The sequence below is a fragment of the Phocoena sinus genome, chromosome 18 (assembly GCF_008692025.1).
Source record: "Phocoena sinus isolate mPhoSin1 chromosome 18, mPhoSin1.pri, whole genome shotgun sequence".
In the NCBI taxonomy this organism is placed as follows: domain Eukaryota; kingdom Metazoa; phylum Chordata; class Mammalia; order Artiodactyla; family Phocoenidae; genus Phocoena; species Phocoena sinus.
The window spans coordinates 48516937-48589025 of NC_045780.1; positions in this window are offsets into that span (position 1 = coordinate 48516937).

Here is a 72089-nt window from a genome sequence, read left to right on the forward strand (position 1 = left end):
GCTCCGTGCCTCGAATGGTTTAAAGGAGAACAGTGCCAAAATAAAAATTTCCTTCAGGTCACCCATGCGCATTCGTTTCACGGACAAATAACCTCCAGGAAGAGGTCTGTTTGAGAAGTATGTTTTGTTTGTTTTAAGTGAAATCCTAGCGTTTTGTTTTTGCAGCCCCTGCGGAAGTACTGGAACCATCACAGGAGGTAAGGAAACAAATCCTGGGCTAGTGGACCTTCAGTGGCAGAGGCAAGATCTTCAGATTCAATACTAACGATTATCTTTTTACGAAGCACACCCCATTTGTATATATATATGTAGATAATAGAAAATAAGCAGTGAAGCAGATAGAGCATTTTACAGTGATGCAGTGAGAGAGGGAGATTATGGTATGGCGTTCACTTACAAACATAATGGTTAAGATACAGAGTGAAAAAGAAAAGTGCCGGCTAGTGAGTGTATCACCTTTCCTTCCCTCTTCCCCTCCAACTGTAAGTACAGCGTCTTGACAACACCGGGATGGGTGTGGATTCATTTGTTGTGAGTAGCAGAGACCGAACTCTGGCTACTTTAAACCAAAAAGATATTGATTGGAAGGCTACGAGGAAACTCACAGAATGAAAGAAAGGCTGAAGAAACTGACTCCCAGGGCCCATGCCATTCTGGGGGTCTCTGCAGTAGGAACCACATGGGGAGACTGAGTCGGTGCACTGCTGTGAGATTGCACACTCTCCAAGCTCCCCGCCACTGGTCTTCTCTCATCTCCTCATTCTGCTCAAGGGGCAGAGTTCCAGGAGAGAGTATCCCATTGGCTCACTGGTCTCATGCCACCCCTTGGCTTGGAGAAAGCAGAGTCCCCTTAATTTACATAAAGAGACAGGAGACAGTTTCCCGAAGGAGGTGGGGATGCTGCTTCTAAAAGAAGGAGAAATGGATGCTGTTTGCTCCCCTCTATCACCATGACCACTGCCCTGGGTCAGGGCCTCTGAATATCTCACCTGAGTTAATGGTCCCCCTCCTTTAGCTCATATTTTAAATCTCTTAATGGTTCCTCATCTGTTAGTGACAAGTCAGGGAACATTTGAAAATGCACAGAAGTGCGGTTGGTAATCATGCCAGGACAAGAGGCATACACTGGGACCATCGTTGGCAAACTGGGATGTATGGCCATCCTCATGTTATCACACACTTCTACTTTTCTGTGCTTGATGAAAAACTATTTTATTCTTTAACACTTAACAATTCAAGGAAAACTGAAAGCTCTTGGAGTATAGAAAAGGTGTCTTCTCCTTCGTGTACTCAGCATCTCATTTCATGCTTGGCACGTGGTAGGTGCCCCGTGGACCTTCACTGTGTAATTATAATTGAGCATGACTATTAAATTCTTTATCCTTCCTCCTCACATACGCTCCCACATTAAAATTTTCCATGTATTTAGGAAGTGCTCTAGCTACCATATTCACATGGGGAAGGTATAGCTAACTCCTTTTGTCCTTGCTTATCATCATTCTTTTCTTCTGACAGTGGCACCAATGTGCCTCCCTCTCCATTGTACAGATGGGTAAGGTAAAAAACTAAATAAGCCTGGACCATTTCTATTTATGGAAGATGCCATTACTTAATGAAAGAATGCTTTTAGGGTGAAATGGAAAGTAAGGTATTTTAAAAGATAGTTCTTAAAGTCAAATGGCACCTACTTTATTATATACGGTGGAGTACTATGGTAGTTTTAGTGGTTTTTCCCAACAAAACTTCCTTTCTGAGTTACGGGACTTCGGGAACTTACAAATCCTCTAGGCTGTCTTTCAGATAGATAAAACCTTCTGATTCCAGGAATGCTGGAATTGGACTGAAACCTTCTGATCTTATGAGCACAAAGAGATCTACCCTGGAGAGCCTTTTCCAAGGTCCACTCTGGCCTCAAAATGAATCACAAGGGCATGTTCTTGGTCCCTGTCTGTGCTCAGATCACATCCTAAAGTCTTCCCTGAAGCAATATCTTCCTTATGAGACAGAGTTTAAAAATTCTTGATTTTTTCTGCATGGTTACATCTCAGCGTGAGGATCAAAGAGTTTCCCTAGATCAAGCAGAACCCCAGGCAGATTCCTTCTGGGCCTCTCTGAAGGCCCACTTGACAACTAATGAGCCTGCATTACTCCAAATGGATGCACTTTCTGCTTCCAGCTGGGTGCTGGGAGACTTGGGAGCCCAAGTCAAATGAGCTAAGCCTGCCACACCAAAGCTCTGTGATAAAGGCCTGGGATTTCAGCGTAGACCAAGGCCCCCAAACCAAATAAATTCTGTATCAGAAGCCAGGTCATCTCCTGTTGTTCTCATTATTCTCCACCTTAGCCATTCTGTTTCTCTTTCTTGGAAATGTTTTCTCCTTCTATCAGTCCTTCTAAAGCACCTCTCATTCTCTCAATTCTAGAGCAGGACTCTGTACCCCTTCTTGTTGCCATATTGGCTCCCTGTTCGGAACGGGTCGTGCAGAAAACAAAGCATAAGATGCTACTGACGTATGGAATTTCATCTATTAAGTCCCACGTGTCAGTACCAAGCACTGTACCAGAGCAATAATACGGAAAATTATGGTTAAAAAAGGAAAATGAGTCATTTAACATTATGCTGATTAATACATTTTAAAATTTATATAAGGTTTACTTTATAATAACAAATATTTGGGATTTCAGTTATTAAGTTGAGAGAAAAATGAGTTAACCATGGAACAAAAGAGAAGAGGATAATTTAATGTAAGGGGTGAGTATCTCAACAATTTAGGAAGTATGGTAGAGAGATGACAAGTTCTTTAGAAGAAAAGTGAATGAAAATTCAGTGGAAAGTGATGTGTATTTGATAAACTCAGCTGAAAGTAGAGTAGCTTTCAGACTAGAAAGTTGAGAAGTTTTTAATAAAAGAAAACATGCAACAGTACCCATCAGACATCAGTTTCTACAAAACAAGAAAAAAATATTTTTCCTGTTAGAAATTCTACAACACTTAACATTTTCTGCCATTCCTCATGGCTGAGGATAATTCCTTTCCACACTTTTATTTTAGAGGCTCTTCTCAGAGTCTGTGTCTATATGATCAGCGTTAAGGTGAAAGATGGCTAATCATCTGGATAATTCAATCAGTGTCTCTCCTAACACACTGTTAAACTCCTACCCTCCCCGGGGCTTTCTCCCCTGACTCATTCTCTTTTTCCCCGGTAGCACTCTTGAATTTTTTTTTAAAATCTTGAATTATCTGGATAGTTGTTTTCTGTAATTCATGTTACTTGAACATACATAGCTTGACTGGTATCAGTAAGAGTTCTTACGTTTGCAGAGGGTATCATGGAAAGAAAATAAAGAACTACGTTTTCATTGGTTGTGCTGGTTACCCAGTTCAAATTTTTGAACTATTCCAAATTTTAAAATGGTACTTACATATAAAAGTATCTGCACAGTCAGGTATTGGAATTGGCTTATTTATTCAGAGTTAACTTTTCTCCATTTAACTTCATATAACTATTAGGCTATTACAGGTCACTAATCTTCAGCTTTTTTTTCTTTTTAAATTGTTTCAACTTAATTAAAAATTGAGAAAAAATAATGTGCTGCCCCTTTCTCTCTCTCTCTCTCTCTCTCTCTCTCTCTCTCTAGGGTTTAAACTTTGTGAGGGCAGAACCTATATATTCTCTACTTAGAATAAACACTGAAACTTTATTCTTTGCTTACAGTTCTATGGGGCTCACTTAATAATATAAGTCAAATTCAGTTTGGATCCTTAAAAAGAAATCTTTTCCATCTCCCTGAAAACATCTTTCTAGTAAAACATGTTTGTTAAGTGACTAGGATTCCCTTAACAAATAAAACACAACGCTGTCTGCTGCTCTTTCCCTCTGAGGTGATGATAAATTGCTGAGGAGTTAAAAGCCTTCATGCTAATAACAGAGGAAAATTGACTCAAAGATCCCATCATTTTGTTTACCAGCTGTCTTTACAATCCTATAATCACCCTAGCCCACATTAAAAAAATTGTTCAGAGATAGCAAAATAGAAGAGAAACAACTGATCTCTGCTGAAATTAGTTTAAGCAGGGGAACAGGCTGGAAAGAAAGATTTGATCCAGAAACTTACCTATATCTCAGGCATGGTATCCGGTGACCACACACTCGGTGCTGAAACACAACTCAGGAGCATTACATCATCATGACAAACTTTCATTGGCTGCAGAAACCCCAAGGATAAGACAGGCTTTTAAGGTGCTGAGTGAAAACCCCTGTTGGTTCTTTCTCAGGCTTTTGCCAAAATATTGACAGACAGACTTTTCCTAGTTAATGCTATCATGACTGAACTTACAAAACATTATTAACCATTTCTTAGGCTTGTTTGGTTCCACTTTAGTCACTAGTTTTATATTTAACTCTAACCTGTTGGGAGATGTTTTTCTTTTAAAAATTAAAAAAAATTTTTTTTTGTTTTTCTTTAGCTTATTTTTATTGAAGGTGCTCTTGTTTCCCCTGTTAACTCTTTGAACTATCTTTCTTATTTTTAAACTATGTTTGACTCAGTAAATCCATTTTTTTCTCTATTACTTCTGTTCTTATTCTCTCTGGGCAAAAAGGGCCAGCACCCACAGATTCAAGAAAGCACAAGTGCTTTATTTATTCTGAGCAGTGTAGTTGGAACTAGTGCACAAAGCCCTTACTTCATCATTCATTTTCATCATTAGTGTTTTTCTGATTGAACTCTATGAGTTATTTGTGTCGTGCTCATTACCATGGTGATTTATAAACCAAAATCATGTGCGTAATTTGAGGATGTGAGGAGATTTCGGTGACTGAGAAAAAGTAACAGGGCGATGTTTAGAGTTCCTGCAACCCCTCTGCATCCATTTCTACTGCCTGAGGCAGAAACTTTTGATGTAGGGGAAGGTGATGTTTTTGTAAAAAGAGGAACGTTTTCACGATTAGATTTGTCATTCAGGAAATGACAATAATATCACATTACTAACGAGTGTCAACCTCTCTGTCTGTCTGCCTTTCTTTGTCTGTCAGTTTGTCTGTCTGTGTCTCTCTATCTCCTTCTCTTAAATTTAGGACTACAAACAAAGACCAGGATGATGACAAGTGTGACTGTCTTTTTAAGAATCTCATGTCAGCTCTCCGTACAACTTGACTCTCTTGTCTCTTAAAGACAAGCAAATCCACACACAAAAAAAATACCCGATAAATTCCCATAGGGAGGAACTGGGAAATCCATGTCTAGTGCAAAGCCTGCTCAGCTGGGATTGCCCTCCTAGTCCTTCCAGATCCCATTCTTAGCCATGTTCCTTGGAATGAGGCTAATCGATCCATTGCAAGAGAAGGAGTGGCTGCTGAGAATATGATCTCCAGAGAGATTCCTCTATTATTATTTCTCAGACTCTGGTCTGGGAAGAATAACTAGTGATCATTTTCCCATTATGTAGAGTAATACTGAGGATTCAAGGCCCTAGATTAGAGTTTTGAGAGATTTAGGAGCATTTTTAACAGTGATCAGAAAGGAGAGAGAGAGAAAGGAGAGAGAACACTTTCTTATTTTGTCTCTGCTAAGGGGAGGGACATACCATTCAAGGGTTTCAACACCGAGTGTGTGATCACTGGGCACATGCCTGAGTTATAGGTCAGCTTCTGGATCAAATCTTTCTAGGATCTACAAGGTAAAAGAAGTCACGTACCCTCCCCTCAAGATGTTTCATATGCAGGAGGGGGAGACAACATTAATCCATAATTACTACTGAAGTCAGATAAAAATATACACACACACACACACACACACACACACACACACATTGGTGGGCATCTCAATGAGACTGGAAGATCCCAGGGGGCATTTGAACTGAATTTTTACAGAATAGAATTTAGCTAGCTGAAGAGAGAGAAAGAATTCTATTAAAAGAAAACAGAAAGGAAAGAAAAGGAGGAATGACTAGCATGGTTTGTTTGAGGGAAAGCATATAGTTTTCCATCATGGAAGGAAAGAGCAGTGTGGAAGATAAGGCTCGATCATAGATATGATCAAATCATGGAGGGCTTTGTGGGCTAAGCCAAGGGATATGGACTTTAACTTGAGCACCACTATAGGTCACTGAGGAACTATCATCAGGTTTGTGACTAAGCTCTATTAGTCTACTGGTAGCATAGGATGGGTGGGAATGGACCGGAACCGGGGATATGAGTTAGCCCGAGTTTCAGTTAGAATCTTGGCAGGAAAGAGATGGCACTTTCAAAGACCTTAACTGTAGAGAGATTACTGAGGGACTGTTTACAAGGGTGTGAGCAGGGTTAAGGGAATTAACAAAGGATGGTGAAGCACCCGGGGAACCACAATGGTAGGAAGCTGTTCCTGACTTATTCCTATTACCAGAAGCTGAACCCAATGGGAAGCCACAGAGGAGGAAGCCTGGGAGTTGCAGTAAGTAGAGGTTAGCCTCTTGGGGCATAGAGGAGGGTAGAGAAATGGAGAGAAAGTATCTTGAGGTGGGAAGATCATGGGGAAAAAAAGTACCCAGCATGGCTGGCTAGCATAATAGTCCAGGACAGAAACAACCGAGACCTGAACTCAGGTAGTGGGGCTGGGGAAAAGTAAATAGATATGAGAAATTTTAAGGAGATAGACTCAACAGTACTGGCAAGTGGTAAGTGTGTGTGTGTGTGTGTGTGTGTGTGAGAGAGAGAGAGAGAGACTGAGAGTGTGAGCAAAGGGAAAATGGAAACCTCTAGGTAGGGCAATTTCTGGATTGCTTTCTGGTCCCGATAAATGGATGAATTGTTGTTTGTTGATTGATGAAAAAGATTTCATGGATATATGCTAGGTTTAGTCTAGCAAAAGTTACATTTGAATGCTCCTGGAATATCTAGACAGAAAAGACAATTATACCTCCATCTAAAGGTCAGAAGAGAAATCAAGGATAAAAGATGGGGCTGCACACTGGAAGATGTGGGTATCTGCATTGTTGTTGAGGCCATGAACGTGGATGAGATCATCCAATGAAAGACTGAATATAATAACGTAAAGAGAAGGGAGCTGACTGTGAGCCTGGGGAACACTGACATTTAAGGGGCAGCTGGAGTGGAGGGGTCCAGAAAGGAAAAGAGAGAAAAAAAATGTTCAGACAGAAGAAAAATAAAACGTAGAGAAGAGTAGTGTTACAAAATATGGGGAAGAGAAGAGCTTCCAGAAGAAGGAGTGATCTACAGGATAATTCTGGAGAGATGTCAAGTGAAGTAAGGCGCATACAAATACCCATTAGTTTGAATGTAATATGGAGATCATTAGTAATGCTGGAAAGAACAAGTTTAGTACAGGGGTTCACATACTAACGTGTTGTGAACTGTCACCTGATGGATGCACATGCTTCCTACTGACTGGAGCTATCTTATGAACAGCTCTAGAGAGATTAACATGAGATGAAAATCAGTGTTTGGGGACTGGAGTTCTCACTGAGCTTAGAGAGAAGAGTATTGGGGTTGTAAAGTGGTAAGGTGGAAGGATGGGTAGTTGTGGTAAAAGAACAGTTTGAACTTTATGGTTTTAAAGGTCACGCCAAGTGTACCAACCACGTGGCTTAAACAACAGAAATTTATTTCTCACAGTTATGGAGGCTAGAAGTCCAAGATCAAGGTGCTGTCTAAGATTCATGCAGGGTTGGTTTCTCCTGAGACCTGTCTCCTTGGCTTACAGATGCCACCTTCCCTCTATGTCCTCCCATGGCCTTTCCTTTGTAGGCTGGCATTTTTGGTGTCTCTTCCTTTTCTTATAAAGACACCAGTTCTACTGGATTAGGATCCACCCTTCTGACCTCATTTAAACTTAATTACCTCCTTAAGCCCTATCCCCAAATATAGTCACATTGGGGGTTAAAGCTTCAGCATACAAATTTTGGAGGGACACAATTCAGTCCATAATTTCTAGGCAGAGTGTGGGTTAGGGGAGTGAGCTGCTGAAATGGAGGGCGAGTGAATATCACCAGAATGGAGGTAACCCAACAACTCTTACCCTCACAATAATGCAACCCTACATTTTGTGAATGAACTTTTTGAATCATGTTCCAGTGGAAGTTTTACTGAATTTGAAAAACGAGGCTAGGAGAAAAAGCATAAGGACTGGTAGTAGTATAATTATATTTATCTATAAAACATGCAGGATACTTGTCTACAAATCTTGGAGATCAGCTAAACGTTTCACAATTTTTTTGTAGGACAGTTTGTGTAGGTCAAGTTGAAGAGTCTCCCTTTCTGTATATGTATGTGTGCGTATCTATCTATGATCTATCTATCTATCTCTCACATACATATATATTTTTGCCTCTGGAGAAGTGTGTTTGAAGGTGAATATAGTTGATATGGAAATTCATGTGGAATAGTCTAGAATGAAAATTCCACAGAAATTCACATAGGATAGTCTATTTTTTCATATGGAATTATGAAATATGGAAGTTTTATATGTAATAATTTAATTCTGTATATGGTTGGTATCACATGTTTAGCTTGTGCTTTTATGTATTTGCAGTGCACTTATTTTCATAGCTGGTAAATGCCAGAAAAAACCAAATCAGGTATGACTTGTTAGTCTCATTTCTCTAAAGAGGAAACAGAGGCTCCAAAACCATACAATTAGCAAAAGATTAGCAAAACATTGGCAAGAAAGAATTAGCTGCCATTTTTCCTACCCTTTACATTAGCACATATTCAGTTATTTCTTTCTCTAAGCGAATGAAGTTGTTCTAAAGTTTCCTCATGAGACACATGTTCCCTAAGAGGCACGAACCAGTCATTTTAAAGTAAAGAGGCTATGGTACAAGTTAACTAACTTGTTAGTCTTCAACTCAGAAACAGGGCAAGGAACACTACCCAAATCTCTGGCTCCTGATCCTATGAACGGGAACCTGGACCTTGGACGTGTCCCTTTACTGCCTAGGGCTCAGTTTGCTCCTCTGAAAGATGAGGGGTTTGGTACAATCTCTTCTTAATCTAAACTCCTATGTGCCCATAACCTTTGTTTTCCAAGAATTCTAGGGATGCACAGGGAGTCAACTCTGATCCATATATAATTTTTGAATCTGGAAGATATTACCCAGGCTACAGCATGGCGAGCACTGGAAACAGTAAATTCTGAAGACTGCTTTTGCATACAAGGGTGTCTGTGTATGTCAAAATGTATTGTGGAAAGTCTCAAAACAAGATTAATTGTATTTGACTTAATTCAAACACATATAGGTGAGAAAGCAATGGAATGTATTGATTAATCAAATATAATCATTGTCAAAACTCAAATGTGATTAGAAACCATTGGAATAAGTTATTACACATAGATCAAAATAATCTATTTTTTTAAAGTGAGGAAAAATCGAGGTTACAGAAGCATTGATTGTGTAAATATGGAAGGAATAAATTTAGTTATACAAAATAAAAAGAGGTTTGAAATTTAATAAATGCCAAAGGATCTTTGAAAAAGTAAATAAAAACTGAAGATCACATCACTAGATTATATCTCAAAGGTAGGGTAATGTCATGTAAAATAAGTTTCTCTAAAAATTCTTCCATTAGATTCTAGGTAACCTAACATAGTTAGGAAAATCCGAAAACACTCACAAGACATTAGTAACCAGTGTTTCTTGGCTCCAACTGTAATGGATATTGAGCAGTTCAAAGATAAGTTCTGAGGCGTAACATTTATGGCAATTTCTAAGTACAAACCTTCTTATTAGGCCAAGAATGTACATGCTTTAAAAGTCCCAAAAGAAAGAGGTTGGGGAAAAGAAGAAAAGAGAAAGGGCAATTATCAACCCAAGGAGATGTCTGGATTACCAAGGTTCTATTTAATGGAAAAACAAAACAAGGTAGATTTTTAAATTGATGAAAGAGAATTAAGAGCTCTATGCAATTTCATTTAAAATTCTGAAACTGGAACAAAAGTAAAGAAACAACCTTAGGACTGAAAAGTTTAGTTTATTAAAAATCCAACTTAAATATTTTTTCCCATTGCTGCAAAACATCTTTCTGATTGAAAAGGAAAATGATTTTTCTAAATATCATGAATTTAATTTTTTTCTGAATATTGCGTGTGCCAACCTTACTTTCCATTCTGTTTTCTGAATGAAAGTTCCAGGCTAGTAAAGAACAGTGATACCAATCATCCAGCTACCTCCATTGCTTTCCATACACAAGTATGAATGTGGGAGTGCTTTCCTGTCTTTTTCACTGCTCTATCACTTCTGTCCTATGGCAAACATGGTTTTTGAAAGTTAAAAAAACGTAATCTTAGAAGGCTCCAGGTGCTTTGGAATGTACCGAAAAAGAACTTGGGGAAAAAAGGAGGTCCCTTTTTGAATTCAAGGAAGGCTGGATCTTGAGACCCTTCGCAGTTAATTCCCAAATAGCATCTTCTGCAATTTCTCCTCTCACCTTGGAATCAGATGAATGATCGTTTATTCTTTCTAGGATCATGTAATTCATAAAGTTATACATATGCCACACTAGGTATTATTCAAAATTACTCAAGATGTTTTAGACACTCAACCATCGCAATTTAAATTTTCTCTGTGAGTCTGACTTGGCATTCATGCTCTGTAGAGGAAGTCTTATGATCCTTAATTTTAGGATGAATATTTCAAAGCAGGCATTATTTACGGACTAAGTCCACAGGTTTCCCAGAAAGGTTTGCCTGCTTCCCTAACCGTGCCACAAAATGTACAGTTGTACCTTTCAGATATGGTTAACTACACATGTATTTTATTTTCAGCTGTAGGTCCAACATGCATGAGAGAAGAAAGCATCCTCTGAGCTTTGAGTTTCAGTAGCAGCAGGGATGCGCGTAAAATTGAGATTTGTTCTTACCTCGGGATTATCTCTCACTGGTAACTAACGGACACTTTTGGTCATAGAGAAATCAAGGCATTACTTATATGGTGTGGTCTGTTTATCTACTGCAGATACATTCAGAGAGTTCATTTCTAATGTTCACTTCTTTTGTCAGGAAGGAATTTCTGTCATTTAGTTGAGAATGCAGTACTTTCCTTGCCCACTACACATCAACCAAACGCCACATCCTCCCTCACACAGCATCCATCAAACAACAGTCATCAAGGGAAGAAAGAGAGGAGGGGGAATAAAAGAAACCTCCCACATAACTGACAGTCTGCTCAGACAAAGCTCATGCAGCATTCGACAGTCATATTAGAAGGCATTAATATAAACACAGGCAGGAAGGGTAGTGCTAACACTCCTTTTCCCTACTAATAACTAGAAATAATCTGTAATTTAAAGCTATATATTAATAGACTATGGCCTATTTGTTTAGTGAACATAATAAATGCAGCACTTGCTATACATATTATAAATAAATACATCAAAGAAATGCTTGACCTGGAAGAAAACACGGCATATACATGATCTCAGAGTTTACCAGGAGGTATGTTAGCTTACTGTCCTATTAACTCGTTTGTTTGTCTGTTTATTTATTCAGTTATACCAAAACACTAATGAGCAAAGTAGTTTAACAGGATGGCTAATTAGATGAGGTACAGATTAGACTTATGACATTTAGAAGTCCATGCAATTATGACTTTATAGTTACTGACTATAGGAAATACACTGAGCCCCACTGGAGCCAAAGCAATAACCTAGAAAGAGTTTGTTTTCTGCTAGAACTATATCCTGTGATTCCCTTTTTGGTAACTGCAGTTAGACACTGGCTGCAATAGACAACTGGTCATACTCAACTTTATTATACTAAAACAAAGTTTATATTTGATTCAGTATTCTATCTACATGGTAATGCAGATACTAGAGTTGCATCAGATTCCTATTATATCTGGTATAGCTCTAAACCATGGTGCAAAGCTATATGGTTTCTCCTTGCTAATTTAGTTCTATAAGACTGACTAGGGTTCTGTAGTAGTTGCTTTGATGTTGGTAATGGAGGATGATGCATTTGACTGCCTAAAAAGAGTACATCTATTTGGAATGTATTTAATATGAGATTCCAAGAAGTTAAAGATGATAAAGATGAGAAGGACTGGATGTCAAGTTATGAAAGATAATTCAATTGTCATAATAAGTTAACTGAATTATTATTTAATTTCATTAACAAATATAATTTAATTATTATAAAAATTTAATGACGTACACAATAATATTTGCTTAGTAGGGTCAGAGTTATTTGAAAGCAAAATATCTGCATGGAAAAAATCTTTACCTGATCCATAGTGTATTAACTTGTGTGTTACCTGGTTTAGCATAATTGAAGGAAAATGAACATTTATTGAATACCTACTATGATCTAGCTGTATACTGGGTGCCGTGCTTTAGTGCACTTAATGCTCTTTTCGACACTGATAAGTAAAAAGGAAATGCAAGTTGATCATCATCGAGGAGACAGGTTTACTCAGGTCTGTTTTGCTAAATCTACACAGTAACACTTCTCCATTTGAATACACCAAAAGCCACTTTAAAAATCATTAAGTTGGCTAAAAGCTATAACAGAAATGAATGCTTCTCTTTTTATTGCCTATTTTTGAATATTTTCAGCAGTAATGATTAGAAGCTGAAAACAGCTAAATGGTTGAACGTATATAATTTGCTTCTTCTTACAGAGCATGTTTCATCTCATGACTTCCCAAACTAATTACGATACTAGATTTATCTATTAATTTCCAAAAGAAAGTAAATACAGTCACGGTGAGAGTACATAAATACCAACCTACTTGGTCCTAAAGGAGCTAGTGCCCAACATACAAAGCATTTCATACTCACTACCAATTCAGGAGCCAGGAAGTCTTCAAGCAGTGACTCTCTTGACAGCTTCTAAGCTCTCTAGCAGATTCCTCCCAGACAACTCAGAGTCTTCTTTTCTCCTAGGTTCACTAGGAACCTATTTTGCTTCTTAAAAATTTTTCCAATCACCTCTTTTCATTTTTATAACCTCACAATTAACTCATTAAAGCCACTACTCTAGATTTATTATTTGTTTGTTGATGGGTATCTTTATTTTACCTGTATTATTGACTGATTTGTTGGCTGATTAACTTACTCAACACACAACTATAGAGTGCTAACCATGTGTAAGGCTCTAACCTGGATGTTCTAGGAAAAAGAGAGATGACTATTAATTGATGCTTGACTTCGAGAGGGTTAGTTACTATCTAATGAGCAAGGTAAGCATAGGAAGAATAAACTATAATTCATATCAGAATTAGATTAAGATACATGTTATGGGAGGAGTGAGTGATTAACTTCTTCCTGAGGGAGCAAATCATATCATTTCTTGGCTCAAAGCCTTCAGTGGTTCCCTACTCTCCTTAGGCTTACACAATCTATATCCAACATTCATTTATTCAATGATGACTTAATTTTAAGTCTTCCAACCTTATCTAATCATTAGTCTTCAGTGCTCAATGCACCCTTAATATATTCATCATAATCTTGCTAAAACTACCTCCTCCAGAGAGTGTTCCTTGACCAGACCCATCTACAAGGCTTTCTTTCTCTTGGCAACTTGTACAATTTAGTATAATCGTTTAATGCATTGGATTAATAAATGCTTTCTTTCAAGTACTTAAGCGCGATTTGTTCCCCATCACATTTCAAACCTCCCAGGAAGAGATCAAGTCCAAGTTTCTTTGAGTTCTTTATAGTATCTCATGTTATATATGATAAAGAGCCAATAAATATTTGTGGACTGATCTATCTCAGAGATCAGAGAGCATGTTTGGTTCACTGTTTTTACCTTTGCTCAGAGGTTCCCTGTAGAAGTAGTTCTTGAGGATGATTACATTGCTGAAGTTAAAATGCAGTAATATTATCCATTATAATGATTGGTATATGCATTTTTTTCTAATTTGGCTGTAGTATCTTTTTAAGATCAAATTTTCATCATTGAGATTATACTGTCATTGAAAATAAGAAATAAAATCCAATTTACCATCAACTTACCATAAAATACCTAACCAATATGTGAAAAGAACTTGGCCAGTTAAAAAAAAAAACTAAACAAAAAATATATTCAATGCAGTATAACATACACACTGCACATTGTGATAATTGCACAAATCACAAGACTATAGCTTGATGAATAACCACCACACAGATCAAGAAACAGCATAGTCCCAGTACTTCAAAAGTTCCCTCCTACTTCCCTCTATTGTCATGCAGTTTCCTCATTTGCATTCCCTCCAGCAGCATACAAAATTTCCAGTTCTTCCATATCTTCAGTACTGCTTAGTTTTGTTAAGCTTCTTAATTTTGGCTCTTTAAATTTGGTTTTGTTTGGATGTGTAGTGTTATCTCTTATTTTTCATTTCTTGGTGACTAATGAGATTAGCACGTTGCTCTATGTTTACTGGCCATTTGTATATCCTCCTTCATGAAGTGTCTTAGACTTTTGCTCATGGTTCTATTGAGGAGTTCTTTATATATTTGGCATACGTGTCACTCGTTTATAAGCGTTTCCGACACTATTTTCTCCCAATCTGTGGCTAACCTCTTAAAATTTCTTGAAGATTTCTTTTGATAAACAGAATTTCTTAGTTTCAATTTATGTTAATAAGTTTTTTAGTTCTGTTTAGGAAATCTTTGCCTATTGCAAAGTTTTGAAGACATTCTCTTGCATTAGTTTCTAGAAGCCTAATGGTTTCACCATTAACACTTAGATCAATAATCCATCTGGAATTGACTTTTGCATGGGGTCTTAGTTAGGAGTCAATGTTCAGTTGATTCCATATGATTACCCAGTTAACTCAGGATCATTTACTGAAAAGTCCATCCTTTCCCAGGATCATTGTTTTGCAGTACCATTTTTGTTATGTCAAGTGTCCTTATATGTCTGGGTTTGTTTCTGGATTTTCTCTTTTGTTCTATTTCTGAAATTTCTCTTCTGGACCTTCTCTATCCTTGCACTAATACTACACTGTCTTAATTAGCACAGCTTTATTATAAAACCTTTAAAATCCTCCACCATTTTTCTTAAGATTATCTCAGTTATTCTTGGTCATTTAGATGAAGCTTATACATTTCCATAAAATATAATCTGAGCGGGCTTCCCTGGTGGCGCAGTGGTTGAGAGTCCACCTGCCGATGCAGGGGACACGGGTTCATGCCCCGGTCCGGGAAGATCCCACGTGCCGCGGAGCGGCTGGGCCCATGAGCCATGGCCGCTGAGCCTGCGCGTCCGGAGCCTGTGCTCCGCAACAGGAGAGGCTGCAACAGTGAGAGGCCAGTGTACCGCAAAAACAAAAAATAAACAAACAAAAAAAACTATATATATATATATATATATATATATATATATATAAAATCTGAGGACTTTCTTTTTGGAGACGGGTTGAAATGATCAATTTGGAGAGGATTCAGTGTTCCAAATTGTGAAAAGTTATTTGGGTCTTGTTTAATTTCTCCTAAAAATGTTATGTAGTCTTTGTGTAGAGATTGTGCTAGTTTTAAAAATTACATTTATTATCACATTTTATGTGTCATGTTGCTATAGTAAATGTGATTTCTTAAATTGATTTTATACTTATTTGTTGCTGTTATAGAAATATAAAATTGCTTTGAAACATAATATTGGCCTTGTATCTAGTGACCTTGCTAAATGCAATTATTAATTCCAAGGGAATGCCAGTGGTTAGGAGGCAGGCCAATGAGGAAGGCAACATGAAACATGAAGGCGAAGACCAGAAGTAAGTACCAGGTCAGCCATCTCCGGAAGTCTCTTAAAAAAGAAAGGAGATTAGATGAGTTGGAACAAAGCCTTAACATAAACACAATTTGGGGTTGGATGAATTTCATTTCATAATAAAAACATGATTAATCTACTTGGGAAAGCTTGAAGTTGGAAAACTTACACAGAGCTGGAACTTGGAGATGTGCTTTCTTGGAAATTCGACAAAATAATGGCCAGGCAAAATATTTTATTCCAACTGTCTTGAATCACATCTGCATCTCATATGGTATAATCTTACCCTCTGTATTGGCCTATGTCTTTGACAACATGTGTACCTGTTAGTTTAGATTACAGTGACAGAATTAATAAAAGCCACCATTTATTCATGTTTTCTCTCTTGTCAGATACTTTGAGTGAATCATCATATACATTATATCCATTCCTTTAATAAGCTCAAAATCCTTCAGGATAGATGTGATGATTTTAAGCTTATAAACACAATGTATTTGTAGGAGCTCTTTAGTTCCAAGAAAGAGAAACCTTATTTGAAAATGTTTAAGCAAAAGCTTAATTTGTAGGGGGAAGTATGCCGGGTCATCTCAGAATAAACCAGCTGTGAGACTGCAGCTGAGCTTTGCAGACAGCTGGATAGAATTAGATCTCAAGGCCATCAGGATACTGTCTATCATTGCTGCTCTGCTTGTGGACTTTTAGTTTCTCTCTCTCTCTCTCTCTCTCCTGTTTATTACTGGTTTTCTCTACATGATAGGAAATATTATTGCTAATGGCTCCTGAGTTTTACATCTTTCAGCATAACTACTCTTCTCTTGGTCCCAACTCAAAAGAAAAATGCCCAGGAAGAGAGTCATTAGCTCAGCTTTGGCCAGGTACCCACAAGTGACATGTGGCAGGGTCATACAATATAATGTTGAACTATATGAAATTACCAGTATTTGCTTAAGAATGGCAATTTCATCATTCAATCTAATAATTATAGTTAATAGTAATAATAATGTAGTTGAGTGCCTACTATGTGCCAAGCATTGTTCTAAGCACTTTGCAGATATTTACTCATTTACATTTGCAACAACCTTAAAAGTTAGATGCTATAATCATCTTCATTTTATAGATGAGGAAACTAAAGCACAGGGAGTTTAACTAACTTGTCCATGATCACATAAGTGTAAATACCAGGATTTTGACCCAAGCATTCTGGTTCCAGAGTTTATTACATGACATGGTAGTAACTGAAAACATTATATAGAATTGGGGAAAGATATTACCTTGAGGTTGGAGGTCAGGGGTATATGTCATAGACTCAGTCCCACTGTTGTCTACTGCACCAATATCTTGACAAGGAAATGGAGGCCCAAAGAGGAGGGTAATGAAATCTTGTAAGACCACACTGCTAATAAATGGCAGGATTGACACTGGAACTCGAGTCTGTCTGGGACCATTACATGATGCTCCCTATTAAATCATTGGTTTTGGAGAAGAATGATAAACTTCATATTATACTACAATAAGTACACTATAAATCAGCTTCTTGTATGTAGAACATTCTTCTGGGTACTAATATGTAAGGAATTACAAGACCTAGTTTTCATTTTCTATTTGGGAGTAAAAATATATGCATTTTGAATGCATTCTTTATTAAGTTGAATGTGTCGTGTTAAGAGAAATGCATTGGATGTTACTTGTTAAGTAGGAATGCCACCTGTGTGTCTCCCTCAGAAATGATTATATGTGTGGGGGGTCTTTTTGCAGATTCCCCCTTCTCACTGCTGACATGAAAATGGGCTGTGAGATACTTTTGCATTGTTGAGAACTGATGAGGCCTTCTTAGATTAATCAGATTTGTATTTGCTGCTCTGAGTGTCCCTGTGGAACTGAGGGAGACCAGGGAAGCTGGACTTTCCCTGTGGATTCACTATTGTATCCTGAGCTAAGTAAAAGTGAAAGTCTTCTTTCGTATTTAAGTAAACAGAGGAAAAGTGGTTTGTGTGTAAAGTTGAATTGTGCAATATCAAAACAAAACCAGACCATAAAACAAGGCTGGCAACGTGTCTCTTACATACCCTACTCTCACCCATAACTTCTTATGTTGTAATTGCCTTATTAGATGAGATGACATTAATTATCTCTGTTCTTCTGCAGTTTTACTATGATGTATCTAAATATGGATATCTTTTCATTTATCCTGTAGGTGATTTCTTGGGATTCTTGGCTCTGTGAATTGATGTTTCTCCTTAGTTCTGGGAATTAAGTATATCTTTCAATAATGCCTTTATTTCATTCTCTCAGACCTATCCTTCTGCTCACTACATTGTCTATTTGTTTACTTTCTGAATAATTCTTTATTATCTATTTTTCAGTTCATGAATTCTCTCTTCAGCTATGTCTAACCTATGCAAAATCTCTCCATTCAGTTCTCAATTTCAGATTTTTGGGGCTGAAATTGGGGCCTGGTTTATCAGAGGTCCAGATTTGGGGCCCTAGGCTTTGACAGCTCCAATAGTCTGCAAAAGTGCAACTCTGTTTTGATGATCTTCCCCTCCCCCACCCTACCAAATTAACAAATAACCTTAGGTTAAAGAAACATTGAGTGCTTAGCTTATCTTTCTGTTTCTCAATTCTGTAGGTTTTGATCAGAAAATTCTTCACCATCTTGTTAGATTTTGTTGTTTTGGAGAAATTAAAAAATATTTTATCCAGAATTTTTAGTTTCCTCAATGAGAGACTATTATAATTACTGAGTTCTTCCCTACTGAAAATGGAAGTCTCAACATTTGTCTTTGGTTAGTTTAGTTTTTAGTTGAGTAATTTAATAAATTAATAAATAAATTAATAATATGGGTTGATGTTTAGAACCAAAGACGACAATATTCTGCTTTTTACTGTGGCCTCTGAAGGGCTCAGCAATACTGACTTGCTATGCCATTTTACTTCACAGAAAGTGCTGATTTTACTCTGTGAGTTGTTGCATTGTCAAGTGTGTACAGGTCCTTAGAGGTGGTTATGGACCTCCTTTCACATACACTGTGAGAATCGTGATTAGATGGGGCTACGCAGATATAGGCTTTATTTCAGTGAGCTTCCCTGGCCTCATGTCCAGAGGACTGTGGTGAAAGCTGATCTGGACATTAAAGATCAGTGTTTATTAGCTAGATAAGGGAATATTTATAAGGGTGTAGGAGTGCTATTTAACTTATCTGTTGAAGTAGTGGCTCTCTCTCTCAGCTGGTTTGTAATTGAACCTTTTATTCTAGGGAATTTGGGGGTCCTCAGTATAACCTTACCACTATAATTACATTTTCTTGCAACCAATTGTGTTAGAAGTAGATATTCTGCTATGAGCTGTTACTTTTTCTTTGAGTAACAATGGAAAACATATAAGTAGCAGTTAACTATGTGCCAGAATCTTTTCTAAAATCTTTACATTTATTAAATAGTTTTGTCTTCACAGGAACACATAAGGACATGAGGTATTGATAAAATTGTACCACCAGAGAGTAACAGAGAATAAGAGATCCCAGACAATCTTGGTCTAGAGTTCAAGCTCTATCTGTTCTATTATAATATCAAGAGTACAATAATAATAACAAGAAACACCATTCAGACACTTAGGAACACAATCTCATGCCTGGGAGAAAGGAAGATTATTCCTCTCTACTAGATCTCCAGTTTTAAAAGTGGAAGATAAAAATAAAGGAAAGAGAAACTTGAAAGAAAAATAAAGACACATGTCTTGGAAGTGAGTTGTCAGATAAGCAATGAGATGATTTTTCCACAGCATAAAGCAAGTGTCACAGCTGTGTTTTAAGTTGGTATTTTCACTAGAGTTTGGTCATATGTCTATACAAGAACAATGTCAAATAAAAGCTAGAGAATCACTCATTTTTACAAGGTGACTACTGTGTGTAAGCACTTCTGAGGGATCTATGATTTACACACTTTTCAATCACAGATAAATACAGAGCAGCTCTCAATGTAGCCAAGAACAGTCTCTTCATGTGGCTCCCTGCCAAAGCCAAAGCATGCTCAGCTTCCCTTCTCTGACTGCTGTCCACGTTGCTGCCCGCCCATAGAGAATATGAGGGTTTTGTGGCCTTTTGGGTCTCCTAGTGGAAAATTTCTACAAACGAAGCAGATAGAAAGTTCGCACAAAGCGGACGGATTTGCAAACGGACACCATTCCGTGCCAAAGGCCCTCAGATTATAAAAAGCAGCAGACCCCTATGGTGTGAACCTCCTTGCTTCATACCATAAACGGAAACTGTTTTTAAAACCTAAAGGGGTTGTGATGACTGAGTATCAATACTGTTTGTCTTTATCCTTGATGCAAAAGTGATAAAAGGAAATGATTTCAAACCAGCCAAGGAATGATTTAAAGAAACTCGATGCCGCATCAAAGGGCATCGCAAAACACGAACAGCATCATTTCATTGCTGAGAATGGAAAATCTATTGAAATTTTTGTAAGGATATGTGTGTGTCTCTGTGTGTGCATTCTTTGACATAATTAAGGATGAGTCCATGTATAACTTGCTGAAAGACAAAATTTTTCTCTTATTCAGTGTGAAGGATTATGGCTGTGTCTGTGTGTTTAAAAGATGATCTAAAATGTTCAATATTTTCTTTTTATAAGCTGGGTTCAGGGAAGTTTTATATTGTCATAATCTGAATCTGTTCTGATTAAGGTGACTGCTTATAAACATGACAGATCACTCCACTTGTCTTTTTAGGCAGAAGAGGCTTTCAAGTGTTCTTGGGGTTCCTGCAAGGAGCTAAAAAAACACAGAATCTATGATATATATATATACACACACACATAACATACATATATATGTATATAGCCATGCTGTGCAGCTTGCGGGATCTCAGTTCCCCGACCAGGGATTGAAGCTGGGCCCTGGCAGTGAAAGCACCGAGTCCTAACCACTGGGCCGCCAGGGAATTTCCAACTGTGATATTTTACTATTATCCTTACTTAAGATTATGTACTTTGAAACGAACATGGTTTTTTCCCTAAAACTGCCACATAAATGGGGCTTACATTCAATCAGGTTAATGAAATACAACATCCATAAAACATGACACAGCTTTAGGAGATAACATTTGAATGTAATATTTGTAACTTATTACAATAGGTAGGATAGATATGGTGTTAACCTCAGTTTAGGTGACTTATTTAGATAACAAATGCAGATCGAGTCTTTAAATTTGTTTTCTATATATTGTTAAAAATATAAGTAAATTTGATATGTTCTTGGGTCAGTTGAGTTAGTCTAGGTTATGCTCTGGTAAAAGACAATCCGAGATCTTATTGGCTTTCAGCCACAAAGATTTATTTCTTATGCATGCAACTTCCCAGTCAGGACTTGATTGAAGACCCTGGTTCATGTGTCCTCACTCCAGGACCCAGGCTGATGGAGCAGACCCTGTTTTGAAGGTTGTTGTTTGCCATTCTTTGGTGGGAAAAAAGTGTAGTGAATTCTGCTCTAATTCTTTTTTTGGGGGGCCACTCCACGCAGCATGTGGGATCTTAGTTTCCCAACCAGGGATTGAACCCATGCCCCCTGCAATGGAAGCATGGAGTCTTAACCCCTGGACCGCCAGGGAAGTCCCTGTACTAATTCTTAAAGCTTCCAGCTGGAGGTGACACACATACTCCAACAGGTCACATGGGGAGAAAGCAAGCTCAGTCCTACCGTGTGCTCTGAAGGAGATCCAGAAATATTTAGTAAATTGCACTAATGATCACCATGATCTCCAGTCCCTCGAAATAGTAAAAACTGATAAAGCAAATCCAGTATGTAAATCAGCATATCAGGGAAAGCGATCCAGGGGGCAAACAGAGCCTCATCAAAAGTTTTCTCAGCTCCCTTTTGCAGCAAACCTCCTATGAGTTACTACACTTAACTGTCTTCAATTTGTCCTTACTCACTCTCTCAGCAACCCACTCGAATCCTATTATTTTCTTTTAATATTCACTCTTCTGGAACCACAAGATCCTTTTTACCTCTATGAATCTTCACTTTAGGACTCCCCCCAACCCTGCCGACATACCCACTGATTTACACGGAGGCTGAGGATCTATCTGGAAACTACCCCGCACCACTGTTGAACTCTGATGTTTGGACGTATGCAGTTTTGGCTAATGGGTCGGGATGAACCTAGTGGAAATGCAATTTCAGGGAGAAAAAAAATGGAAGCCACTAAGAGTTAAATGAAGACGGCATTAAATGCAGTAAGCTAGACTGAACAACAAACCTGAGTGTCAGAGAGAAATGTTTTGGGTATTAGTGCAAGGCAGGTGATTGGGAAGTACATTCCAGTCCAGCCACCATGACACATCATGCATCCCGAGAGTAAGGTGTGTGTGTGTAATAAAGGTCTGTAACATGTGGTGGCTGGAGCAGCATGCTGTGGAAATCTTGCAGTGGCACAGAGGTCATGCTCCGGTTCCCTGACATTGGGTTTCATTGTTACCTGGGTGGCAGCTCTGGAAATGGGAGAAGAGGTTTGGACTTGGAGTAACACTTCTGGGAGCTCTCAAGCTTGGGGATGCAGAGTCCTGACTCAGCTAGCGATTGTTGGGGGTGGGTGATTAAGTAGCATCCTTAACCACTGACATTTTGAGGTTTAAGAAATATTCTTCAAGAAGACCCCAATGAAGCAGCCGCATAGCACAGGGAGATCAGCTCGGTGCTTTGTGACCACCTAGAGGGGTGGGATAGGGAGGGTGGGAGGGAGACGCAAGAGGGTGGGGATATGGGGATATATGTATATGTATAGCTGATTCACTTTGTTATACAGCAGAAACTAACACACCATTGTAAAGCAATTTTACTCCAATAAAGATGTTAAAAAAAAAAAGAAGAAAAAAAAGAAAGAAGACCCCAACTGAGAACAATAACCAAGAGTAAAACGTGGAACCCTGGGGTGGAGTTGCACACTGCCTTTGGGCTCAGCAGAGCTGCAGCTTGTCTGTAGTCGTAGCCATCAGAATCCAACATGGTCGCTCCTTTCTTTAGAACCTGGGGGTCTTCATCCTTTCCAAGGCTTCAGCTTTTTGTGATCAGGCTTTCAGCACCCAAGTGCCATACTATCTCACCAGAGATTCTTACCTTCGGCGTAGGCTCTCACCCCTTGTAGAACCACAGCCACTTGCCTACCTTCCCCATGTCCTAGTCACAGGAAAACGAACTCTCCTTTCCTTTTTAATCATTCCCCATGTACCCACTTTGTACTTAAAAACATCAACTTTATTTTCATTCAGCGTAACTTTCTAGTATCCACGGGAGAACCCTCAATGACCTTAATCATTCGGTTCTGCCTATTTCGGGGAAGGTATGCATGGTATCGATACTTTGGGTACTCAAGAAGGAAATCATCTCTAAATAGAGCCGATATTATTATAGACAGCTTGATAATAGGTCATAGAGATACAGAGTGGTAAATGCTGAAGTATTAAAAAGACTGGGTGTTAAACTTTAGAATAAATTAAGGTTTTGTGCTAAACTCGCTAAAGCACGGTGAATTGAAAAGACTTTGTAGCAATTCTCCGGAAGAAAATTGCCCCAGGTAGATTTTAAAAAACAGTATGTAGGACGTCTTTTATTTTACTTAATACAACCGCCTAAATTCTTCCTGCTTCTCTTTCCCTCCTTTTTGTTTCCTTCCTTCTCCTTCCCTTCACTTCCTTTTCCTTCTCTTCCTTCCTTCTCTGTACCTTCTTGCTTTTCTTCCTTTCCTTCTACACTTCTGACCCTGGAATTCCAGAAGATAAACTTTCTTGGACTGTTTAAAAAATAAGCTCATACAGTGCTTTAAAATACCCCTTAGTCTCCTGGATGATTTTGACTTTTTCCTTTAAATTCTTCCGTTCTATTCCTTCTTATTCTCTGCTGATCTTTGAGAATTCACATAAGATTTCTTACATTTTTAGTTGTTTCACACTTGCCAAATAACTACTCTTTTCGTTTTAAAAAATGGTGCATTTTAAAACTTTTTTTAGTCATATTTAAGAACCCCAGAATAAATTTTAATGATTATTTCACTTAGAGTGTTCTGGTTAAATAGAAATAAATGTGCAAAAGTGACAACAAACTCTTCCAAGTCTAGAAAAGACTATCCTTTTACAGCAAGGAAAGAGCTCTCATTTCTAGGGCATGTAAGATACTGGTGTATTGTATCTGAGGATCACTGTGTCCACTGGAGTGTGTTGTCGAGAATCTTCAATACTCCTATCTCTCTAGCTTATTCTTGTGTTTAGACTCATTTAAACACGATTAAAGAACAAATGTGTTTCCTCTTTTAGGACAAAGGCAATCAGCCTGGTCTGAAGCTTGATTTTACATGACCATGAGATCAAGTAGAGCAAAAACAAGTGTAATTAAGCCCATAGTTCTTGGTACATGGGTCTTTGTGATTCTTTGATTAGATCTACCCAAAGGCAAATATATTTTGAGCATTGTTTGAAATATACAATGTAGAGCAAAATTAAATAGATATAAATCTCACTGAGTCATAAACTCCCAATTTAGCAAACTCCATGAAAAGACTACTTGAGAGTTAAATCTTTGCACTTTTGATCCTTGACATGGGTGTCCAGTTTCCAAAAACAAGGTCAACCTGTGGATTAATTCATTTAATTGTTCTACAAATATTAAGCCACTATATTAGTTTTGTATTGCTGCTGTAACAAATTGCCACAAATGTACAGGCTTAAAACAGCATAAAAATGTGATCTTACAGTTCAGTAATTCAGGAGTAAGACACGGGTCACACTGAGCTAAAATCAAGGTGTCAGCAAGACTATGATCCTTTCTGGAGACTCTAGGGGAGAATCTATTTCCTTGTTTCTTCCAGCTTCTTCTTTTTTTTTTTTTGGCTGTGTTGGGCCTTTGTTGCTGTGCGTGGGCTTCCTCTAGTTGTGGCGAGCAGCGGCTACTCTTCGTGGTGGTGCATGGGCTTCTCATTGTGGTGGCTTCTTCTCTTGTTGCAGAGCACAGGCTCTAGGTGCCTAGGCCTCAGTAGTTGCAGCATGCCGGCTTCAGTAGTTGCAGCACGTGGGCTCAATGGTTGTGGCACACGGGCTTAATTGCTCCGCAGCCTGTGAGATCTTCCCAGACCAGGGGTAGAACCTGTGTCCTCTGCATCGGTAGGAGGATTCTTAACCACAGCACCACCAGGGAAGTCCTTCTTCCAGCTTCTTGAGGCCACTGCATTCCTTGGCTTTAGACTCCCACCTTCCTTCAGATTCAAAGCCAGAAATGTTGCATCTCCCTTAAACACTTTTTTTGTCTTCATCTGTCCCTCAGAACAAATCCTAGAAAAGCTCTTCACTTTTAAGATTCATGTGATTAAACTGGGTCCACCTGGATAATCTAGGATAATCTCCCCATCTCAAGGTCCATACATTTAATCACATCTGCAAAGTCCCTTTTACCACGTAAAGTAACATATTACACAGTGATATATCTGTGATGATTACATAGCAATCATTTAGGTAACATACCCATCAATGGGCAGGGTTAAATTGAGCAGTGTGAATAAAGACCATTGTTAGGAGGTAGGCACACCTGGGTTCCAATTCTGGGTCTATTACTTAATGGAGAAAAATGTGGGACCTAACTAATCTTGTCGAGCCCCAATTTCTTCAACGGTAAAATGGGGGATAATAATAGCTCTTGAATGACCGCTATTAGGGATTAAATGGAATTGTGTATGCAAAACTCATAATACTTAGGCATAGAGTGAGTGCTCAAGAAATATCATTTCTCTTCTCTAAAGATGGTGTATCTTTCCATGAAGTTTGGAAGCATAACTCCAAGGTCGAACAACAGAGCTGTTTCCAGTCGGTCTTATTAGAGACATAAAGAAAATCTCCCTGACTTTAACCTATCTTTTGTCACATTTCCTGAAACTTCAGAACCAGAAATATATTCTTTTGGGTTATGTGGTTGGGTTTGCTTTCCAAATGTACACATTAAATATACAGTTGTTATCAAGGAGGATGCATCATGAAGCTGTTATAAGTAATTGCCACTGGAATGTGTCTGTCAAAGGAGGCTGACTGAGAAAAAGTTAGGAGGCGTTTGTTTGTTTGGAGTGAAATAAAGAAGTGAAAGTAAGTTTCCGTGGTAGTATAGAGCCCAAGGAGGGCAGACCTGATTCAGGTGCCAAAGCTGGCAGCACCTGGACTTTTCTTCTGTGGAGAGGGAACGTAATAGAGGAAGAAAGTGAAAAAGGGAAAACGTGAGGAGTTTGAGTTCACGTCTCCCCACAGCTCTACATATCTAAGGATGACCCTGCTGGCTTGATTCATTAGATGTGATCTATTTGGGGGACATCAAAGGATGCTGAAAGATAATTTTAATTATATTACAATTCGGGGCACAAACTCATACTTCCATTCGAGAATAATACCTCTGCTAAATGAATATTGAGTTTGAAAGTATAATCCATATCGGGTTTGGAGCCAGACAGATTTCTGAAAGTTTATTTCTTGGGGGAGAAGGAAACCCTGCCAGAATGAGGCGGTGACTATCCTCTCTGTGAGGATGGAAGCTGAGTGAGCAGAGGAGGAGAACCAACCTGACTGGGTCCCCAGGAGAGGGGGCACTAAGGACCAGGCGATACCACAAGGGTCCGTTATGGGAGACAAAGATGAGGATGTGAGCCCAGCAGATTGGATTAACACCTGGAGCTTAGTTCTGAAGATGGGATGGGCAGGTTGCTTGTATTATGATAAAGGACAAAGTTAAATAAGACACTGGAGTTTCATTTCAATTAGGGAAGAGAAAGCTGAGTTAAATTTCTACGACTGAGATCATGTTTGATAGTGATTCCTATATTATCAGAAGATACTAGAGGGAGGGAAGGAGTGGGAGACTGGGGTTGGCAGGTGTCAGCTTTTATATATAGGATGGATGAGCAACAAGGTCCTAATGTACAGCACAGGGAACTATAATCAAAATCCTATGATAAACCATAATGGAAAAGAATGTATATATATGTATAACTGAATCACTTTGCTGTACAGCAGAAATTAACACAACATGGTAAATCAACTATACTTCAATTTAAAAAAACCCTTGTATTACTAACAAAAAAATAAAAATAAAATAAAATCTATTATTTAAAAAAAAGAGGATAAACCTTTCACAAGGGAAGATGGTGAGCAAGGATAATGCAAAAGACTACTGGCTACATTAAGATTGTGGACAAATGAATTAAGTTATGTTAACCTAATTAGGTAACGTTAACCTATAGTAGCAAGGTTTTGGAAATTTGCCATTGGGGGTTGGGATACAGGCCATGACATATGTTGAAGAATAAGTGCTAAGATAAGAGCCCGTGGAGAGGAATTTTCTTGGGGAAGAGGAAAGCTAAATTTGGGGGGTCTAGGTTAATGCCTCAGGACTCAGTAGCTCTCCACTTCTCAGCTGTGATATAGACATAAAACAACATCTACATTATTAGTCTGTGATGAAGTTAAAAGGAGATAATGCCTGCAAAGCACTTAGTGCCATGACTGACACAGAGTAAGTACTCAATAAATTTTAGGTTTTTATCATTTATCTTTTTTTATTTTTTAACATCTTTAAAAAATACATTTTTTAAAGATGCAGTATAATTGCTTAACAATGTTGTGTTAATTTCTGCCGTATAACAAAGTGAATCAACTATATGTATACATATATCTCCATATCCCCTTCCTCTTGTATCTCCCACCCTCCCTATCTCACACCTCTAGGTGGTCACAAAGCAACAAGCTGATCTCCCTGTGCTATGTAGCTGCTTCCCACTAGCTATCTATTTTACATAGTGTATATGTGTCAATACCACTCTCTCACTTCATCCCAGCTTACCCTTAGCCCTCCTCATGTCCTCAAGTCCATTCTCTATGTCTGTGTCTTTATTCCTGTCCTGCCGCTAGGTTCATCAGAACCATTTTTTTTTTTTCTGTTTTAGATTCCATATACATGAGTTAGCATACGGTATTTGTTTTTCTCTTTCTTACTTACTTCACGCTGTATGACAGACTCTATGTCCATCCACCTCACTACAAATAACTCAATATCGTTTCTTTTTAAGGCTGAGTAATATTCCATTGTATATATGTGCCACATCTTCTTTATCCATTCATCTGTTGATGGACACCTAGGTTGCTGCCATGTCCTGGCTATTGTAAATAGTGCTGCAATGAACATTGTGGTACATGACTCTTTTTGAATTATGGTTTTCTCAGGGTATGTGACAAGTAGTGGGATTGCTGGGTCATATGGTAGTTCTATTTTTAGTTTTTTAAGGAACCTCCATACTGTTCTCCATAGTGGCTGTATCAATTTACATTCCCACCAACAGTGCAAGTGGGTTTCGTTTTCTCCATACTCTCTCCAGCATTTATTGTTTGTAGATTTTTGATGATGGCCATTTTGACTGGGGTGAGGTGATACCTCATTGTAGTTGTGATTTGCGTTTCTCTAATGATTAATGATGTTGAGCATCCTTTCATATGTTTGTTGGCAATCTGTATATCTTATTTGGAGAAATGTCTATTTAGGCCTTCTGCTCAGTTTTGGATTGGGTTTTTGTTTGTTTGATATTGAGCTGCATGAGCTCCTTGCATATTTTGGAGATTAATCCTTTGTCAGCTGCTTCATTTGCAAATATTTTCTCCACTTCTGAAGGTTGTCTTTTCATCTTGTTTATGGTTTCTTTTGCTCTGCAAAAGCTTTTAAGTTTCATTAGGTCCCATTTGTTTATTTTTGTTTTTATTTCCATTTCTCTAGGAGGTGAGTCAAAAGGGATGTTTCTGTGATTTATGTCAAAGAATGTTCTTCTTATGTTTTCCTCTAAGAGTTTTATAGTGTCTGGTCTTACATTTAGGTCTTTAATCCATTTTGAGTTTATTTTTGTGTATGGTGGTAGGAAGTGTTCTAATTTTACTCTTTTACATGTAGCTGTCAAGTTTTCCCAGCATTACTTATTGAAGAGGCTGTCTTTTCTCCACTGTATGTTCTTGCCTCCTTTATCAAAGATATGGTGACCATATGTGCATGGGTTTATCTCTGGGCTTTCTATCCTGTTCCATTGATCTATATTTCTGTTTCTGTGTCAGTACCATACTGTCTTGATTACTGTAGCATTGAGGTATAGCCTGAAGTCAGGGAGCCTGATTCCTCCAGCTCTGTTTTTCTTTCTCAAGATTGCTTTGGCTATTCAGGCTCTTTTCTGCTTCCATAAAAATTGTGAAATTTTTTGTTCTAGTTCTGTGACAAATGCCATTGGTAGTTTGATAGGGATTGCATTGAATTTGTAGATTGCTTTGGGTAGTAGAGTCATTTACACAATGTTGATTCTTTCAATCCAAGAACATGGTATATCTCTCCATCTGTATGTATCCTCTTTAATTGCTTTCATCAGTGTCTTATAGTTTTCTGCATACAGGTCTTTTGTCTCCGTAGGTAGGTTTGTTAGTAGGTATTTTATACTTTTTGTTGCAGTGGTAAATGGGAGTGTTTTCTTAATTTCTCTTTCAGATTTTTCATCATTAGTGTATAGGAGTGCAAGAGATTTCTGTGCATTAATTTTGTATTCTGCTACTTCACCAAATTCATTGATTAGCTCTAGTAGTTTTCTGCTACCATCTTTACAATTCCCTATGTATACTATAATGTCATCTGCAAACAGTGACAGCTTTACTTCTTTTATGATTTGGATTCCTTTTATTTCCTTTTCTTCTCTGATTGCCATGGCTAAAACTTCCAAAACTATGTTGAATAATACTAGAGAGAGTGTGCCTCCTTGTCTTGTTCCTGATTTTAGAGGAAATGGTGTCAGTTTTTCACCATTGAGAACAATGTTGGCTGTGGGTTTGTCATATATGGCCTTTATTATGTTGAGGTAAGTTCCCTCTATGCCCACTTTCTGGAGGGTTTTTATCATAAATGGGTGTTGAATTTTGTTCAAAAGCTTTCTCTGCATCTATTGAGATTATCATATAGTTTCTCTCCTTCAATTTGTTAATATGGTGTATCACACTGATTGATTTGTGTATATTGAAGAATCCTTGCATTCTTGGGATAAACCCCACTTGATCATGGTGTATGATCCTTTTAATGTGATGTTAGATTCTGTCTGCTAGTATATGGTTGAGGATTTTTACATTTATGTTTATCAGTGATACTGGTCTGTAGTTTTCTTTTTTTGTGACATCTTTGTCTGGTTTTGGTATCAGGGTGATGGTGACCTCATAGAATGAGTTTGGGAGTGTTTCTCCCTCTGCTATATATTGGAATGAGTTTGGGAGTGTTTCTCCCTCTGCTATATATTGGAAGAGTTTGAGAAGGATAGGTGTTTGCTCTTCTCTAAATGTTTGATAGAATTCGCCTGTGAAGCCATCTGGTCCTGGGCTTTTGTTTGTTGGAAGATTTTTAATCACAGTTTCAATTTCAGTGCTTGTGATTGGTCTGTTTATATTTTCTATTTCTTCCTGGTTCAGTCTCGGGAGGTTGTGCTTTTCTAAGAATCTGTCCATTTCTTCCAGGTTATCCATTTTATTGGCATATATTTGCTTGTAGTAATCCCTCATGATTCTTTGTATTTCTACAGGGTCAGATTTTACTTCTCCTTTATCATTTCTAATTCTGTTGATTTGAGTATTCTCCCTTTTTTCTTGATGAGTCTGGCCAGTAGTTTATCAATTTTGTTTACCTTCTCAAAGAACCAGCTTTTAGTTTGATTGATCTTTGCTGTTGTTTCCTTCTTTTTCATTTATTTCTGATCTGCTCATTATGATTTCTTTCTTTCTGCTAACTTTGGGGTCTTTTTGTTCTTCTTTCTCTAATTTATTTAGGTGTAAGCTTAGGTTGTTTACTTGAGATTGTTCTTGTTTCTCGAGGTAGTACTGTATTGCTATAAACTTCCTTCTTAGAACTGCTTTTGCTGCATCCCATAGATTTTGGGTTGTTGTGTTTTCATTGACATTTTTTTTCTAGGTATGTTCTGATTTCCTCTTTGATTTTTCAGCGATCTCTTGATTATTTAGCAGTGTATTTTTTAGCCTCCATGTGTTTGTATTTTTTATTGTTTTTTTCCTGTAATTGATATCTAGTCTCGTAGCATTGTGGTTCGAAAAGATACATAATACATTAAATTTACCAAGGCTTGATTTGTGACCCAAGATATGATCTATCCTGGAGAATGTTCCATAAGCACTTGAGAAGAAAGTATATTCTGTTGTTTTTAGATGGAATGTCCTATAAATATCAGTTAAGTCCACCTTGTTTAATGTATCATTTAAAGCTTGTGTTTCCTTATTTATTTTCATTTTGGATGATCTGTCCACTGGTGAAAGTGGGGTGTTAATGTCCCCTACTATTATTGTGTTACTGTCGATTTCCCCTTTTATGGCTGTTAGCATTTGTCTTATGTATTGAGGTGCTCCTATGTTGGGTGCATAAATATTTACAATTGTTATATCTTCTTCTTGGATTAATCCTTTGAATATTATGTAGTGTCCTTCTTTGTCTCTTGTAATAGTCTTTATTTTAAAGTCTATTTTGTATGATATGAGAATTGGAACTCCAGATTTCTTTTGATTTCCATTAGCATGGAATATCTTTTTCCATCCACTCATTTTCAGTCTGTATGTGTCCCTAGGTCTGAAGTGAGTCTCTTGTAGTCAGCATATATATGGGTCTTGCTTTTGTATCCATTAAGCCAGTCTATATCTTTTGGTGGGAGCATTTAATCCATTTACATTTAAGGTAATTATAAATACAGTATGTTCCTATTACCATATTCTTAATTGCTTTGGGTTTGTTTTTGTAGGTCTTTTCCTTCTCTTGTGTTTCTTGCCTAGAGAAGTTCCTCTAGCATTTGTTGTAAAGCTGGTTTGGTGGTGCTGAGTTCTCTTAAATTTTACTTGTCTGTAAAGGTTTTAATTTCTCCGTCGAATCTGAATGAGAATCTTGCTGGGTAGAGTAATTTTGGTTGTAGGTTTTCCTCTTTCATCACTTTAAATATGTCATGCCAATCCCTTCTGGCTTGTAGATTTTCTGCTCAAAGATCAGCTGTTAACCTTATGAGGATCCCCTTGTATGTTATTTGTTTCTTTTCCCTTTGCTGCTTTTAATATTTTTTCTTTGTAGTTAATTTTTGAGAGTTTGATTAATGTGTCTTAGCATGTTTCTCCTTGGATTTATCCTGTATGCAACTCTCTGCATTTCCTCCACTTGATTGTCTATCTCCTTTCCCATGTTAGGGAAGTTTTCAAGTATAATCTCTTCAAATATTTTCTCAGACTCTTTCTTCTCCTCTTCTTCTTTGGGACCCCTATAATTCGAATGTTTGTGCGTTTCATGTTGTCCCAGAGGTCTCTGAGACTGTCCTCAATTCTTATCATTCTTTTTTTTAATTCTGCTCTGCGGCAGTTGTTTCCACCAGTCTGTTTTCCAGGTCACTTTACCATTCTTCTGTCTCAGTTATTCTGCTATTGATTCCTTCTAGAGTATTTTTAATTTCATTTATTGTGTTGTTCATCGTTGTTTGTTTGTTCTTTAGTTCCTCTAATTTCTTGTTAAACATTTTGTTGTATTTTCTCCATTCTATTTCCATGATTTTGGATCATCTTTACTATCATTACTCTGAATTCTTTTTCAGGTAGACTGCCTATTTCCTCTTCATTTGTTTGGTCTCGTGGGTTTTTACCTTGCTCCCTCATCTGCTGCATATTTCTCTGTCTTCCTATTTTGCTTAACTTACTGTGTTTGCAGTCTTCTGTTCACAGGCTGTGGGTTCATAGTTCCCGTTGTTTTTGGTGTCTGCCCTCAGTGGGTGAGTTTGATTCAGTGGCTTGTGTAGGCTTCCTGGTGGAGGTACCTCTGTTCTAGTGGATGGGGCTGGATCTTGTCTTTCTGGTGGGAAGAGTTGTGTCTGCTGGTGTGTTTTGCGGTGTCTGTGAACTTAGTATGGTTTTAGGCAGCCTCTCTGCTAATGGGTGGGGTTGTGTTTCTGTCTTGCTAGTTGTTTGTCATGGGGCGTCCAGCACTGGAGCTTGCTAGCCGCTGGGTGGAGCTGGGTCTTAGTGTTGAGATGGAGGTCTCTGGCAGAGCTCTCGCCAATTGATATTATGTGGGGCCGGGAGGTCTTTGTTGGTCCAAAGTCCTGAACTCAGCTCTCCCACCTCAGATGCTCAGGCCTGACACTAGGCCGGAGCACCAAGACCCTGCCAGCCGCATGGCTTGGAATGACTCTTCACACCAGCCTGTAAGAATCTGTTTGTGTGAAGGTCTCTTTCCTTTTTTTTTTCCCCTTTGTGCTTTATCTGGTTTCACTGGCTCACAGGGTGCTGTTTGTGCAGGGCCCTCACCCCTGGCCCTTCCGACCAGAGTTCTTGGGAGTGGCAGCCAGCCCTGGATGGCCTCCGGTGATTCTCACTTCCTGGCATTTATGCCCTTGGGTCTCTCCCATAGAGTAGCGCTGACTGGGAATTCCCTGGTAGTCCAGTGGTTAGGACTGTGTGCTCTCCCGGCCAAGCTAGATAGATATGTTTCAATATATTAACAATGGTTGTCTTTGTGTGGGCCGGGTAATTGTGGGTCTCTCTTCTCTCTGCTTGTCTAACTTTTCTGTTTTGCCTGCTCGAATGTGCCAGAATCCAACCGCCTCTCTCCTGCTTGCCTGCTGTGGGTCTGAGCCTCCATAGTTGGCGACGAGCATCCTTGGTGTCCAGAGTTCTTCAGTTCCTGTGGTGCCCTGAGTGAGCGGTGAAGCCAGCCCAGTGAGCCCATTGCAGACAGCTGTGTGGTCCAATGGGCTCCTGAGTTTGGAAAGGGAGGGTGACCCTTGCCCCCTGGTCAGCATAGTGTCCTCATTTCCTTTCTCCTGTCTTTGCTCCTCCTTCTATCTCTTCTCTGTATCATTTATCTTAATGACGTTGAGCCAAAGAGCTATTTCTTTACTTCCTCTAGGGGCTGAGACCTGGGGTTGTTGAGTGTTGGTATTTAGAACTTCCAGCATCCCTGGGGCAGGGGGAGGGTATGGAGAGGGGCTTACAACCCCTTCCTTCCCTTATTACTTTCTCCTATTGGGGATTAAAATTTATGATGGAGTATGATCAGTTCACTTGGATAGTATTTTCTTCCAGATATTATCATAGAGAGGCATCTTCTTTCTTGCTCCTTTTGGAAACTAACATCATAACTCCAATAACTCCTCCCATCAAGTACTTAAGGGACAGACACATACTGGGTACTAGTGATAGGGGGTATGAGGTGAACAAAAGTTGAAATACTGCAAAACAGTATGCAAATGAGAAATAATTAGTATACGAAATAATAACCCCTAAAAGTTGAGAACACCTACTCCAGATATTTTAATGAATATTGTCAAGATAGCCAGCTTATTTTCTTCCTATGATTATCACAGAGTGAATTTTAATATCAAATTTTCATGAAGTAGCATACTGTTTCTGTCAAGAATAATGACAAATTCCATATTACTCTCATTCACGTATTTGTCATTGTATATAATCAGTATTGAAATCACAGGATTGAGAGGAAAAAGAAAAAATATGAATGGTAAATCATACAGAGAAATCAAATTGGTTCAGCACATAAAAATATTCCATTTTCAAATGCTTTGCAATATAAATGAAATAGATTGAGTAGTGCTATTTTTGAGGCTGTCCCCTACTCAGCATTTATGATGAACTCTCTTGAAATAAGAAAGAACATTCAGTCTTCACTGAAGTGTTCCTGGTACTTCTTAAAGAGATGACTTTCAGTGACTTTATAAGATATAAATACCCAGGAAATCTATGTCAGGACTATTATCATGATTATGTAAATATCAAATCTTGAGGAGTTTAGAGTCTTGATTTTTAAAAATGTGCTAAGAGGCTATAGACTGTTAGTAAATTTCCCTTTGGGAGAAGTTTAGCAATTTGAACATTTAAATACATATACTTCATGCTAAGAAAATCAATCTGGCATATCCAGTCCCATGTAATTATTTGACCCCACTAAATCCATTAATAAATGAATACATATTTATTGAGCACTGGCTACATAACCAGTTCTGTGGCAGATGCTGTGAAGTTAAGGTACAGATCAATTATGAATTATAATGCCTGTCCTATAGGCACTTTTAATCAAGTTGGGACAACAAACACGGAAGAGTGTATGTAACAAAATTTTGCACAGTGAAGGCCCAACTCTAAGAGAAACAGGGTTAAGAAATGAAGAGGCCACTGTGATTCATACTACTTCAGGAGGACGTCTTGAAGGAGGCTGCACCTGAGCTGAAAAAGAGATGTTGCTTTTGAATGAGGGGCAGTGGTATTCTAAACATGAGAGAGGCAAACAGGGGTTTGAATGTGGCACCAATGAAGGAGAGTGACAAGGGCAGAGAAGACAATGGGAAACAGTTTGCATTTGTGAGATAGAACTGACATATACACACTACTATACATAAAATAGATAACTAATAAGGACCTACAGTATAGCACAGGGAACTCTACTCAATATTCTGTAGTGACCTGTATGGGAACAGAATCTAAAAAAAGAGTGGATATATGTATAACTGATTCACTTTGTTTTACAGAAGAAACTAACATAACATTGTAAATCAAATATACTCCAATAAAAATTTTAAAAAATGAATATGAGCTAGCTTGGGGAACATAGGATCCAAAGACAAAGCCACAGGGAAGCTAGTTTCGGCAAAGAACTAGATGAGAACACAAACTGCATGATATGCGTGTGTGTGCGTGTGTGTTTGGTGAGTGGGGAGTATGGGATTAGATTTGGTACTGATAGTTTTTTTTTTTAACATCTTTATTAGAGTATAATTGCTTTACAATGTTGTGCAAGTTTCTGCTTTATAACAATGTGAATCAGCTATACATATGCATATATCCCCACATCTCCTCCCTCTTGCATCTCCCTCCCACCCGCCCTATTCCACCCCTCTAGGTGGTCACACAGCACCAAGCTGATCTCCATGTGCTATGCAGCTGCTTCCCACTAGCTATCTATTTTACATTTGGTAGTGTATATATGTCAATGTTACTCTCTCACTTCATCCCAGCTTCCCCTTCCCCTTCCCCGTGTCATCAAGTCCATTCTCTACATCTACATCTTTATTCCTGTCTTGCCCCTAGGTTCATCAGAACCACTTTTCTTTTTTTTTTTTTTTAGATTCCATATATATGTGTTAGCATATGGTATTTGTTTTCCTCTTTCTGACTTACTTCACTCTGTATGACAGACTCTAGGTCCAACCACCTCACTACAAATAACTCAATATCGTTTCTTTTTGTGGCTGAGTAATATTCCATTGCATACATGTGTCACATCTTTATCCATTCATCTGTTGATGGACACCTAGGTTGCTTCCATGTCCTGGCTACTGTAAATAGTGCTGTAATGAACATTGTGGTATATGACCCTTTTTGAATTATGGTTTTCTCAGGGTATATGCCCAGGAGTGGGATTGCTGGGTCATATGGTAGTTCTGTTTTTAGTATTTTAAGGAACTTCCATACTGTTCTCCATAGTGGCTGTATCAATTTACATTCCCACCAACAGTGCAAGAGGGTTCCCTTTTCTCCACATCGTCTCCAGCATTTGTTTGTAGATTTTTGATGATGGCCATTCTTTTTTTTTTTTTTTTTTGCGGTACGCGGGCCTCTCACTGTTGTGGCCTCTCCCATTGCGGAGCACAGGCTCCGGACGCGCAGGCTCAACGGCCATGGCTCACAGGCCCAGCCGCTCTGCGGCATGTGGGGTCTTCCCAGACCGGGGCACGAACCCGTGTCCCCTGCATCGGCAGGCAGACTCTCAACCACTGCGCCACCAGGGAAGCCCATGATGGCCATTCTGACTGGTGTGAGATGATACCTCATTGTAGTTTTGATTTGCATTTCTCTAATGATTAGTGATGTTGAGTATGCTTTCATGTGTTTGTTGGCAATCTGTATATCCTCTTTGGAGAAATGACAATTTAGGAGGTCTTCTGCCCATTTTTGGATTGGGTTGTTTGGTTGTTTGATATTGAGCTGCATGAGCTGCTTGTATATTTTGGAGATTAATCCTTTGTCAGCTGCTTCATTTGCAAAATTTTCTCCCATTCTGAGGGTTGTCTTTTTGTCTTGTTTATGGTTTCCTTTGCTGTGCAAAAGCTTTCACGTTTCATTAGGTCCCATTTGTTTTCTGTTTTTGGCTTTTATTTCTATTTCTCTAGGTGGTGGGTCAAAAAGGATCTTGCTGTGAGTTATGTCATAGGGTATTCTGCCTTTATTTTCCTCTAAGAGTTTTATAGTGTCTGGCCTTACATTTAGGTCTTTAATCCATTTTGAGTTTATTTTTGTATATGGCATTAGGAAGTGTTCTAAGTTCATTCTTTTACATGCAGCTGTCCAGTTTTCCCAGCACCACTTATTGAAGAGGCTCTTTTCTCCACTGTATATTCTTGCCTCCTGTATCAAAGATAAGGTGACCATATGTGTGTGGGTTTATCTCTGGGCTTTCTATCCTGTTCCATTGATCTACATTTCTGTTTTTCTGCCAGTACCATACTCTCTTGATTACTGTAGCTTTGTAGTATAGTCGGAAGTCAGGGAGCCTGATTCCTCCAGCTCCATTTTTCTTTCTCAAGATTGCTTTGGTTGTTCAGGGTCTTTTGTGTTTCCATAAAAATTGTGAAATTCTTTTTTCTAGTTCTGTGACAAATGCCATTGGTAGTATGATAGGGATTGCATTGAATCTGTAGATTGCTTTGGGTAGTATAGTCATTTTCACAATGTTGATTCTTCCAATCCAAGAACATGGTATATCTCTCCATCTGTGTGTATCCTCTTTAATTTCTTTCATCAGTGTCTTATAGTTTTCTGCATACAAGGTCTTTTGTCTCCTTAGGTAGGTTTATTCCTAGGTGTTTTATTCTTTTTGTTGCAATGGTAAATGGGAGTGTTTCCTTAATCTCTGTTTCAGATTTTTCATCATTACTGTATAGGAATGCAAATTCATTGATTAACTCTAATAGTTTTCTGGTAGCATCTTTATGATTCTCTATGTATACTATCATGTCATCTGCAAACGGTGATAGCTTTACTTCTTCTTTTCCGATTTGGATTCCTTTTATTTCTTTTTCTTCTCTGATTGCTTTGGTTAAGAGTTCCAAAACTATGTTGAATTACCATGGTGAGAGTGGGCAACCTTGTCTTTTTCCTGATCTTAGAAAAAATGATTTCAGTTTTTCACTATTGAGAACGATGTTGGCTGTGGGTTGTCATATATGACCTTTATTAGGTTGAGGTAGGTTTCCTCTATGACTACTCTCTCTGAAGACTTTTTATCATAAATGGGTGTTGAATTTTGTCAAAAGCTTTTTCTGCATCTATTGAGATTATCATATGGTTTTTATCCTTCAGTTTTTTAATATGGTGTATCACATTGATTGCTTTACATATATTAAAGAATCCTTGCATTCCTGGGATAAACCCCACTTGATCAGGGTGTATAATCCTTTTAATGTGCTGTTGGATTCTGTTTGCTAGTATTTTGTTGAAGATTTTTTCATTTTTGTTCACCAGTGATATCGGCCTGTAGTTTTTTTTTGTGACATCTTTGTCTGGTTTTGGTATCAGGGTGATGGTGGCCTTGTAGAATGGGTTTGGGAGGGTTTCTCCCTGTAGTATATTTTGGAAGAGTTTGAGAAGGATAGGTGTTAGCTCTTCTCTAAATGTTTGATAGAATTCACCTGTGAAGCCATCTGGTTATGGGGTTTTGTTTGTTGGAAGATTTTTAATCACTGTTTCAATTTCAATACTTGTGATTGGTCTGTTTATATTTTCCATTTCTTCCTGGTTCAGTCTCAGAATGTTGTGCTTTTCTAAGAATTTGTCCATTTCTTCCAGGTTGTCCATTTTATTGGCATATAGTTGCCTGTGGTAATCCCTCATGATTCTTTGTATTTCTGTAGTGTCAGTTCTTACTTCTCCTTTTTCATTTCTAATTCTATTGATTTGAGTCTTCTCTCTCTTTTTCTTGATGAGTCTGGCTAATGGATTATCAATGTTGTTTATCTTCTCAAAGAACCAGCTTTTAGTTTTATTGATCTTTGCTATTGTTTCCTTCATTTCTTTTTCATTTATTTCTGATCTGATCTTTACGATTTCTTTCCTTCTGCTAACTTGGGGTTTTATGATTCTTTCTCTAATTGCCTTAGGTGTAAGGTGGTTGTTTACTTGAGATTTTTTTGTTTCTTGGGGTAGGACTGTATTGCTTTAAACTTCCCTCTTAGAACTGCTTTTGCTGCATCCTATAGGTTTTGGGTTGTTGTGTTTTCATTTTCATTTGTTTCTAAGTATTTTTTGATTTCCTCTTTGATTTCTTCAGTGATCTCCTGGTTATTTAGTAGTGTATTGTTTAGGCTCCATGTGTTTGCATTTTTACAGTTTTTTTTCCCCTGTAATTGATATCTAGTCTCATAGTGTTGTGGTTGGAAAAGATAGTTGATACGATTTCAATTTTATTAAATTTACCAAGGCTTGATTTGTGACCCAAGATATGATCTATCCTGGAGAAAATTCCGTGAGCACTTGAGAAGAAAGTATATTCTGTTGTTTTTGGATGGAATGTCCTATAAATATCAATTAACTCCATCTTGTCTAATGTGTCATTTAAAGCTTGTGTTTCCTTATTTATTTTCATTTTGGATGATCTGTCCATTGGTGAAAGTGGGGTGTTAAAGTCCCCTACTATTATTGTGTTACTGTTGATTTCCCCTTTTATGGCTGTTAGCATTTGCCTGACGTATTGAGGTTCTCGTATGTTGGGTGGATAATTATTTATAATTGTTATCTGTTTTTCTTGGATTATTCCTTTGATTATTATGTAGTGTCCTTTGTCTCTTTTAATAGTCTTTATTTTAAAGTCTATTTTGTCTGATATGAGAATTGGTATTCCAGATTTCTTCTGATTTCCATTTGCATGGAATATCTTTTTCCATCCACTCACTTTCAGTCAGTATGTGTCCCTGGGTCTGAGGTGGGTCTCTTGCAGACAGCATATATATGGGTCTTGTTTTTGTATCCATTCAGCCAGTCTATGTCTTTTGGTGGGAGCATTTAATCCATTTACATTTAAGATAATTATTGATATGTATGTTCTGATTGCCATTTTCTTAATTGTTTTGGGTTTGTTTCTGTAGGTCTTTTCCTTCTCTTGTGTCTCCTGCCTAGAGAAGTTCCTTTAGCATTTGTTGTAAAGCTGGTTTGGTGGTGCTGAATTCTCCTAAACTTTGCTTGTCTGTAAATGTTTTAATTTCTCCATTGAATCTGAACGAGATCCTTGCTGGGTAGAGTAATCTTGGTTGTAGGTTTTTCCCTTTCATCACTTTAAATATGTCCTGCCACTCCCTTCTTACTTGCAGAGTTTCTGCTCAAAGATCAGCTTTTAACCTTATGGGGATTCCCTTGTATGTTATTTGTTGTTTTTCCCTTGATGCTTTTGATATTTTTTCTTTGTATTTAATTTTTGATAGCTTGATTAATATGTGTCTTGGCATGTTTCTCCTTGGATATATCCTGTATGAGACTGTTTGTGCTTCTTGGACTTGATTGACTATTTCCTTTCCCATGTTAAGGGAATTTTTAAGTATAATTTCTTCAAATTTTTTCTCAGAACCTTTCTTTTTCTCTTCTTCTTCCAGGACCCCTATAATTAGAATGTTGGTGCATTTCATGTTGTCCCAGGTGTCTCTGAGACTGTCCTCAATTCTTTTCATTCTTTTTTCTTTATTCTACTCTGTGGTAGTTATTTCCACTATTTTACCTTTCAGGTCACTTATCCGTTTTTCTGCCTCAGTTATTCTGCTATTGATTCCTTCTAGAGTATTTTAAATTTCATTTATTGTGTTGTTCATCATTGTTTGTTTGCTCTCTAATTCTTCTAGGTCCTTGTTAACCGTTTCTTGTATTTTCTCCATTCTATTTCGAAGATTTTGGATCATCTTTACTATCATTACTCTGAATTCTTTTTCAGGTAGAGTGCCTTTTTCATTTGTTTGTTCTGGTGGGTTTTTACCTTGCTCCTTCATCTGCTGCATATTTCTTTGTCTTCTCATTTTGTTTAACTTACTGTGTTTGGGGTCTCCTGTTTGCAGGCTGCAGGTTCAAATTTCCTCTTGTTTTTGGTGTCTGCCCCCAGTGGGTGAGGTTGGTTCAGTGGGTTGTGTAGACTTCCTGGTAGAGGGGACTAGTGCCTGTGTTCTGGTGGGTGGGGCTGGATCTTGTCTTTTTGTTGGGGAGGGATGTGTCTGGTGGTGCATTTTGTGGTGTTTGTGAACTTAGTATGATTTTAGGCAGCCTGTCTGCTAATGGTGGGTTTGTGTTCCTGTCTTGCTAGTTGTTGGCATGGGGCATCCAGCACTGGAGCTTTACAGCCGTTGGGTGGAGCTGGGTCTTAGCCTTGAGACAGAGATCTCTGGGAGAGCTCTCACTGATTGATATTATGTGGGGGTGGTTGTTCTCTAGTGGTCCAATGTCCTGAACTGAGCTCTCCCACCTCGGAGGCTCAGGCCTCGCAACAGGCTGGAGCACCAAGACCCTGTCAGCCCTCATGGCACAGTACATGGGCATTTTCATGCCTTTGGGAAGTCTGAGGTCTTCAGCCCGTGTTCAGTAAGTGTTCTGTAGCATTTAAACATGTAGATGGATTTTTGATGCATTTCTGGGGAGGAAGGTGATCTCCACATTTTACTCCTCTGCCATCTTGAAGGTCTCCTCAATAGGACACTCCATTGAAGATGCCAGTCTCCCTAAAAGCCAGGGGTGCAGAGGCATTTTTTTCAGAGGGTTTGCACCTTGCTGTTTTTATTTTTTTTCTTTTTCTTTGTGCTTTGTCTAGTTTCACTTGTTCACAGGGTACTTCATGCAGAGGCCTCACACCCGGCACTTCAGATCAGAATGCCTAGTGAGAAATGGCTGTGCTGACACCTCAACTCAGTGGGCTAGGCCAGTACTGATAGATTTTTAAGTGTTATGTGCTTGAATGCCTATTTTTATTCTATCTCTCTTGCCCTTTCTTTGTGGCTAATGTAAAGTTACAGTGATATATGTGTACTATGTTTCATCTACACTCATAAACAGTGCCTTTGCACTTTCTTATACCTGAACATACTCTTTCTGTGGGATCAAGACTCTTTAGAGTCACTACATAGGAAGACAATATCTTACAGTTATAATTATCATTTAGGACATGTAGAGATGACTTATGGAGTTTAAATATTCAGGTTGAAAAAAATAATAACTTGCTGTTTTGGGGGAAAATAATGACCTCTGCTTAGTTCTTTCAGAATTATAAAGGAGACAATTTGTTCAAGATGACATTTGTGTATAGAGAAAGACTTTTGCTTGTACTGTCTATAACAAGCCAAATGGGACTTGTAAAAAACAGAATGTAATAGTTTGGTAAATCACAATTAGGTACAATTTGGGAAATGAAGAATTTGAAAATTAAAAGCCACGAATATTCAAAAAGAGAATTTATTACTCCTTTATATAAAATGAAGAGTGTTAACATTTTAATTTTATTTTCTAGAGAAAAATAATCTTTTATTGGTCAAAAAGGAAAACTGTGATACTTATATAATGACTTTGTGCAAGTATTATATTAGAGGCAGCCTATTAAGCTCAAGAGAGCAATATTTAAAAACGCTAGCCTCCGATTATTCATCACAAGAACCTTGTAAGATAAACACAGGAAAACCTACATTAATTCTATTTTGTAGGTGAGTAAATGTATGTATTTCAAAGGAGACTCACACTTGCATTCTGGGTGTGATGCAATAATCCAGGTTATCAGAGAGCTGTTGTAATTTGAAGTTGATTTGTTATCTTAATGAGAAACTCTGTTAAACTGTTTTACTATTACTGCAGATTACTCTTTGTTCCCCATAATCTGTTTCTCCCTTTGTCCTGGGCTCACAACTATACAGCTAGCATCTAGACTTCATTGCTTTCTTGCACCTATGTTGTCCTTGTGACTATGCTTGAGCCAATGAGATATGAGCAGAAGTTACTGCCCTGGACTTAGACTCTTTCCTCCTTCCTGTTTTCTGGAAAATAAACATGCCCCTGGCCTTTTTTTTTTTCTTTTGCCCAAGGAGTGAAGGATAATACTGTAGGGATGACATAGTTGGAAGACAGAAAGAACCTCAATCCATAAATGACTTTATGGAACCAAGGTGCCCTGCCAGTTTATACTGGCCAATTTGTTGTGTGAGAAATAAACTTCTACCTTACTTTAATTACTGTATTATTGGCTTCTTTGCTACATCTTCTTAGCTTTTATCCTAATTAGTACTGTTATTAAATATATTTCTTTGTGACTGATTATTAGAAGGTCTAGACAATTGATGAAGTCAGAAAACTCAGAGCAAGTTATTGAAGTCAACATGTCTAAAAGCACACTAAATCAATAAAATACGGAAATAACTCATGTTCTCTTTTATTTGTAGTTAGTCTGTAGTTAATTATCAGTAATTTTAAAAACAAATATTTGAACATATTCTGTGGCTAAATTTTATTCATAACAAAGTAAGTTTCCTTTTTACATGACTTTTTTTTTTTTTTGCGGTACGCGGGCCTCTCACTGTTGTGGCCTCTCCCATTGCGGAGCACAGGCTCCGGACGTGCAGGCTCAGCGGCCAAGGCTCACGGGCCCAGCCGCTCCGCAGCATGTGGGATCTTCCCAGACCGGGGCACGAACCCATGTCCCCTGCATCAGCAGGCGGACTCTCAACCACTGCACCACCAGGGAAGCCCTTTTATATGACTTTAATGACAGTTTCCTGATGTCAAGGGACACATATTCCAGGACAGAGAGGAGACAATAAATTAAAAATGTGCAACAAAATTTCTAATTTTGGGAGACACACTTTAGGGTGATTGCTATTTATCCCTGAGCTTGTACAATCTCCCTTTGAGTTTGGGCAGGCTTGTGTTAAACCATCAAGTAAGGTAAAGATGATAGGATGTCACTTTCATAATTATGTTAGTTTATGCTAGATTCCACTTCAGCAGTCTGTAGAGAGAGATTCTACCACAGGCCTTGAAGAAGCAAATGTCTATGTTGTAAGCTGTCTATGGAGAGGATCACGTGAGTGGGAACTGTGGTGACGCCCAGGACTCAAGTGTGGCTTCTAGCTGACAGCTTGTAAGAAGTGGGTCCTCAGTCATACAGCTGCAAGGAAATGAATTCTGCCAACCACCAGGATGAGCTTGGAAGTTAATTCTTCCCCAGTCAAGCCTCCAGATGAGAACATCAGGTGAGCACCTTGACTGTAGCCTTGTGAGACTCTTAGCTAAGCCAAGACTGGACTCCTGGCCCACAGAAACTGTGAGACAATAAATGTGTGCTGTTTTAAGCCACGAAATTTGTTGTAATTTTTTACACAGCAGTAGAAAACTAATACACTGATAGCAATACTTTTTATGGTAAAAAAAAATCCCACCGTAATCCAAAATACTACATAATTAATTCATTTAAGGATGTCTATGGATGAAATTCTCACTCACTCCTCTCAAGTTATTTTCCTAAAGCTTCAGGATATGAAATGATAGAATCATTTACTAAAATAATTAAATTATATAGTAACAATGATAGCAAAACAGTCCATCTTATATTACATCTCCATCTGGATAGCCACTTCTAATAAACGAAATGTCTTTCTAATCTGCTCTTTTTTTATTTTTTCAAAATAGTCATCTGTATAACAAAATTATGTGACCTATCTTTGATTGTTTTTTCAAGAAGCTATTGTATTTTGACTCAGCAAGTTTTAATAATGAGGACAGAGAGAAAAAAATAAACACTTGTAGTCTATGGGAATTCTGTTCTAACAATTTTTAGAAATCACTTGTGCTTAGAAATTACATAAAAAAAGACATTTTTCTTACAAAAGTGTAAACACAAAATATTTATAACTAGATACAATTAAAATTATTTTGACAATATTCCATTAAATTAACAACTTGTGGTTCAGATGTTATAGAACATTAATAATTTTTTAATATTAAGAAAAAAATTGTTTCTCTTCATAAAAATCAAAACTCATTATTCTCTAAGGGCATGTCTACATAACAGCAAGAAAATGCAAATGGAAATATACACGGGTGCAAACTTCTTAATAAGGAAGCTGTTAACTTATATGGAGAATTTTATTTCTTAGTTTCTTAAACTCAATTTCTATCACCAGAAATTCTGATTCAACAGGTCTGGGCAAAGACATGGTTTCAGAAATGTGGATGGAGGAAAGAGGAATGCTTGTGTATCTGAGTATTTATCATGGCTCCTTGAAGATTCTGATTTACTCCCACATTTGTGATCCACTCACTTACTTAGTCTCTGTTCAGTAGGTGTGATGTGAAAGGTAGTGGTTTCTGGTGATGCTGTAATCACTTCACAAGAACCACTAATGTTGCCATCTTTTAAACGAAATTTACTGCTCCAAGTTTCAAGAATTCTCAAAATTTGATCTATATTATGTCATTGATTAGTAGATCTTTTCCTCCATCAATAAATTTAAATTTCTAGAAAATTGCAGAAGTAAGAGAATGGGAAGGAAGGATTACACACGAGTGTGTGCGTGTGTGGATGTGTGTGTGAGTGTGTGTGTTTATACAAGCATTGATGGTTGGGTGGATGATAGTAGGAGAAAAAGTAGTTACACACTGTAACTGAAATCTCCTTGCCTAGCTGTCTGACTCGTACTCAATCTTCAAGACTCAGTTTAGTTATCACCTCACCTATGAAATATCTTTCATTCCTTAGGCAAAACCAGGCTCCACTTTATCTCTGCTCTCATAGCACCCTGTAAATAACTCTCCTACATGTACCATGGTATTTAATAGCTCTCTTTCACCAGTGGGAGAGAATTCACCCTGTCTGCCTGTGGTATCCTGAGTCCCTAGCACAGTATCTGGTATGGAGCAGGTTCTCAACACATAAAGGAAACTGGACTTGAAAAGTGCCAGAAAATGGTGCAAATAGAAAAATATGTGTGTAAGCAATAAGAAAGGACCTACTGGATAATATTAGTCTTTTTAAAAATTGAAGTATAGTTAATTTACAATGTTGTGTTAGTTCCAGGTGTACAGCAAAGTGATTCAGTTACACACACGCACACACATACACACACACACATATATATTCTTTTTCAGATTCTTTTTCATTACAGATTATTATAAGATATTGAAGATATTTCCCTGTGCTATACAGTAGGACCTCGTTTTTAAATGTATTTTACATATAGTAGTGTGTATCCATTAATCCCAAGCTCCTAATTTTGATAACTTTTTGAACTTATTTGTTTAAAGTTTGTTGCCTGAGGCTCTTTTTTATCCCATCCATGTTTCCCATTCCTCTCATTTACTTCTCATCCTACCATATTGATGTTTAAGGTTTTAAAACTGATTATATGGTTATTAATAGTTTCATTAATGTTGATAGAACTGGTTAAAGTATAATCACAATTATAATTCTCCTCTTTAGTACTTTATTCAATAGTAAAAGTAGATGTAATCACTATCTGAGTGTGAACATGAATACATGAAAGAACAAATTATTTTAAGAGGGTGAGAAAAACCTGACCTTTGCTAAGCCTTTATTATATTCCAGGCACTGTGTTGGATACTTGTACTTAGATTATTTTGTGTAATCCTTCTATCAATCTGTGAAGAAGGTATTATATTCACAAAGGAGAAAACAATATTAGAGAGCTTATAGGAACAGCTCAAGGACCCACAGCTGGTGTATAAAGGAGCCAAAATTTGAATGCAGATCTCGCCTAACTAATTCTTGTGCTCTGTAACCTGGATTGAATTTATTTGCAAGGGATACAGTGATGCAAAGCTACCCGTGCATCTTAACATGTCAGAGAGGATGCACCTGCTGTGGGGAAGGTCTTGCCTAACTCGTCTATCTTGCTTTGCATGCTCGCAATATTTTGACACCTTCTCACGTTCATACCAGCCACCACCCTATGCCCAAACCATAATCACCAAACTCTGGACCAGTGAATGTCTTGCTTATCTAAAGATGCTCCATTTCTACTCTCAGAATATTATAGCTTTATTTTATAAAATGTATTAATATATTTAGGTTTCAATGTTCCATCTTGACAGTAATATGAATTAATATGCAAGATTTCCATACCTTGGGGGCTCTAGCTTATACATAGTCATCAATATTCACGTCACATTAATCATTTCAATCTAATCTCTAAAATAAACCTATTTTCCCAACAAGATTACTTTCCATTCCCAAAAGAAATCAAATGGATTTTTCAGACTCTATATTCTTGCTTACCCCTTTTACTGAAACACCTTTAAATATATGTCTAACAAAATACTGTCCATCTTTCAAGGACTCACTTGAATGTGCTCATTCCTCTGCACTGAGTAAGCGTGGGGAGAAAAACATGCTGAGTTTTGGTAGTGATCCACTTTGTAGAGCACAGGATGGAAAGCGATACTGACCAAGGAGACAGCAGAAATTGTCTAAGTCCTAGTGTCTAAAAGACATGGAAAGACAAAGTATGGTTTAGACAAAGGTGCAGAAAGTCCCACCCAAACTCCAGGTGACTCTTAACCTTGAAGTCTTGTGGGATTGCAGTGGATTTGGGAGATATTTGAAATAGAGCAAGCCTGCTTGCTAAAGAGATGGGAATACAGGGAATACGACTCAATCCTCTGAAAGAATGGTTGCTGAAAATTGATTGGCCTTCAAATCCTAGTCACCAGCTTGGTTTTAGGGTAGAATTCCAGTCCTATAAAGGAACTGAACTACCAGGTAGGGTAAGTAGGCTAATGATACAGTGAATAAACAAGGTAGAAGTCTATTCCCAAGTACAGGGACAAGAAAGAGATGAATAGGGAGTGCTATAGCTGTGAGATCACTCCAGCTGTGCACCTCATAGCCTGCATCTGGCTTGTATATCAATTAATTAAGTCAGTAATCTATTTGGTATTTACTGAGTATCATTTATGTATCAGGAACTAAGACTAAAATGAATAAAACACAGTTCCTTAGAAGGGAGAAGCCATAAATATTATGGGTTTAAATTGAATATTATTATTCAATATTATTCAGTGAATGGGCATTGGATAGACATTACTGGTGGTTCCATCTATCATTGACTCACATGACTTGTACTAAGGCATTATGAAGGACCCAAGAGGCTGTATCTGCCTGGTTCCAGCCTAGTGAGTTATAGTTCCCTGATGGGGAGAAGCTGGCACTGAGGCACTTGTCTTGGTAATGTTTCCATGTGACACCCCTGTTGAATCAAAGGAATGGCTTGTCAAAATCATTTGAACAGTTAGAGGTGAAAAGCCTGGAGGATGAAGGGGATGAAATGCAAGTCTTCTGATTCCAGTTGTGCGAGTGAGACTTAATTCCATGAACCAATGGAATTTAATAGGAGGCTTCTGACACATTTCCTGCCTTGATTGATTGCAGGTCAAGAACTGAATAGGACCTATTGAACAAGTCAGGGAAGGAAGTGTGGGCACAAGTGGTCTCAGCTGTGAGGGAGCTGGAGTAGCCAAAGGACAAGGACAGTTCTACTGTCACTTCCTCCAAAAAGCCCTTACCATCACCCAAACTGGAGTGCCTGCTTATTACCCTCTGTTTCCATCCATTTGCTACTTGCCTTATTCTACTATGACCTGGGAGGACTCGGTAGTGCCTGGTCCTCAGGCCAGAGGGATTTGGAGGAAACCTGCTGGACTTAAAATATTAGTCCTGGGGCTTCCCTGGGGGCACAGTGGTTGAAAGTCTGCCTGCCGATGCAGGGGACATGGGTTCGTGCCCCGGTGCGGGAAGATCCCACATGCCGCGGAGTGACTAAGCCCACGCGCCACAACTACTGAGCCCGTATGCCACAACTACTGAAGCCTGTGCACCTAGATCCCGTGCTCTGCAACAAGAAAAGCCACCACAATGAGAAGCCCGCGCACCGCAATGAAGAGTAGCCCCCGCTCGCTGCAACTAGAGAAAGCCTGTGTGCAGCAACGAAGACCCAACACAGCCAAAAATAAATCAATAAATCAATAAATTTATTTAAAAAAGAGGAAGTCACTTAAAAAAAATTTAAGTGCAGGATTCAAGTGATTACCAAGACCCACCAACGAGGTATCCATCATCTTATGTGCTTATTTATTTTTTAAAAAAAAAAAACTAAATTTATTTATTTATTTTATATTTGGCTGCGTTGGGTCTTTGCTGCACGCGGGCTTTCTTTAGTTGCGTCAAGTGGGGGCTACTCTTCGTTGTGATACGCAGGCTTCTCATTGCGGTGGCTTCTCTTGTTGCAGAGCACGGGGTCTAGGTGCGCGGGCTTCAGTAGTTGTGGCACACGGGCTCTAGAGCGCAGGCTCAGTAGTTGTGGCGCACGGACTTAGTTGCTCCGCAGCATGTGGGATCTTCCCGGACCAGGGCTCGAATCCGTGTCCCCTGCCTTGGCAGGTGGACTCTTAACCACTGCGTCACAAGGGAAGTCCCATCTTATGTGCTTTAAGATCATCTTAGGAAACATAATAGGGCCGAGTCTGCCTTCTGGGGTTGTTAATGGGCACCCACATGAATAGCTGTCATAGGCAGGTGCAGGAGAAACAAGGCAAGGAGTGACATGCTGCATCATTTCTGATACTACACAAGTTGGTTTGATCATTATAATCCTGGATAATAATCTCCTTGGAGATGCTTATGTTATACTTAAGTATCCTTAATAGCAACTAGCCCAGGGCTGTACATATAGAAATACTCATTAACATTTATTGAAAGAATGAATGATTTGATATGAAAATTACAAAGCTACATAGTTGAGAATTATTTAAAGTAAGAATATCTGTAAAACAACTTTCTTAAAATGGCAATCTGGGTTCAGATTTTTTACAAAATGAACTATTATCATACCATTTCAGAAATGAGAAAGTCGTAACCTGAAACATAAGCCAACATAATATTTAACCAGATAAATGGAATGATCTATCATGGGACTGTGGGAATTAAATATATTACCACATGGGATGCATTTAAACAACTGGACACATAGTGAGATCTTGGTGACGAGAAGCAATTATTATTAGTAGTAGTAGTAGTAATGCGCTGTGATGTGTGTGTGTGTTTGTATGTGTTGTCTCCTCACATAGGGAGCAAATCTTGTACAGCAGGAACCATGTAACATATATTTATGCATAAGGACGAGGTTCAGTAAAAATGTTACTGGAATAAATAAGTGAATCATTTTATCTGAAGAAGTTTCTCTCTGCAAAACCTTTGGAATGGTGCTATTATTACTATTTGCAGGGTGGGATGGAGAAGGGAGGAAAAGCATAGTTTTGTGGTGAGGAATGTGGGCTTTAGAATTTAACAGTTCTGGGCTCCAGTCTCACTAACTACGCTTTCATGGAAAAATTACTTAATCTAAGACAGCTTCTCTGTCAGTAAAACGTATAAGAATAACATACCCTCAGGATTGTCTTGCTGACTGACTGAGAAAATACAGTGCAAAATGCACAGTATATTACTTATACTTTATTTTGCCAATTGTAACTTACTATAATCACTCATGAATCCAGAGTTGTATCTTATAAGAAGGAAAGAAATGTAACAACCTTAACATATACCTCTTCCTCCTATATTTTGTGGAGTTAAGAACACTGACAGTAAAACAGCTTAAGTCAGTAAGTATTTCTCCTTCATTCACTTGGAAATGCATCATGGTTTGGTTGGGGACCACTCCTGAATTCCTGTCTTGTGTTATTATGAAGAAGTTCACCTGGTTGGCTTGTAATCCACGAATTAGTTTAGGAGTTTGTGAGGAGACTGTGTCTCTGATCGCTTTAAGAGCCCCATCTGTGTCAGAGACTGTTCCTAATGTCGGGCATCCTGGTGCTGTCACATGTGACTGAGTGAACTTTAGGCTGAAGGTTGTAAATCTGGATCTCAGTTTTCCCCCTCCCACCAGTAGTAGACCCACAGACAGGTCCCTAAGCCCTCTGTGAAGCCACTTCCTCCTGTAAAATGAACACAATAATCTGAGTCCTCTCTAAGGCCTGTTGTGAGATAAAAATGGGTCAATGTATGTAAAAGCGCTTTGTAAACTGTTAAGCACTGCATAATTATAAGGTAATATATGACTAATAAATCAACTATGGTTTATCGATTGATGCCAGAGTGAATGACTAATTTCATCATTGCCTAAGGCATTTGGCAAGTTATATTTCTGCAGTATTTTCACAACTGCAAGTACCTGAATTAGATTGCATTTAAAAAATTATTGATTTGAGAAAACTATCTCAAAAATACCTTATGTTCTCATGTTAAGTCTCACAATTAGCTTTCATTTTTGGGTTATTCATCATCTTTGGAATTTCTGCTTATTTTGTGGTAATATTAAGAAAAAATAGGGCTTCCCTGGTGGCGCAGTGGTTGAGAGTCCACCTGCCGATGCAGGGGACACGGCTTCGTGCCCCGGACCGGGAAGATCCCACATGCCGTGGAACGGCTGGGCCCGTGAGCCATGGCCGCTGAGCCTGCGCATCCGGAACCTGTGCTCTGCAATGGGAGAGACCACAACAGTGAGAGGCCCGCGTACCGAAAAAAAAGAAAAAAGAAAAAAGAAAAAATAACTAGTGTGTAATTTAGCTGTATCTCACACTTGAGGATTGTGAGAAAATATTTACTACTCGGATGGCTGAAACATCCAAAAAAAATGCATTTTGTTACTTTATTAAGAACACAAAATGGCCAAGATCAACAAAGATAAATGTGGCGTCACTTTTGTTATAATCATTTCAAAGATGCTAGATTGTTGCCATAGATTGAGTAGCAAGCAGTAGAGGAATCAGATGTAATTAAATATTTTGTAACCCACTGTTTTTTAAAATTGTCATATAGGCAGCAAAATTGATCATTTTTTTCCTTGCATCTAAATCCATTACTGATGTAATGACCCAATCCTTTGCCATAACAAAATGAGAATCAAGACAATGTTGATTTGGTGAGTATAGGAGTAACTATGTTGATTCATTTTTAAGGTCCACATATTTTTGTATACTTTCTCTTACTTTCAATAAATCCTACTATAATTCTCTGTCCTTAGTGAGGGTCAATATATGCTGAGAACAAGATTTTTTAAAACAGCATTTCATGTCCATCGACAGATGACTGGATAATGAAGATGTGGTATGTATATACAATGGAATATTACTCAGTTATAAAAAAGAATGAAATAATGCCATTTGCAGCAACATGGATGGACTTAGAGATTGTCATACTAAGTGAAGTAAGCCCGAGAGAGAAAGACAAATACCATATGATATCACTTATATGTGGAATCTAAAATATGACTCAAATGAACTTACCTACAAAAACAGGGACAGACTCACAGACACAGAGAACAGACTTGTGGTTGCCAAGGGGGAGGCAGGGTGGGGGAGGGATGGGTTGGGAGTTTGGGGTTAGGAGTTGCAAACTATTATATATAGAATGGATAAACAACAAGGTCCTACTGTATAGCACGGGGAAGTATATTCAATATCCTGTGATAAACCAGAATGGAAAAGAATATGGAAAAAGAATGTGTATATATGAATAGCTGAATCACTTTGCTGTATAGCAGAAATTAACACAACATTGTAAATCGACTATGCTTCAATAAAATAAATTTTAAAAAGTCAGTATTTCAGTGCAGAGTGTCACAACTACTGAAATGAGAAAAAAAATTCTGCAAAACAAGATCAACAAAAGTAACAGCATCTGCTTTCCTAGATATGGAACGTAAAGCATCAAGTTATATAACAAGCAAAAAATGTTTTCTTTCCTGTTTTTTTTTTTTTTTGTATGCACAATTGCAAGCACACACAAAAGAAGGAAATACAAAGAACCTCAATATAACCATTGCCTAGATTCCAGCGTTATCAAGATTTTCCCATTTTGGCTTCCTCTGTCCTTCTTTCCTTCTCTCCTACCCTCCTTCCCTTCCTTCCTTTTTTTCCCTTTACTTCACTGAAGAATCTTAAAGCAAGTCCCAGGTATCATGCCATTTCACCCCCGCATACTTCAGTATGCATCTCTACAAGATGGGAACCTTTTCATATGTAGCCACAGCGCCATTATCACATGTAATTAACTTAAGAATATTATTTATTGGTATCATTTAGTAACCAACTCATAAAAAATTTCCCAGACTTTCTCAAAAATGTCTTTTGCATTTGACTAGTTTGAATAAGAATCCAAGCAATGCTTACAAATCACATTTGGTTGGTTTAGCTCTTCATGTATCTCAGTCCCTTCTTCCCACTCCCCCTTTTCTCCCCTGTAATTGACATTACTGAAACTGAATCCAGTAATACTGGATTTACTCTTGTCTTGAAGAATTTCTCACATTTCGGATTTGTCCGTTTGCTTTCTTGCGGTGTCATTTAATTTGCTCCTGGATCGTCCATAATTTCTATAAATAGAGGTCAGCTCTAGAAATTTAAATAGATTTAGGTACACAATTTTTTGGCTGGGGTACTTAATCAGGGGAGCTCTGGGCTATGCATTACATCGTATCAGGAGGAACCACATTTCTGGTTTTCTACTTTTAGTGGGACAGCCAGAACTCTCCACTGGAAAGTTCCAACTGACATTTCATCTAATGGTTTCATCCACTGATGATGGCTGCTTGAATCAATTATTTTATTAAGGGTTGCAAAATGTAATTTCTATTAATATTATCCTACCATATACTTTAGCTACGATCCTTCAACACCACCATTATCCTACCATATACTTTAGCTATTATCCTACCATATACTTTAGCTACGAACCTTCAACACAACCATTTATTTGGTTACCCTGAAATACAGTTTGTACAGAAGAGCAAGGTAAATGACTATTTCTTTATCGTCTAATTGCCAGTTTTCTGAGTAGTAACCATGCTGCCAAATCCCGTTAGTCTAGCTTTTCTCTCCATTTCCATTGAAACAGCCTTGGTTCTGATGCTCATTGCTCTTCAACTCTACTATTGTTGTAACTTCAATACCAGTTTATTTCTCTAAATGTTTCTTTCTCCCTCCATTGGTCTATTACTACCAAAATCGTGCTTCTAAAATCTGCAATAGATTCAAGCTACCTTCAGAAGAAAGGCCACGGTCCTTCGGTAAGACATTTAGAACTCTGATTGCCCATCAATCTACCCTTCTACTTTCTACAGTCACCACACTCCACCAACATAAGGAAGCTCAATAAACACTCCCAGTGTTTTCCTTCACGCTCCTTCCAGGATTCCCTCAGATGGCAGTGCTATTCTACCTATTGTTCTCTCCCTAAATCCTACTCACCCTTCAAGACCCAACTCACATTCCGCTTCTCTAGCAAAGCCCTGTTTGGACCAGTCTCCTACTATCTCTTAACATGCAGTGATCACTTTCTCCTCCGAACCGCCATAGCATTTCTAAGAACCTTGACTTTGACAACTATTGCTGTAACTGTCCTTCCTGTACTTGGTTGCACATGTGAACCTTCCTTATGAAATCATACATTCTTAAGAAGCTTCACTTTCAGAACCTTCATCCCCTGTCACCATCACTTATATACAGTCGTACTCAGAATATCATTATGGAATTATTTGCATATGATCCCTTGCAATTTGTTGGCTTTAGATCAAGAATGTAGTTAGTATAATGAAAAATAGTTAAATTCTGATAATCGTGACCAAAAATTTTAACAAAGTGTATTGAGTACTTAAGCATCAGGCAATGTGCCCAACGTTTTACAGCCCTCCCTTTGCTTATTACCGTAAGTACTCTATGGGATAGGTTCTACTATTATCTCCATTTATCAAAGAGGAAACTAAGACTTAGAGAAGTTACTTAAATTGTCAACGTTATACAGCAGTTAAAGAAGGAACGAAGATTTAAATCCAGCTATTTCTGATAAAAGCCAATGCCTTCAACATCATTTAGATGCTTTGCTCCTCCGGGATTGTTAAATGGAAGAACTGGTGTGAGGTGTGAGCTCAGAAAGTTGTTACAAGACAATAACTTGGGATGAGCTCCGTAAGTTCAAAACAAAATTGTGTGAATTTGCAATCACACTAAGGACAAAAATCCCTGTAACAGGCACATTATTCATAAGTCTAGGAATACCATAAAGTTATAAAGAAGTAAATTTTGGAAAAAAGACAATTTATTTATAAAGGAATATTCTGAATTTCTTAAGGATTTTTCATCACTTTTAAAATTCAAATTTTCTAAGATACTGACAAAATGCTACTTAAAGAAGTTGAAGTAGTAGTTCCAAGAGAGAAACTATATAAATTTTAAGTTTTGATGCATATATTCAATAATATATTAATGAATATTTATTCTGTGCTGGGTGCTGTGAGATGATACAAAGTTGTACACAGTGTTGACATATTGCTTATAATCTAACAGAAAGGGTAAGAAATATGCTTGGCAGTAGACACAAGCTAGCCATAACCCAGCACTGCTACAGCAGGGTTCTATTTCCAGCCATAACTTCTACGGGAATTCTGTGAAAGGAGAGAAAACTCTCCATGCTACTAGATGTATAATAAATGCATTTTTGCTGACGAAAACAACTGATGGCAAAGTTAAAAAATAGAGACAATTTTCCTATGATCAGATTTCTATCTTAAATAATTATTTTAAAGGACTTGAAAAAAAATCCCTTTCAAACACTTCAGGCTCAGCTAAATAATCAATATGTCCAGTTTGGTTAGAATTGTATAAGAAAGTCATACATCTTAAAAACATCTCCACTATTCCAAGAAAATTACTAATGGTGAGGTCTGTCAAGTGTATTCAAAATACAAACTAACTTGATCTGGGTGGCAAGCATTCTATGAGATAGCATGGAGACTTCCTCATGTTTAGTGAAAGGAACATGCCAAAATGCCATACTGAGAGCAGCCTAGGTTCTGCCTTCTACCCCGCCGAGAACTAGCTGGTCTTGATATTTTGCACAAGTCACTCAGTCTCTGTCATTTAAATTGAGTAGCTAGGTTATTTCCAAAGTCACCTCATGTAAGCACCTGCTAATACTGGAGAAGTTCTCCAATTAGTGCAAGTCAATATAGAGGTTTAGCATTGTGTGGCAAAGAGAAATAAAATGTTCTGATTCTTTTTTTTAAATTTAATTTTATTTATTTTTTTATACAACAGGTTCTTATTAGTTATCCATTTTATACATATGTGTATATATGTCAATCCCAGCCTCCCAATTTATCCCACCACCACCTCCCACCGCCACTTCCCCCCTTGATGTCCATACGTTTGTTATCTACATCTGCGTCTCAATTTCTGCCCTGCAAACCGGTTCATCTGTACCATTTTTCTAGGTTCCACATATATGTGTTAATATACGATAAAATGCTCTGATTCTTAAAGCCAGGTCATACTTTGCTGCTGCTAATCTGGGCTTTGGGCAATCATGTTAAAAATAAGTGCTTCTTTTCCCTCAGGAATGAATAAATAGAACAGAATTAATTCATCTAACAAGTATTTACTGAGCACATACTATGTACCAGGCACTGTACTGGCCACTGAGAAACACAATAGTGCACAGTCAGACAAGGTCTCCGCCCTCATGGAGCTTTCAGTCTGGAGGGTGGCGTTGCGGGGGGGTGGTGGTAGAAATAATGTACAAGATGTTGTAATGGGGCTCTTTTTGTCTTTGTTTCCTCTCTCAAAAATGAGAAGGATGCAAGGACTACCACGTAACTCAATATCCTTAAGGGAAGGGAGAGACCACACGTGTAGCAGATGCCAGTGGTAAAACCCTTTCTGCCAGTAGCAGTGTCAACTACTGGTAAAGAAAAAAATTATTCCATGACACTTGTTACAGATGTTAAAACAGACTTTATTCAAGACCATCATGATAGGTATAGGGATCACAGCAATGGGATTTTACAGTGTGTGTGAGAGAGAGAGAGACGGAGAGGGAGATTGGGGTCAACTCCGATTACAGCATGGGCAGTAGGAATTTATAACCAGGGACCAGGGTGTGGGTCAGTGGAGGGAAAATTTCTAAGAGAAAAAAAACATCAGGGTTGGTTTAACCAGAACCAAGAGTGGTTCTGGTTAAAACGACCTAACAGGATTCTTGGTGAAGACAGGTCAGGGTGATCAGACATCATCTGAGAGATGGTGGAGGGGAGGAACCCGGTTCGATACGGAGGGAGATCAGGTATCAAGAAATCTTTCTATAACTAGAATTTAGAAGGAAACGCACAGATGGGCTTAGGAGAGGTCTCAGGAATTTGACTAAAGTTTGGTTAAACAAAGGGTCTTTGTCACTACTACCCACCTCCCACCCAGAAAACAGTGGTGATGTAGTTGAGATCGAGAAGAACGAGGGGGTGAGAACGAGAGAGGGAAAGAGAAAGAGAGAGAGAGAGAATGAGAATTCCCCAGGAACGGTTGTTAGGGCTTTAAGAGAACCACGTGGATGGCTTGTTCCCGGAAGTGGGGGAGTGCCCTCTCACTCCTGCTGAGAGACTACAGAGGGGGCTGTGCCTGTCTGGTAGCAAAGAGAAAAAGTACTGTTCTGGGAGAAGGCTCTCTTCTACCAAAGTGCTGGATAAGGACGACTGAGTTCTCTTGTGGGCCCAGTGGCTCCATGGAACAGCTCAAGCACACTGCCTGGAGGAAGAGATGGACCTCTGAAAGACAAGCGTGATACAGACCAGCAGATGCCCCCATGGGTTGAGGGAGGGGTTCCTAAAGTCAGTTGAGGAGGGTAAGATCTACCCCAGAGAGATGGTGCAGGGTTACGCTTCCTCCTCTCCCCTAAGAAATACCCCACAAGGGTGCTCCATGAAAGTGAGGGGAGACTGTACAGTGGCCCCTGTCTAGAAGCAATCAATGGCCCGTTACAACTACCTCTGCACCCTGAGAGTGTGCTGTTTCCCCAGAGGCCCTCTCCTGCTTGCTGTGATGCTGGCTCGTGAGGGTCAGGGAACTGGACTTAGGAGAGGTGGGGCAAGGGTTCCTGAGCTGCAGGGAGAAGCTTTGGGTTGAAGGATGTTAGAATTTGTCCTTATTTCATTGATCTGCTTATTTTCCTAGCTGACATGGGACTTTTCTAGTGACTGAGAGGGTCTCGAAAAGCTTTGGAACCTACCTGACATTTCACTGAGGAAGGAAAAAAAAAAAAAGTCAGAGTGTTTAGAGGGACCATCCGAGAAAGGATAAAACTGCTTCATGATCATAAATCCTGTCCATTTAACAAAAAAGTTTCACCCCAATCACACAACCATATTTATTATAAATGACCAAAAAGCACTATTATGAAAATATAATAATACATGAAAATGGGGGTTTAGACTGGGACGTATAGACCGTTTCTTTCTGAAACTGAATATAACACTGAGCACTGCTTTTCTTTCTCCCTACCTCCCCCTTCCCTTCCTGTCCTCCATCTCATTCATTTCCAGCACTTGGGGACGTTTTTAGTTTCGTGTTGGTTATTTCAGATTCAGTCCCTATTCAGCCCCCTATACAGTGGGGCTGTATAGAGATAAATATATCTGTAAGCCAGAAATGTTACAAACTACCGAGATGAATCATCAGATTGCCTTGTCATGTTGCTCTCAGTTGGTAAGAAGTCTGTCAAAGCTAGAGAGAATTATTCTTAATATGCAGTTCTCTTCTAGGGACAGAATTTGATGTTAGATCTATGGTGATGATGTTGTTTTGTGGGAAGGGATCTTTATCTTATACATCACGTTTAAAGTACAATTAAATTAGAATGAGCAAGTTGAGGAAATGTAAATGTAAAAGGTCCCCTTTTCAGTAATGGTAAGTAGGAAATGACAGTGTATAGACACCAGTACAGGTTTTGCACATTTTAAAGTATTATAATGAGCATTTAATTGCCAAAATATGTAAAACCTCGATGTTTATTATTACGGTTATAATTTAACTGAAATCTTAGAGTGTTTCTCAGACTTATCTACTTCTATAGCTATTCATCATTTTACGGTTCATCAGCCTTTCACAGTCATAGGAAGAGGTATTTATCCTTGTGATCAAGGTCACCGCGCCCAACCCCCGCCTTAGGATCTCTTCCATGACCTTTGCTCCTGGACTGATTCCCTCTCTTTCTACACTCTTTCTGCCTATAATGGCTTCTTCCGTGCAGCCTGTAAAACATGATTAAATCTCCTTCTGGTCCTAATACTAGGAACAAAAACCTTCCTTCACTTTGCATCTCTTTTTAGCTACTATTCAATTATTCCTGTGTTTTCAACCATTTCCTAGTCAAATTCAAAGGACGATTTTCAGTTTTTATTATACCTATGATGCTACAGACTGTCCCTGACTTACGATGACTTGGCTTATGATTTTTCGACTTTACAATGACGTGAAAGCAATACACGTTCAGTAGAAACTGTACCACAGACTTTGAGTTTTGATCTCCCGGGCTAGCGATCTGCAGTCGGATACTCTCTTGTGATGCTGGGCAGGGCAGAGAGCTGCAGCTCCCAGGCGGCCACACAATCATGAAGGTAAACAACGGATACACTGACAACAATTCTGTACCCATGCGGCCATTCCGTTTTTCACTTTCAGTACAGTATTCAATAAATTACATAAGATATTCAACACTTCATTATAAAGTTGGCTTTGTGTTAAATGATTTTGCCCAACTGGAGGCTAATGTAAGTGTTCTGAACATGTTTAAGGTAGGCTAGGCTAAGCTGTGATGTTTGGCAGGTTAGGTGTATTAAATGCATTTTTGACTTCCGATATTTTCAACTTACAATGGGTTTATTTTAATGTAACCCCATGGTAAGTTGAGGAAGATCTGTATAGTCCTGGCTGAGTGGCCAGTACAGCTTCTACTAAGGAAAGGGAAGCACACATTTTTCAATGGAGAGTTAGCTGTTTGACCACAGTATTGTTGCGACTACCTATTTCTTGGAACTCTCTGTTTTTTTATTTTTTATTATTATTATTATTATTTTAGCGGTACGCGGGCCTCTCACTGCTGTGGCCTCTCCCGTTGCGGAGCACAGGCTCCGGATGCGCAGGCTCAGCGGCCATGGCTCACGGGCCCAGCCGCTCCGCGGCATGTGGGATCTTCCCGGACTGGGGCACGAACCCGTGTCCCCTGCATCGGCAGGCGGACTCTCAACCACTGCGCCACCAGGGAAGCCCCCTCTCTGCTGTTTTAGATAGTTTTACAGGAATTTTTCCTGCCTTTCCTTCCACCTCTCTGACAATTTTTCTTGGTTTCCACTATGGAATCCTCTTTTTATTCTCTCCTCTCACTCTTCACTGTGTGCCAAAGCTCTCCACTATTTCCACTCTCCACTGCCCTCTCCACGTGAACTCAGATGTTCAACTAAAATCCATATACTGAAAGTTTAACAATATGTATCTCTGGCCAACCTCTCCTTAGAACATCAAACTGCATATTAAATAACTTCTGGACACTGGAAGACCAACAGTCTCCTTGAATTTGCTACATCTGAGACTAAACTTTTATTTTTCCCTCACTCAAACCCTCAAACAGAATCCTGCTTCTCCATTAGCCAGTTCATAATGTTGCCACATACCTAGTCAACCAATAGAGACACCTGGGAGTCATCTTAAACTACTTCCTATTTCTCACCATTCTCTCCCTTCCTGCTTTCCTCCTCCACTCCTTTAAAAGTTAACCCCTAACTGTTAATGACATACCAACTGTATTTTGATTCTGTCACCTCTTCTCTAATCCTGCTATTGCTACCTAGTAATAAAGCCCAGGAATACTGTAATTGAATCCTAACTACATTCCAGCCTCCAAGTTTGCCCTTCTCAATACTGCTACCAGCCATACTGCTACCAGCATGGTATATCTAAAATGAATATTAACTAAACCCGCTACTCCACTAAAATCTATCAGTCGTTCTCCATAATCTATCAGATAACATTGATTTCTCTGATGTATTATACAAAGTCGGCAATTGGCTGGATCCTACTTTTCTTTTTCTGTCCACTGAGGCTCCCATCTGAAGTCCAAAAATACTGAATTAGCACCTCAAACAATATACGTTATTTTAATCCTCAGGGGTCTTGTTTATGCCCTTTTTCTCATGTGAAATATTCTCGATTCCCCCTTCTCCTTCCTCAACAAGTACCCAAGACTTAGTTCAGGTACTTAGTTCAGGTAATCCGGAAAGGATTACCCAAGCTTTTTAAAGCAACCTGAGTCCTTCTGTGCTTCCTTCGCATCCTTAAACATCATTATGATTGCCTTTACCACGGTATATTTCAATTATGTATTTATTTTCCATGTCGACATAGTGTGTTCCTCAAAGCCATTATCATCCTTATACGCTCAGGGCCCAGCACAGTGGTGCCCACAGGATGGGTACAGCAGATGTTTATCAAACTGAAATTGAACACTACTCCATTGTATTTCAATCATTTCACCTCAATTTTTTTTTTTTTTTGTATCCAACTTTCTTACAGAAAGAGGAAGGTTAGCCCCTCTCTAATTTCCTGTTTGGCAGGGATAGATAGTTTTTTGTTTAACTTACTGTTTATTTTTCAAACTCCATCTAATGTTCTGTCTTTTAAAATGATGTTAAATAAAACTGTGTGTGAATCTGCCTTCACATCATAAAGAGGATTATAATAATCATTTTATTCATATAATTAAGTTAAGCTTATTGAAACTATGAATGAAATAATGAGTTTGTGAGATATTTTGAAAGATTGCTATTAAATCCTGAGCTTCCCACTAAAATAGTTGTATTAGTCTGTATTAGAGAAACAGAACCAGAATGTCATTTATCATAAGGAATTGGCCGACACAGTTATGGAGACTGAGAAGTCCCATGATCTGCTGAAGCAGCAAGTTGGAGAGCCAGGTGAGCAGATGGTATAAGTTTCAGTCCAAGTCTGAGTCTGTCTTGAAGACAGAAGAAAACTAATATCCCAGCTCAAAGACAGCCTTACAGAGAGAGTGAAGGAATTCTCTTTCACTCCACCTCTTTGCTCTAGTTAGGCCTCCAAAGGGTTGAGGCTCACCTACATTGGGGAGGGCAATCTGCTTTACTCAGTCTACCAATTCCAATGTTAATCTCATCTAGAAACATCCTCACAGAAACACCTAGAATAATATTTGATCAAAATCTGTGTACCTCGTGGCCCAGTCAGGTTGACACATAAGAGTAATCATAAGGATGGTAGATCATGGACATTGCCCATATCATTAATTATTTATCAAAGCCAAGATTTTATTACCTGCATAATTTTAAATCTTATGGATGTATCACTAACCATTATTAAATACTCCTCTTGCTGGATATGAAATTGCTATGAATTTTTACCAACATAAGTAATAATGTAATGGGTAAATATGCCTTTGGTTACATATCTATCATTTTGTAGAGATATATTGATGACTTGTCTGTCTATCCATCTTTGTTTTTTTTTTTTTTTTCAGGAAATACTCCCCCCTCTCCCCATCCCAATGTGATGTTGGTGGGGCTATTTAGCCTATCATCCCCCCTCCCCTAACCAGCACCACCACAATGGTGGATATCAAGGTGGCCGATCAAAGTACTCCCATTAAACCAGATCAAGCTGGCAATCAGAATGATCTGTTCTCAAGGCTCAGGGATAGTTCCGAGATGGGCACAGGATGATTGGGAGTTCTCCCTGAGACTCTGTTGCTAGAACTATCAGGGGAATAGACTTACTATTGATATGTTAGAATTGCTGAACTGTGAGGATGTGATCTAGATTCTTGGTGGCTGTCTCCCTGGCCTTGTAGGTAGAATGTCTCTACAGAATACGGTCAACACACAGAGGGAGGAACGATTGAGATGCAGAAAAAGACAGACCGCTTCCAAACTTTATTGATCCCTTATTCAGGGGTGCCAATAGCAAATTTATTCCTGAATTCTCAGGTACTCAGACTACTGTGTCTCCCCCTCATGCATAAACTATTTTGAATTGTAGATCTCTCATTTTCGACCTAAGGGGACAGATTCTTAGAAATGAGATTATTTACATATAGGTTAAACTAATTTTATCAGATTACTTTTCAAAAGGATTGCATTAATTCATATTTTTATTAATTCCCTTTTTTATCAGCAGTTGATTAGAAATAATAATAGAATAAAAATAGAAAAATAACAGAAATAATAGCATTAGCAATAAAAACTAAATTGATTATTACTATGTGCCAGTCATTAAACCTAGGCTTACATTAGCCAGGAATTTAATTGTACATATTATTTCCTTTCCACCCACACATGTACTTACTGAAATGGACATCAGCAAAATGGGTGCAGAGTCTTAAATGTATATAGAAATTCAAACAAAGTACAATTTATTGTGTATGCTTTTGCTTTCCTTTAAACTTTTAAAATGAAAACAGCCTGCTTAGATATTATAAGCTAAAGAAAATAAAGAGTATAAAACAAACATGAAGCTACTATGTGACCTAGCAATCCCACTCCTGGGCATATATCCAGAGAAAACCATAGTTTGCAAAGATACATGCACCCCAGTGTTCATAGCAGCACTATTTACAATAGCCAGGACATGACAACAATTTAAATGTGCATTGATGGATGAATGGATAAAGAAGATGTGGGACATATAGACAATGGAATATTACTCAGCCATTAAAAAGAACGAAATGATGCCATTTGCAGCAACATGGATGGACCTAGAGACTGTCAACCTCAGTGAAGTAAGTCAGACAGAGAAAGACAAATATTATATGATATTGCTTATATGTGGAATCTAAAAAAATGGCACAAATGAACTTATTTACAAAACAGATATAGAGTCATGGATGTAGAAAACAAATTTATGGTCACCAAGGCAGAAAAGGGGGGGGGGAGGATAAGTTGGGAGATTGGGACTGACATATACATACTACTATATATAAAATAGATAACTAATAAGAACCTACTGCATAGCACAGGGAACTCTACTCAGTACTCTGTAATGACCTATATGGGAAAAGAATCTAAAAGAGTGTGGATAGATGTATATGTATAACTGATTCACTTTTCTGTACAGCAGAAACTAACACAACATTATAAATCAACTATTCTCCAATATAAAATTAATAAAAAAACAAACATAACCAATGATTTAAGTTAAAGTAATGTTATTTATCATAAATGTGAGTCTCTGTGGCCTTATACTGCAAAGATTATGTCTATTATTCAAACTGGAGCATTTTGAGAATGAAAGGGAGAGCTTTTATCAAATATACTGGGACAAGTGGTGTAAACTGGGCCTGTTCTGGGCATAGTAGGACACAGAGTCACTTTAATTCATACACTAGATGTCCATTTCTTACTTGAATAAAGAGGTGCTGGTACAGTGGTGGAAAGTTGAAGTTCAACCTACACAATTATTTGTGGGTCCAGGCTCACAGAGACATTTTTATTTTCAACATGTGGCTTCTAAAGGTACACTGGGTGTTACCATTCAGGAGGATTTATGGACCTTGCCTGGAAATGAGGCGATTGTGTTCGCCCACATTCCATTGGCAAGAACTCAGCCTTTTGGCCACATCTAAATACAAGGGTGACTTCACATTGTAGTCTAGTTAAGTACCCAGAGGAAAGGAGAAATGGTTCAGCAACAGCCAGTCAGTATCCTTCCAAAGCTAAAAATAGAATATTTAAAATAATATTTACATCATTATAGAAGTATGTTAAAAATTCTGGACCAAGAGAAATAAAACTATAGGTTGATATATATTTTGTCTCTTGAACATTCTGGTATCCTTATATTTCTAAACTACTTCGAAAAGAGACTCAATTAAAATATGTTGGATAAACTTTATCTCCTATTAGATTCCACCCTTCAAAAATTCCATTATGTATTATTTTTTATCAGAACCTGTGTGCCTAATCCCACTTTATTTAAACAGCCTTATGTCATATAAAGAGCATAAGCTTCAGGGTCAGAAAGACCCGAGCCGCAATACTGATTATTATTTATTAGACCCAAGACCCTGAACAAGCTCTTTAACCTTTCTGAGCCTCAGTTTCCTGTCCTATAAAATGGAGGCAAATATCTCTCTCACAGGGTGGTTGTGAGAATTAATTAAGATGAAGGTTTAACGTGGCAAGTCTAAAACTGACCCATGATAGATGCTTAATATGTCAATCTCCTTCTCTTGGAGTGCTTAATGTCTGTTGGATATACTTCACTAATTGCTGTTCCAGACAACTGTTCACTTACTCTAATTAATAAAGCTCTTCAACTGGAAATAAATAATTTTAAATCCCCGGAGTACAGAAATTATAGTTGCTAAAGTGTTGGCAAAAGTTACTCTCCTTCAAATAAAGGAAAAAAAGTCTAATTTAATGCAACAAATCTTAGTTCTCCACACATTCCTAATTTTGCATAGATGACACCACACAGTGAGTTCATTGTTCAAAAGATGTCAGAGATGTGGTGTGAGTGCAGGAAAGCAGTCTGCATGGTGAAGGGTAGCAGAATATGCCCAGAATATGTCACTCTGGCATAAGGAATTTAAGGCAATTGTGAAGAAGCAGATTAAAAACAAACAAACAAACAAAACCTCTTTACCCTCCCCCTATTTGCCTAAAAGGAGGACATAAATTTACAAAGGTGTCCAATCTCTTGTTTATATAGGTACATAAACAGGGATTTGAAAAAGGAATTAAATGAAAATCGAGACCTTGCCAAAAATATGTTCTTACACTTGACTATTAATAAGCTCTATTTCACATCACTTTTTTTTAAACATCTTTATTGGAGTATGATTGCTTTACAAAGGTGTGTTAGTTTCTGTTTTATAACATAGTGAATCAGCTGTACATATACGTATATCCCCACATCTCCTCTCTTGAGCCTCCCTCTGACCCTCCCTATCCCAGCCCTCTAGGTGGTCACAAAGCACCGAGCTGATCTCCCTGTGCTATGTGGCTGCTTCCCACTAGCTATCTATTTTGCATTTGGTAGTATATATAAGTCCATGCCACTCTCTCACTTCATCCCAGCTTACCCTTTCCCCTCCCCACATCCTCAAGTCCTTTCTCTACGTCTGCGTCTTTATTCCTGTCCTGCCCCAGGTTCTTCAGAACCACTTTTTTTGTTTAGATTCCATATATATGTGTTAGTATATGGTATTTGTTCTTCTCTTTCTGGCTTACTTCAGTCTGTACAACAGACTCTAGGTCCATCCACCTAACTATAAATAACTCAATTTCGTTTCTTTTTATGGCTGAGTAATATTCCATTGTGTATATGTGCCACATCTTCTTTATCCATTCATCTGTCGATGGACACTTAGGATATATGCATTTTAGATAAGACTTTTACATGAAGTTACTCCATGCTTATTTTCCAGGCTTGCACAAGAGCTGTGATTTTAATGACACTAAAATTATACTCCCTGATGCCTGTATACCTTATATACCTAGGGTGGACCATGGTTATTATCAACTCTGTGTTCCTTTGTGGTAAGAGAAAAGGCTAAACCAATTGATTAATCTAGTGGTTCTATATTAATATTTTTGGAAGGAACATCTGTAAAAGAAATTGTGGTGGCGTGCCATGTGACTACAGGATATCTAACACATTTTTAGTTCTCCTTAGATTAAAAATGATGCTTAAACTATAGCAAAGTCATGACAGACTGACCAAAGCTTAACAGCAACCTTTCATTTTTTTGCATCAAGCATTTGCTGAATATAGATCTAGGAATTTAAATATGGCCTTCTCTGGAGATGAGCATTTCTCAGGAACAGACTAAGAAATTTGCCTGTAGGCATTCAAAGAGTTCACTTGAAGGTCTCCTTTCACTAGAACAGATGACTTGGCAGGAGAGATGGGCTGTAGAAAATTTGCCTTTTCCAATTTCATGCTTTCCTTTCCTCAGTCTTCATAGCTAATATAGATCTAATTTCTTCTCCCTTCTCATGTCATTTTTCATAACTTGACACAGGGCATCTCCCATATTTCTTCTCATAACAAGGGCAGAGCTAGGCAGATCAAGGCAGAAAAAGCCTTAGCCAAATACTTACGCCAGTTTTTCAGATTTACTGTTTGCATGGAACACTCAAAGTGGTCATACGAAAAATCATTTTTGCTCCTTACTTAAATTATTTTAATTTGGTCTAATAAACCAAGAGTCAAATGTTATCAAACCTGTTCTATGGTTCATAATTTTCTAAAACAAAATTGAAATTTATGCCAGAAGAAAATACTAGATGGCATTCCAATGTTTTCAATATGGAAGATAAAAATAACCTTTTATTCTTATCAAGCAAAATATTCCTTTTGAGAGGAACCATGTGATGCAGGCAGATTTCACAGCCAGATGGGTGGCCTTGTGCAGACAAACTGGAGCATCTGACTAAATTCTGTACTTTGGTTTTAGGTAGGCACAACAACAAATATAAAAGATTGCTAATTCTGAGATGGATTCTTCATCTTTTCCAGATTCACATGGTCAACCCACTTAGGAAATTAAGGGACTATATTTTAAAATGACAATAAACAAAATATGATATGCTCAAATAGTAGACTTGTAAATAAAAGATTGAAAGTTCATGTTTTCAAATATCTGCATGAGTTTGTGCTGTGATATATGAGACTCAAAATTATTGAAGGCTCAATGGTACCCAAATTTGATATTTACAATAAATGAGATCTTTGCAATTTTATTGATGTAATCTATATACATGGTTGGTATTCAGTTAACTAATTGTAAGAGTGCCTTAAAATTTTCTCCAGGTAGTCTAGAATCCAGAAGTTTTTTTTTTACATTTTTGATTTGAGTGCTAATATTCTTAACATCTGAGTAAAATCAACACTAGTATTTACATTCATTCTGGTAAATTTTTATAAGTGTGTGTGTGCATGTGTGTGTGCGTGTGTGTGTGTGTGTTTTAAACATTGACCAAGGGTACCAGCTGATAAAGATGGCTAACAGCCTCCTTCCCTTTGAGAAATCGTAGGTTGTAGGAGTTTTAGAACAATCGATTTTAGACATTCCATCATTTCTATTGTCCTAGAGAGAAGGTGAAGGCTTATCATCTCTTGAGTTGATTATCAAAGAGATTTTCTGATATTTCTCTTTAACCAAAGTGTTCTCATTCTCTTTCTTTGCAGGCCCCTAGCCTCTTGTTTTCTGAGATAAATAACTCTCTTTCCTCCCAAAGCAAAATGAAAGGGGCAATTATACACTTGGTGATTCTTAATTGTCCCAATTAACTAAGTCAGTTTCTAGAGTCTGAGCTGAAAATGAAGCTTAGAATGTGCCTTCAATAAATGGAAGTTGTTAAGTCAACTTGAGCCTATTTTTCCCCAGGAAAAGCCAGCTATTTGAATATTGAATTGCAGTCACTCTACTGGTGCCCTCAATTTAGGTTAGAAGGAAAGTAATGGGCTCTCACCCTATATACTCTTAGTTAAATTAAGGGGAACAATAACAACAATCCAACACTGAGTATCTCTTAAACAGATTTCATTCTAAGCAATAAGTTTCCATTTCTTTAACATATGTTCCCTTTACATCAGATTAACATTTAATTTTTTTCTTGTATTCATGCCAGACAGTGAGCAACAATATATCAAATAAGTTTTACTAAGTACTGGCATAGAAAGCACTGCTGGCCCAATAGAGACCTTAAAACCTGGGCTATATAACTTGCATGTGCTCTTACCCTACAAACGGAAATATTGGAAAGATTCATTCATTAGTGATTCTGATAATTAGAGGAATTTACGTTAAAAAATGTTTTAGAAACATTTAAAGGTTATCACTAGGTAATTAAAGTAAAACACATTTGTTTCAAATCATTGGATCAGAAGAAAGCAAATACAATATTCAATAATCTAAATCAAAAAAAGAGTTACATCATCAAAATGGTGACGTAAGTCATTCCTGACTTTAATCCCCATCACAAGAAAACAAACTAGCAACTGCCTGTAGATGAGACACCATTGGGAAGATCCCAGAACATGGAGGTGAGGCTGAAGCATACCTCTGGACCACAGAGCCCAAGAAGGACCTCATTAGAAGGGTAAGAGAATGGCTACACTCTAACCACATTGCACCTCTTCCAGGTTGGCACAGTGACACACTGAGAGGGCTCCTCAGGGCCTGTGGCTTTTCCAGTGTGGAAAAAGAGAGCTCAAGGTTGACATCCAGCTCCCCCAGTTTAGTGGGATTCTACCAGGAAACCAACTTGGGTCTTACCTCACAGGACCACCTAGCAGAGAGCCCAGACGGCGGCTTTGCCCATCTGCAGACCTGAGCTGGTGGCACTGTCTGGCCAGGGAGCTTGGTAGGCAGAGCTGCCTGATTTGAGTCCCCAGCTGAGACTTACTGGCCTTGGAGGCTGTTCTACTGCTCTGCCAGGGCAGGGAAAAATATTTGAAGCCACATCTGCTGCTGAACATAGCTTCCAGCCCCATGTGAACAGGAAGCCTAAATAGAGCATCTGAGAAGCTGTGTAGCCTATCCTGTAGCACCACTTACATCTGAGCAGAGAACCCAGCCAATGGCTCTGTCCATTTGCAGATCAAAGCCAATGGCCTTGTCAAGCATTGGAACTTGGTGGAAAGATCTGGCTGACTCATGTCCCCAGACACAAGCCATGTTGGCCTTGGAGCCTATTCTACCACCCTTCCCAAGCAGGGAAGCAGGTCTGTGGCCATGCCTACTGCTGAATATGGTCCTCACTCCTGCCTGACCATGAAGTTTAATCAGAGCACTTGGGAAGCTGTGGGGCCCACCCTACATCCCTGCTTGCAGTGGCACCTGAGCAGAGAGTCCAGCCATCAGCTCTGCGCATTAACAGAGCCAAGCTGGTAGCCCTGTCTGGCCAGAGAGCTCAGTGGACAGTACTTCCTGATTCAGCCAACAAGCCACACTAGCCGTGTAGCCTGTTCCACAGCCCTGCCAGAGCCAGAAAGCAAAATTGAAGGCTGCCTACAGCTCAGTATAGCCTAGAAAATGGGACCTTTCCTAAGATTCATCAAATGTTACACCACAAAATAAGTCTTAACATATTTAAGAAGATTGAAATAAAACCAAGTATCTTTTCCAACCATAATGGTATGAAGTTAAAAATCAATAGTGGGAGGAAAAATGCAAAATTTGCAAATACATGAAAATTAAACAACACAGTGATGAACAATCAATGGAACAAAGAAGAAATCAAAAGGGAAATAAAAAACATCTTGAGACAAACAAAAATGGAACCACAGCCTATGGGATGCAGCAAAAGCAGTTCTAAGAGTCATGTTCATAGTGTTAAATACATACATCGAGGAAAAAGAAAGATCTCAAACAAACAACGTAACTTTACGCCTCAAGGAACTAGAAGAAAAGAACAAGCTAAGCCCAAAGTTAGCAGAAGAAAGGAAGTAATAAAGATTAGAGTGGAAATAAATGAAACAGAGAACAGGAAAACAATAAAAAGATTTTAGAAAACTAAGATTATGATCCTTGAAAAGATAAACACAATTTACAAACCTTTGGCTATACTAACCAAGAAAAAATAGAGAGGACCCAAATAAATAAAATTATGAAAGAAAGGGGAGACATTACAAGTGATATTACAGAAATATAAAGGATCATAAGAAACTACTACAAATAACTATATGTTAACAAATAGATAAAATAGAAAAATAGATAAATTCCTAGAAACATACAACCTACCAAGACTGAATTATGAAGAAATAGAAAATATGAACAGACCAATAACAAGTAAGGATATTGAGTCAGTAGTCAAAAACCTCCCAAAAAACAAAAGTCCAGAACTAGATAGTTTCACTGATGAATTTTACCGAGCATTCAAAGGAGAATTAATGACAGTCATTCTCAAACTCTTCCAAAAACCTGATGAGATGGGAACACTTTCAAACTCATTTTATGAGGGTAGCATTACATTGATACCAAAGCCAAATAAGGACAATACAAGAAAACTAGAGAATTATAACCCTCATGAATATAAATGCAAAAATTCTCAACAAAATACTAGGAAACTGAACCTCAGCAGCACATTAAAAGGATTATAAACCAGGATCAAGTAGGATGATTCAATGTAAGCAAGTCAATCAATGTGATACATCACATTAATAGAATAAAAGAATAAAAGAAAAAAATCATATGATCATCTCAAGAGATGTGGAAAAATTATCTGACAAAATTCAGCACCTATTTATGATAAGAACTCTCAACAAAATGGGTATTGAAGGAATATACTCAACATAATGAAGGCCATATAAGACTAGCCCACAGCTGACATCATACTCATTGGTGAAAGCATGAAAGATTTTCCTCTAAGATCAGGGAAAAGACAAAAGTGTCTACTCTTACCACTCCTACTCAACATAGTAGCAAAAGTCCTAGCGTGAGCAATTAGGCAAGAAAAGAAAATTAAATGGCATCCAAATCAGAAAGGAAGAAATAAAACTGTCATTATTTTCAGATGACTTGATATTATATATAGAAAATACTAAAGGCTACACCAAAAAGCTTTCAGAACCAGTAAACAAGTTTAATAAAGTTGCAGGGTACAAAATCAATATCCAAAAATTGGTTGAATTTCTATACACTAAAAATTAATCATCTAAAAAAGACATAAAGAAAACTATCACACTTGCAATAGCATAAAAAATAAAATAAACTGGAATAAATTCAACCAAGGAGTTAAAAGACATGTACACTAAAAACTATAAGATATTGATGAACAAATGAAGAATACACAAGTAAATGGAAAGATATCCAATGTTTATGAATTGTAAGAACTAATATTGTTAAAATGTCCATATTACCCAAAGCACTCTACAGATTCAATGCAACCTCTATCAAGATTCTAATGGCATTTTTCACAGATATAGAAAAAGCAATCCTAAAATTTGTTTTGAACCACAAAAGACCCTAATTAGCCACAGCAATCTTGAGAAAGAAGAACAAGGTTGGAAACTCTCATTTCCTGATTTCAAACTATATTACAAAGCTATAGTAACCAAAACAGCATGGTATTGGCATAAAATCAGACACATAGACCAATGGAACAGGATCAAGAGCCCAGAAATCAACCTTTCATATACCTTTGACTAATATTTGACAAGGGAGTCAAGAATAATCAGTGGAAAAGATGGTCTTTTTCATAAATGGTGCTGGGAAAATTAAGATTTTCACATGCAAAAGAATGAAACTAGACACTTATCTTATACCACTCACAAAAATTAACTTGATATAGATTAAAGATGTAAATATAAGACCTGAAACCATTAAATTCCTAGAAGAAAACATTGGGAAAAATTCCATCACATTGGTCTTGGCAATGAGTTTT